Source organism: Dendrobates tinctorius, unplaced genomic scaffold (genome assembly GCF_039654945.1).
Source record: "Dendrobates tinctorius isolate UK_male_01 unplaced genomic scaffold, ASM3965494v1 ptg000065l, whole genome shotgun sequence".
Classification (NCBI taxonomy): domain Eukaryota; kingdom Metazoa; phylum Chordata; class Amphibia; order Anura; family Dendrobatidae; genus Dendrobates; species Dendrobates tinctorius.
Genome location: NW_027361733.1, coordinates 32,802,216 through 32,872,465, shown reverse-complemented (window position 1 = coordinate 32,872,465; position 70,250 = coordinate 32,802,216). Strand labels below are relative to the sequence as shown.

General features: G+C 46.2%; 1 protein-coding gene across 2 annotated transcripts; it reads left to right on the top strand.

Moving 5' to 3' along the window:
* The first annotated feature begins 12,032 nt into the window (after nucleotides 1-12,032).
* Nucleotides 12,033-47,993, top strand: SLC17A9 (solute carrier family 17 member 9). 2 transcript variants are annotated; one of them, XM_073580916.1, is made up of 13 exons: nucleotides 12,035-12,580; nucleotides 21,058-21,255; nucleotides 21,470-21,609; nucleotides 22,206-22,305; nucleotides 22,469-22,599; nucleotides 23,379-23,475; nucleotides 23,603-23,699; nucleotides 23,923-24,010; nucleotides 33,412-33,446; nucleotides 33,645-33,760; nucleotides 33,860-33,915; nucleotides 35,377-35,406; nucleotides 47,354-47,993. In XM_073580916.1, exons 1-13 carry the CDS (start codon nucleotides 12,441-12,443, stop codon nucleotides 47,509-47,511), a joined length of 1,386 nt encoding a protein of 461 aa, XP_073437017.1. In that variant the 5' UTR covers nucleotides 12,035-12,440; the 3' UTR covers nucleotides 47,512-47,993. The 2 variants fall into 2 exon arrangements, with proteins under 2 accessions (XP_073437018.1, XP_073437017.1); XM_073580917.1 differs by lacking the exon at nucleotides 33,412-33,446 and having other exon boundaries at nucleotides 12,033-12,580; nucleotides 47,354-47,472.
* The last annotated feature ends 22,257 nt before the right edge of the window (nucleotides 47,994-70,250 follow it).

Below are 70,250 nucleotides of genomic sequence, written 5' to 3'. Positions count from 1 at the left end.
CAACCCGTGGTTACTAAATCTGATAAGATCAGGGTTAAGAATAAACTTTCTCTCTCTCCCACCTCAAAAATATATAGTGACCCCACTAAGATCATCAGCGTCAGAACAGGAAGCCCTCAAAAAAGAGGTCATAAGCCTATTGAACAAAAGAGTCCTCAGGAGGTTCCCCCACGGGAGAAAGGCAGATGGTTCTACTCGCCTCTCTTTCTAGTAACCAAACTGGACGGTACCTTCCGGACAATTATAAATCTAAAGAAGCTAAACGATTGTCAAAAACGAGAAATTCAAAATGGAGTCGATCAAGTCGACCATCAAGATTCTCTTTCCACATTGCTTCATGGTAGTATTAGATCTTAGCGACGCGTACTATCACTTCCCCATCCACAAAGACTCCCGAGAATACCTCAGACTGGCGGTCTCCATAGGAGGCAAAGTAAGGGAGTTTCAGTACAGGGCCTTGCCATTTGGGATTTCGATAGCTCTGCGAATCTTCACGAAATTGGTGGCAGAGATGATGGCTCACCTAAGAGAACAAGATGTTCTAATAGTTCCATATCTGGACGACTTTTTAATAGCGAGCAACTCGGCCCAAAAATGCAGGGAACAGAGGGACAGAGTGATGGTCACTCTACAAAACCTCGGCTGGCTCCTGAACCTGAAAAAATCAAGGCTGGAGCCCAGAAAAGTCCAGGAATTCCTAGTCCTGACTCAAACACCCAGGAGTGTTACCTACTAGACCACAAAAAAGAGAGGTTCGCTCAGATGGTAGCAAGAGCGACACAGAACCCTTCCATGACGCTAAGAAAAGCAATGTCACTACTAGGGTCCCTCTCCGCCTGTCTGCCAGCGGTCCAGTGGGCGCAGCTACATACGAGAGATCTCCAATGGGATGTATTAGCCAACCAGTTAGCATTAGGAGGTCACTTGGAAGGTCACGTCGCACTAGACTCCAAAACTATTCGTTCCCTAACCTGGTGGGGGAACAGAGACAACCTGTCCAAAGGGTTTCCCTGGGTGATAAATATCACACACATAATCACCACGGACGCCAGTCCCAAGGGATGGGGAGCACACATGAGCAACAGTGTGGCTCGGGGAATGGGGAGGTCATTAACTAAAAGCCTCCTCGAACCAAAAGGAACTGTTGGCAGTATTCTACGCCCTAACACACTTTCTACCGATATTAAGGGGCCATCATGTACGCATATTTTCGGACAATCGAGTGACGGTGGCCTACATAAATCATCAGGGGGAAGCCAGATCCCGAACACTAATGAACACATCCTCCGAAATATTCACGCTAGCCGAGAAAAACCTACTATACCTATTGGCACTACACATACGGGGAGCAGAGAACCAGACAGCAGACTTTCTAAGTCGCACCCAGCTACATCAAGGGGAGTGGGTTCTAAAACAGTCCATTTTTCGGAAGATCGTAAAAATGTGGGGGACCCCGGACATAGATTTGTTTGCCGACCACAAAAACAAAAAAGTGGAAGCATTTTGTTCCCTAGACCCCAGGGGGAATCCCTGGACCCTGGATGCGTTTATGCTTCCGTGGACACAGGGCCTAATGTATGCCTTCCCGCTGCCCATTCTCATCCCGGCAGTAATAAGGAAAGTCAGAGAAGACAGGGCACGAATGATATTGATAGCCCCGTTTTGGCCAACAAGAACCTGGTTTTCCTGGCTGGAATACTGTTAATAACCGACCCCTGGGTTCTGCCAGATCTTCCCGACCTTCTGTCCCAAGGTCCCGTGTTACACGCTCGGGCAGTGAACCTCCATTTAACAGCATGGAATTTGAAAGGACACTGCTGAGGGGGAAGGGGTTCTCAGAAAACCTGGTTTCCACGCTACAAAAGAGTAGGAAACCGATCACAACCAGGGCCTATGGTAGAACTTGGAGGAAATTTCTATCCAGCTCCGGGGTAAGGGTTCAGGATGGAGTACAAATCGACAAAATTCTCGAATTCTTGCAAAAAGGGTTAGAACAGGGGCTGGCGACTAATACGCTGAAGGTACAGGTAGCGGCTCTAGGCGCCCTTTATAACCAGGATGTGGCGGGCAACCCTTGGGTAGTACGGTTTATGAGGGCCGCAGCCAGATCTAGACCAATAACCACCCAGAAGATACCATTATGGGATCTAAACCTAGTGTTGTCTGCCCTAACAGGGCCCCCATCCGAGCCCATCCAGTCAGCACCCCTGAAAACCTTATCATTAAAGACTATACTCTTAGTGGCCCTAACATCCACTCGCAGAGTGAGCGATATTCAAGCCTTGTCAGCGATACCCCCATTCACTAAAATCTTGGACGATAGTCATATTAAAACCTGACCCAGCATACCTACCTAAGGTGTCAACACACTTCCATAGGTCACAAGAAGTAGTCCTTCCTTCCTTCTGCCCAAACCCTAAGAATAGGGGAGAGGAAAAATTTCACACCCTAGATGTGAAGAGGTGCCTAGTTCAGTACTTAGAGGCCACCAAGAAATGTAGGAAGGAAGGGTCTCTCTTTGAGTGTTTCCAGGGACCTCGGAAGGGACTCAACGCATCCAAGAGTACCCTAGCAAGGTGGATAAGGGATGCGATTGCCCTGGCGTATTCATCCAGTAGGAATACCATCCCGGAGGGTCTAAAAGCTCGCTCTACAAGGGCAATGGCGACCTCATGGGCAGAAAGATCAGAGGTATCAATAGAGCAGATCTGTAAGGCGGCCACCTGGTCAACACCTTCTACCTTTTTCAGGCACTATCGTTTAGATCTAGCCTCTACGTCTGACCTGACCTTCGGGAGAAGGGTCCTTCAGGCGGTGGTCCCTCCCTAAAGCCCCCATTACACACTGCGATATCGCTAGCAATATCGCTGTAAAGTCACTGATTTTGTGACGTAGCAGCGATATTGCTAGCGATATTGCTACATGTGATACTTACCTCCGACCGGCTCCCCCGCTGGTTATCGCTGGCCGCGCGAGAAGGTCCTGGACCATTTCTCGTCGTCAGCTTCCTGCGGTGCTTCCTGCTGTGACGATGAGCGACGCGTGGACGTGGGCGGGAGGACATCAGGATCGCCACGTCTGACAGGTAAGTAGCAACCCCCGACCCCTGCGATGTTGCTGGTGATATCTGCCTGTGTGGCAGCTCACTAGCGACCACTTAGCGATGCACCAGCGATCCATATCATTGTCGGGATCGCTGGTGCATCGCTGTGTGTAACGGTACCCAAGCTACCAATCTCTGAAATTCTCTCCGTGGTGCTGTCATGGGTGAGAGAGAATAACTTAGTTACTCACCGATAACAGTGTTTCTCGGAACCCATGACAGCACCCGCTTATTCCCCTCCTTCACGTGTATGGTGAGCACAAGTTAGTATGTATAGAGTGGTTTGTTAGACACAGTGCTTCTCTATAATATGCAATATTATAATGTTATGTATATACTTTTGTTGTTAACTAACCGGGAGACCCTCTGATGCTCTGTAACCAACTGGGGGCAGAGGAGAGGTGCCGCCTTTTTATCTGTAGGTTCCTGTTCTTGATGGGCGGACCCCCTCTCTCCGTGGTACTGTCATGGGTTCCGAGAAACACCGTTATCGGTGAGTAACTAAGCTATTTCACGCTAGAGGTTTCCAAAAGTGTGAATCCTTCAGTGATGAGCTGGTCTTTGGGAGAACATTTTGCTCCTATACAGTAGGTCTTTTGATAGTTTGGAGTGTATTGATCCTACAGCTCAGGACTATGGCATTAGAAGACTTGTAGTTTCAAATGGGGGCCAGTTCAGAACATTGTAGGGCCTCCCGCGCTTAGGCCCTCCCATGCTTAGCAGCTCACCCTATGTAAACATGATGACCAACACCACAGTCATCAGTATTCCAGATACAATCCTACATAATAACAGTTTATTAAAATGAGATAATTGCTCCAGATTCAACAGTAATTGTTAATAACCTGAATATTTGGGCAGCCTGCCCGGGTAAACCTGAGCTGGAGAATTGTGTTGACATAATTATTGTGTTATGAATGTGGGTGAATGAAAGAATATATGTAAATGGGTTGTGCAGCTCCTCTCATTTCTGCATCCTAATTAATAGGAATACCTGCCGGGCGTTGGATGGTTTACCCTGCGCAATACCATTAATCTAATGATCTCCAACCCTTGATGAAAAGGTTTTCTACACCTCCCATCCCAATTTCTATATATGTTCCCATTTTTTCTTCTGCCCATCACCTGAGTGAAGCACAGTGCATAAAATGCCCCCACCAAGGAATGGAGGAAAGTGTGGTTCTTTAGTGGAAGAAGGTCCTGGCAAGGCTGTACCTTGGTATGTTCTTAAAGGGGGGCTTCAATTTCTGCAATACATGAATCATCCTGAGTTATGAATCAAAGCACCATAGAACCATGGAAGGTCCACATTGTGCCAACTCTTGGCCATCAGTAGGACAACTTGTGTGTATTGCTCTTGGCATTAACCTCTGTGAATAGGGAAGAGCCAAGCATTTCTTTTCCAACTTGGTGCAAGAGTCATGGGGTTCCCAGAGCTAGGATATGTCGTGGAGACCTCTGCTACATCTTGGGCAAATATTGACCATAGAGATCACATATTGACAAAGCTGTAGTGTGACTACCGTCACCTGAGAGTAAACACTGGAAAACCCGAACAATTAGGCTTAATTATTGTCGATTCACTTTAGGAGACATTAAATATTGAATATGTATATAATAGTATGTGAACCCCCGACCATTATAGTCATATTCCATATTGGAATCATGCCCGCCTCCATTCTTCAGGGGAGGTTTTTGGGTCCTCCTGATTTTGTCTGCATCTGTTAAGTAACTGACCTTGCTTTGGGTATCAATTCTGGAGCAGTTAAAGGGAATCTGTCACCCCATTTTCAGCCTATAAGCTGTGGCCACCGCCATCAGAGGCTTATCTACAGCATTACAGAATGCTGTAGATAAGCACCTGATGTAACCTGAAAGAGAAGAAAAACAAGTTAGATTATACTCACCGGGGGCAGGGGCGGTGGGTATCGCAGTCCGGTCCGGCGCCTCCCATCCTCATACAATGACGTCTTCCTCCTTCTGCCGCGGCTCCTGCTCAGGTGTACTATATCTGCCCTGTTGAGGGCAGAGCAAAGTACTGCAGTGCGCAGGCACCAGGAAAGGTCAGAGAGGTCCAGCCCCTGCGCACTGCAGTACTCTGCTCTGCCCTCAACAGGGCAGATATAGTACACCTGAGCAGGAGCCGCGGCAGAAGTAAGAAGGAGGACGTCATCGTATGAAGATGGGAGGCGCCGGACCGGATCCCGCCCCCCCGGTGAGTATAATCTAACTTTTTTCTTCTCTTTTAGGTTGCATTGGGGGAAGGGGGGGGCTTATCTACAGCATTGCAGAATGCTGTATGGCCCCTGATGGTGGTGCCGGCAGTTGATGGGCCAAAAATGGGGTGACAGATTACCTTTAAACTTACTTTCTGGATGCAGGTGTGAACACTGCCTTAGGCTGGTTTCAAATTAGCGTTTTTTAGCGCAGCATGCGCGTCCATCCACATGCGCCCCTATGTTTAACATGGGGGCGCATGATCTAGTGTTTGCATGGAATTTATATGCGTTTTCGTGCGCATGCTTTTTTTTGTAGTGTGCGCCATGGCGCACCGGACGCAACCTGTTGTATTTTTGGTCCGTCCAACCTGTGTGTAGAAAAAAAAAAAAAGTGCCAAAATAGCACATTACAGGCTATGGGAACGCAGGCGCCTGCATTTAAAATCGCATGCGTTTTAAGAGTTAACATGGCTAGACACGCATGCGCCTAAAAAAAGCAAACGCATGCAAAATACATGATGCGTTTTTGCAAGTGCTTTTATTGCGCACGAAGCGCAGCGCTAAAGAACCCTAATGTCAAAGTAGCCTTATAAAGCCATTCCAGTACTGTAAATGATGGACGCCATAAGGGTATGGGCACACGTTGCGAATTACCCTGCAGAATTTTCAGGGCGGATTTGGCTAAATCCGCAGGTAAAATGACCTGCGTTTTACCTGTGGATTTAGTGCAGATTTTGTGCGGATTTCCCCTGTGTTTTGACACCTGCGGATTCCTATAATGGAGCATGTGTCAAAACGCAGCGGATCTGCACAAAGAATTGACATGCTGCGGAAATGAACCCGCAGCGTTTATGCTGCTGATTTTTCCGCAGCAATGCGCACAGAGTTTTTGATTTTAGCTTGAATTTAATGGCACTGTACACCGCTGGAGAATCTGCTGCGGATCCGCAGTAGAATCCGCAATGTGTGCACATACCCTAACCCTACAGACCCCATTAGTGTATGTGTACACGACCTCTTTTCCAGATGAGGATCTCGATGAGTTTCTCAAGAGGAAGACTTCAGGAAATGAACTGCCTTTTTATTTTATTTTATTTTATACGCCTTTTTTTGTCATTTTCGAAGCACTTTTTCAGTGTTTTGTCCACCGGTGGTGTTTTGTCCATTGCATTCTTATGGACTTTATTTTTTTATAGATATATATATATTTTTCTGGACATTTTTTAACTCCATTAAACAACGAAGAATCCATAGCAGTTTTTTTTAAAATTAAAAACACTTGCAAAATGCTGAAAAAAACCCCAAACCAAACACCCGGGCGCCTTCTGACAGATCTTCAGAGTGGCAAATGCCTGATGAATGGTCGGCTTTTTTCTTTTAACCGTTTAGCGTCTTTAAAAACCTACGCACAGAAAGTTGGTTTTAAATAGAAATGTGTGTTCATCCTTGTGATCTTGTAGTTAGCGGCTTTCCCAGGCGACTTTCGTAGCGGATCAGCCTGAGAAAAAAACATTACTTGTACATAGCCCAATAGTCTTGGAGGTCCCTTTCGGTAATGTTTGAGTCCGTTATGTGACGGATCTCTCTTCTGCTTAGGCCTCTTTCACACTTCAGTTTTTTACAATCAGTCACAATCCGCCAGGTTTTGAAAAAAACGGATCCGCAATTTTCTTTTGATGATCCGTTTTTTTTCCCCATTGACTTCCATTATTGGCGGATTGTGACGAATTTGCGTCCGTTGCATCCGTTTTTTTTGCGGATCCGCCAAAAGTTCCTGTCCGTCACCATCCTCAAAGATTTCAAAACGGAGCTTGCAACGTTTTTTTCTGTGGCGGATCCTCCAGACACTCATTTAACCCGAAATTCTTTCTGGGTGCCGGGCAAAAAAAAACAAATCTCTCTCTCTCCTCTCCTCTCCTCTCTCTCGTGCCATCCGTTATCATCAGTACTAAAACGGATCCGCCATCCGTCATTTTGACTGATGCAAAAAACTGAAGTGTGAAAGAGGCCTTAGGCCTCTTTCACACATCCAGTTTTCAGCATCAGGCGCGATGCGGCGAAAAGTGTAAAAACCGGATCCGGCGCCGGTTGCCACCGGATCCGGTTTTTCCCCCATTCAGTTTCATTATTGCCGCATCGCGCCGGATACCTATGCGGCGTATCCGGTTTTTGCCTGATCCGGCAAAAACAGCCTGTCCCGGCGTCTGGAAAAAACGTTCCATGTAACGTTTTTTTGCAGCGCCGGACCGGACTCTGTGAATGTTAACCCCACAAGTGCCCGGCGAGAGAGAGAGAGATCTCTCTCTGTCACCCGGACACTTGTGAGAGATCTCTCTCGCCGGGCACTTGTGGGGTTAACACTCACAGTGTCTGGGTGAGAGAGAGAGATCTCTCTGTGGGGTTAACCCCACAAGTGCCCAGCAAGAGAGAGAGATTCTCTTGCCTGGACACTAATGTTAACCCCCCATGTCTCTCTCTCTCCACCCCCCTCCCCTCTCCTATCCTCTCCTCCCCTCTCCTATCCTCTCCTCCCCTCACCTCCCTTTCAGCAGCTGTCTCATTGGCTGCCTCTGTCCTGCGGCTCCTTTAATAATGTCCGAGCCGTATCATCTCGCTGCACACACATCCGGTGTCACGGCTGCAGGCCGGATCCGGCGGCCCGGCTTTTCGCTGCACGCCGCCGGACCCCACACACCGGATGTGTGAAAGTAGCCTTAGGCCTCTTTCACACATCAGGTTTTCGCCGTCAGGCGCGATCCGGCGCTTTTGACAGAAACCGGATCCGGCGAAATGCAATGCCGGATCCGGTTTCCCCCCCATTGACTTGCATTTGCGCCGGATCGCGCAGGATGGCCATGCGTTTCATCCGGTTTTCGCCGGATCCGGCAATGTGTCGCAATGTGTCGCGATCCGGCGTCTGGAAAAAACGTCTACTGTAACGTTTTTTGTCTCCGGCGAAAAAGCCGGACACGCCGGATCCGGCGCATCCGGCTTTTTCACACAATGAAAGCCTATGAGCGCCGCAATGCGCCTGATCCGGCGAAAGCCGGATCCGGTGGCCGGATCCGGTTTTTTTGGTCTGAGCATGCTCAGTAGCTCTGCCCACAAGACATATATAAAAGCAAGACAGTGGGACCCACAGCCACACCCAACATGCCACCCAAGAAAGCAACCAAGCGAAGCAGGAGAAGGCAGGAGACCACTGCAGCACCATCAGCACCACCACCACCCCAAATGGAGCAGCAAATAGAACATGCTGAGGAGGGGAGGCCAGCAGCAGATGAGAGACGGTAATTATCAAATCCCCCATTCCTCCAAACTAGGGCCATGGAATATCAAGATATTCATTGGCCCTTTGTTTCTCTTTATTCAACAGCCGCCAAAGAGATGCAGCAGCAGCAGAAATGGCATCACTGGCAGCAGCAATACCCACAGCCATGGAGTCTGGCCATCAACAGGACAGCACTTCTTCTGGGAGCCCTCCCTCGCATCGTCAGCGTTTGACGGTAAGTTTTTATTTCCAAAATCCATCATCTCTGTAATATATGTCTATTAATTGCCTTTTATTTCAAAACAGGAATCACAAGATGAAGAGGAGCTCCCAGAAGAAGAAGGAAGGGGTGGACAGACACCTGGAGTGGGCTCACAATTGGTAAGTTTTTTGCATCAAACGCAGAAACACAACATCACACTACACACAACACATAGAAAACAATGTTCTGCAGACCACACACAGCAAACAAATGCCTACATCCAAAGACATAACATTTTTTGTTTTCTTCTCTAGTCTTCCCAATCTGGTGCTCGGCCAAGAGGTCCTCGCAGTGCCTCCCAGGGTCGTCGGCGACAGCAACGCGGCGGTCACCAGCGTGTAAGTATAAATATTTTTGCTTTTTTTTTGCACTTTTTATTTCATTTCTTTTGTGGAGGCTAATTATGTTATTTTTGTCTTTTTCTTTAACAGCCTTCACAGCGTGCTCCCGACTCTGACGGTGAGGATGGAGGACTCGATGTGGACCACCTCATCGATCTCGTCAGAGAAAGGGAGCCGCTCTGGAATATGGCTGACCGCCGCCACGCTGACCTTATCGTTACCCGACGACTCTGGGAGGAAATCTGTTCTCTCCTTGTGGGCCGCTGGGAGGACCTCGAAGCTCGGGCCCAGATTAAAGAGCGTAAGTATATACAGTACCGGTTGCTTGATGTAAACCAGTGTTTCCCGAACTCCAGTCCTCGTGGTCCCCACGGATCATGTGTTCAGGATTTCTATTTACTATGGAAATCCTGAAAACATGACCCCTGGGGACCATGAGGACTGGAGTTTGTGAAACACTGATGTTGTATACTAACCACTCCTTTCTCGTTTCAGGGAACAGAATTGTGAATCTGTGGCGGTCTGTGAGGGATCGTTTCAAGAAGGAGTTCAATAAAGAGATGCGGGCCCCGAGTGGATCTGGAGGACGCAGGAGCAAGTACAAGTACGCAGAAGCCCTGTCGTTCCTCCGGGAAACAATGCTCACCAGAAGGTAAATATTACACACCACATGTGAAAAAAATGTTAGATGTAACTTTTTTTTTTCAGCCAGGGCCATACCATGTCAGTATTTTAATTGTTTTTTTTTCTCTTTATTCCACAGCACGGTGAGCAGCACTCGGGAGCCTGCACGATTGGACCCTTCTGAGGCGATCCCTGAGGAGACCGGCACCGAGGGACACTTCGACCGCCCCGGTACATCTGCACCTTCCCAGCCTTCCCACACATTCGACCCATCTGTCCCATCCACCAGCACAGGAGCATCGTGGCCGCCTACATTACATGAAGCTGCTAGTGAGGAGATCGATTTCCCTTTACCCCACCCTTCTGCCCCTGCCACCTCTAGTACACCTGCGGGTACTGGGCGGCAGCGGCAGAGGGGTCAGGAAAAGAGTTATGCGCAAGAGTTTTTGCATCTGAATGCATCTTTCCAGAACTGTCTCAAAGTCTTGTCAGAGCAAATCTCCGCAGGCTTTCAGCAGATCAACTCCAGCATTCTGGAGGTGAAGACACTTCTGCAAACCATGCATTCAGAAGCAAGATCTTTGCCAAACCACACCTTTTTCAGGTCTGTTGTGGAGCGCATGGCAACACTATCTCCTACCCAGCAGATGCATGTAATGCATTCGTGCCACGGTGCTCTACAGCAGGTTACCTCCCAACCTCCACCTCCCACCACTGTAGTTCCTCCACCTGCACCCCCTCCAGCCACTTTCCATCCTCCCCCTCCTATTACATCTGCACCCCCTCCAGCCACTTTCCATCCTCCCCCTCCTATTACATCTGCACCCCCTCCAGCCACTTTCCATCCTCCCCCTCCTATTACATACCAGCAACCTCCCCAGTACCAGACATCTCCCCACTTCCAGCAACCTGCCCCGTACCAAACTCCTTCCCCATACAACTTTCCATCAACATCATCTGCTCCTACAGTCCCTGCCCAACCCTCCACTCCACCGCCCACCACCTCTTCTGCCTCCCACATGTCCACCCATTCTGTAGCTTTTTCCACACCTTCACCTCTAACTGTTCCTTCCCCACCACGATCCCAGTCCTCTCTCCACACACCCAGTGTCGAAGTGTCCCGCAGCCCCTCCAGCAGTATTTCCACCCCACAGTACACAGAGTTGTAATGTTTTTTTTTTGTAATAAAAATGCCCATTGGGTTTAAAACCTTTATTAAAAAAGTTTTTTGCACTTTAAAAACATAAAAAAAAAAAAAATTTAAATAAAAGTTAAATTATCGTTTCACAATGGTTGTCTGTCATTTCTTTCTGCGGCGAACTATGTTTTAAAAAAAGGTTAAATACAGGGTATTTCAAAGGTAAAAAGGTATTCAAAACCAGGTATATAACTGTGGGTAAATTTTAGCTTTGTGCCACAGTTGTGTTCCTGGTTGTGTTTGAAGCAAAGTATTTCACCTAAAAAGTTGTGTTTATTGTTGGTGATTTCCTACCAATGTACACAACTTTTGTTAAAAGGTGAAATACTTTGCATAAAACACAACCAGGTACACACCTGTGGCCTAAAGGTAAAAATAGAGACCATGACAAGATAGCCAACTTTGGTTGGCAAAGGTATATACTGTTGGTACAGAAGGTACACAAGTTTAGGGCAAAAATCTTTCACACTCTGTCATCCCAGTGTACTCTGCCTTGAGGTGACATAAAGTATAGTGGAAAATTGTCCCTGAAACCGTCACAGAACTTCTAGTGGTAATATTTCCAATGACAACATCCATCTTCGCCAGTAACTTGCTCTTCTCTCCAACCTGCACTTTCTTCTCTACAACCTGTCAAAGAAGGGCTGTAGGAACATGCTATATCTAGTTTTCCAGTAGCCAATCCCGTTCGGAAGGCCAGAAGGGTCAATTTTAAAAGCCGGATCCGGCGTAATCCGTCGAAAAACGGATAGAAAAGCGGATAGAAAAACGGGTGAACCGGATGAGACGGATCCGGTTTTGTCTGTCAAGAACAAGACGGATCCGGCAGAAAACCGGATCCGGCACATCAGGTTTTACAAAACATTTGCCGGATCCGGCATTCCGGCACGACGCCGGATCGCGCCTGACGCCGAAAACCTGATGTGTGAAAGTAGCCTTAGTTCTTTGGTTCTAGAACAGAATAACGAAACGACGTAATCGGGCAATGACCCCAGGTGTCGCTGTCACCTTCGGGGTGTGGGTGCACCCCAATAGGCATGAGTGTCGCTGACGCCAGCACCTGGAATGTGCCTAATGTCAGTGCCTGGCTTCCTGCCTGTGTGTATAGAGAAAGCAGCACCAGGAACAGGAAACCAGCACTGACAACGTGGAGAAAAGTTACTCTGTAATGCAAAAAAAAAAAAAAAAGTCCCTCCCACTTGAAAAACTTTCAGCTCCAAAACACAGCAGGAGTCAGTACTGTGGATTTCAGGGAGTCAATGCTTAGAACTTTAGAGAGTCAGTTTAAAGGGTCAGAGGTGCAGAGATTTAGAAGGCTCTTGGATCCTAAGTAACATAGCTTTAGGGAGTCAGTGTGCAGATTTACATGCCATGCTTCTAGGTGCCAGTCTGGGTTAGTCCAACGCCCCCTTTTGTTTTTGAATGGCATCAATTGGGGGCAAACATGCCCACCGGAGCGACCTGATTCGATTGCTACAAGATGATCTGCCACAGCCCCCATCTAAGAACCCTCATCATGTGGACAGGATGAAAAGGAACAGCGGAGACCCCCACTGGTCCAGGTCAGTGAACAGATTGCTGTACTGAGCCCCCAGAGCTAGCACTCTAATAAGCGAATGCTTCTGGTTTATGCCACGTACATTGGGCACCGAGTCGGACGTCTATGTAAGTAGATACATATGTGGCTATGTTATTATTCTTTAGCTACACCCCCCTCCCCCGTATAAGAAATAGCGCAGTAAAGCCGTCCTGTAGAATATATATTGTTTTTCGCTTTTTTATTTTTTCCATTGTATAGTATCACTGTCTGGTATACGAGTATCATCTGTGTAGTGATGGCTGAGAGTTGTAGTTCTTCTACTCATTTAAACATCCAATTGTTATGTATAAACCTGTTATAAAACAACTCGCTTTATCTTCGCTCAGAGATAATAGCAAATGTATATCGAAATGTCAAAACGCTCCCTACGCCTACATGTATCAAGATGGGAGTTTGTTTTAAGAAAAAGGTGATTTCTGCCAAATGTCCAAAGACCTACTATTAGGGAATTTAGATTGTGAGCCCCGATGGAGACAGTGATGTCTCTGAGGAGCTTTAAAAGCAAGTAAAATAAAATGTATTAAGCGGTGCGGGGCTTTTACATCGAAGCTTTGAAGTCTATATCAGCTGTATAAAGTGAGGCGAAAGGAAAAAGGGTGAAAATATTTTGCGCACAAACATCTTTGACTTTCTAGAGAAAGTGTTATATATTTTTTATTTTTATATAATATATATATATATATATACACACACATGTGCATAAAATGATTAATATATGTACCCTTATATAGGAGCTAATGTCCTGCCGATAGCGATCTGTTTACACTCCCCCATTCATTCATTTTCAATGGAGAGCCCTGGCACCGGCTTATCTGGTACTTATCTTCCCGGGCATTATCTTTTGGTTAGGACTTGGGAGGCTCCCATACACAGTGAGGGCCATTGGCTCCCAAACACATTGGGTATGGGGGCGCCGGCCACCTGATGATCCAGAGAGCTGTCAATCACATAAGCCGCCTGCCGATATAACACACGAGCATTCGAGCTTCTTACAGCTGGGGTACACTGCAAGTCTCTGAAGCTGTGCAACCCAAAATCTTTGTGCACCCACTATTTTAGAGCTGCGATTTTTGGATAAATAGTCCAAATTGGAGTGAATTTCTTAACTTACCTGCATGTATTTTTGCCCTCGGCTTCATTAAACATTTTGCTGAATATAATGAGAATCCATGAGGGAACTTGTTCTGACAGAGTTGTAGCTTTTATTTCCACCCTTCACTGAGCTCCTCTCAGCTGATTTATCTCCTTTTAGGGCTTGTTCACACTACCGCATTTTTGGTCCGTTAAAAAAAAAAAGAGACCACACTCGGTCCAATGTTATTCAATGGAGAAGTGCAGATGAGCGATGTTTTTTTTTTTGTTGTTTCACTGACCAAATCTGTGGGTCCAAAAAAATTGCAGCATGTACTAGTTTCCCGTGGAGAAAAGAAAAACGGATGCCGCAGTATAGCGTGTGAGTTTTACAATTCTGTAACATAGGAAACTAAATGGTTGATAGCTGCTGAGGTAAAAACGGATTGTGGATTCTACACCAATGACAAGTTAGAAAAATCGTTTCTCTTTCCTGGATGAAACAGAAAATAATGTTATACTGTTGTGTAAACCCACCCTGAATGTGGGTTGTGGTACTAAATCAGCTGCTAGGAGCTCAGTAACAGACGGGTAAGGCCTCATTCAGACAGTCCGTGTTGCACCAACGCAATCTGTCCATGTTTTTCAGGGCTACAACACATTCCTATATGGTGCTATTCACATGTGGATTTGGGGGGGAGGGGGCAGCACGGATGAAAAGAGCCAATATAAGTATAAGGGTCCGTGAAAATCATGAACCACACACGGATGGCATCAGTGTTTAATCTGGGTGCTGTCCTTGTTTAACAGCAAAGTGTAGGAGGAGCTCTGTTATCTGTTTTATCTATCTGTGAAAAACACTGACGACGCTGGTAACATTTATTTGCCTACCTGATAAATATCGTCTGAAGGAGGCCTAAAAGTTAGAAACTCTGTCATAATGAGATCACGCACAGATTCTTAGTTGCACTCCTCCTCCCATCAAAGTTTTTATCCTCCTAATATATTGCAGCCATCAATACAGCACTGTGTACTTACAATTGCTCATTTTACCTCTCTACCCAGCTAATTCTTCTCTAATCTGTGCTCTATGTAGAGACAGGAAGTCTCTTCTCCCTGCATTTATCATCCCCCTCTTAAAGGGAACCTGTCAGCTGTTTTGGCCGCTATAAGATGCGTCCATCACCTTTCAGGCCTGATATACACTATTCTATAATGCTGTATATAAGCCCCAAGCCGACATGGAAAAATAAGTTTTATTATACTCACCTGCGGGGCGGTCCAGTCCGAGGGGTGTCACAGGTCTTGGCCCAGCACCTCATCTTCTTATGATCGCCGTCCTCCTGCTTGCTTCTAGTGAGTGACACGTCGCTGCATCATCCACACAGGCTCCCCGGCATCGCGCTCCAGCGCAGGCGTACTTTTCTGTCCTGTTGGGGGCAGAGCAAAGTACTGCAGTGCGCAGGTGCTGGGGCTCTTCAACCTTTTCTGGCACCTGCGCACTGCAGATGTGTCCTCTAGGCCTTTTAGAGATCATTTCAACTTCATCTTGCTTAACTGTTCACACTAACAGTAATTGTGACCAGGGGTGCCCAAACTTTTACATGTCACTATACGAGTGCTGTCCATGAAAACCATGGCTAGCACTCGTACGTCTGAATGAGGCATACCAATGATGCTGATTGGTTTATCTCAATACTACTGTAGCCATAAGGGCTCATACTCACTTGGCACTGCCGCCAGCACTGGGACTGGAGTGTGCGATTACATGTATTTCTATGTAGCCGCACGCTCCGGTCCGAATGCTGGCGGCAATGCCAGGTTTTCATGCGAGAGACTCACACGAGAATCGTGAGTATGAGCCCTAAAGAGTTAAATGACAAACCCAGCTCTGCGGTAGTATAGCAGTACTATATAAACATTATGAGCGGATTGTAGAATAGAAGACACCCTGATGTTTTACTATCTTTTTTTTATTGACCACAAAATGCTTGTATTGAGCAGCTGGAAAGTCTGGTCTGTGTTGATTGTTCTGCGTGGACTGTACGACCAGTGCAGTCGCCACAGGACCACAACGTGGCGTTACCAAAGCCTTTGTTGAAGTCCTTCCAGGTGTTCCTATCTTAATCATTTATCTGCAACATATGCCATAAATGTCTGGTAGGAGGAGGTCCCACCTATGGGACCCGTACCCTTCTCCAGAATTGGGGTCTCAGACCCCTGTATTTTCTGATGGTGCTACAACTGTGGCTCTCCTCATTCACTTCTATGAGAGTCTCAAAAACAGCCCAGTAGATTCCTGTTCTGAAGATAGGCGAGGGGTCCTAAAGTAGTGACCCACATCTTTTAGACATCGTCTGATTCTCCTCACAACCCATGCACGCTGTCTGTTTGCCCCAAGCATTGCAATAAAGGGCTGAGTTTAGGAAACGGTGAGTGCCGCATTTCATCTTCTTGCTTGACTTGCATGTTACTTATTTGCTGAGCACCACCGTATTCCTCGTTTTTAAAACGCAAAGGTTCACAGTAGGGTGAATTATTTAATTATAAAAAGGTGTGTTGCCGGTGCCGAAGACCTCTTTTTTTGCCTAACTTTTCCCCACTTACCAGACCTAAGTGCTACCTCCCTTGGTATGGGCACAACACTTCTCGCTCCCGGCTCCTTAACCCCATTAGACTCCCTCATAGCTAAACCCACACAGAACATTTAGTTGGCAAATTGCGCACAGCATGTCAGGGCACCCACTTTCATGCCCAGACCCTCCCAGTGGTAACTATTGGCTTGCTGTCTTCTCTCATGATGGCAGCCATGGCCTTGCTACTGGGCAACTTCTCTCTAGTGACCTGCCCAAGCATGCCAGGTGGACCTCCCCACATCTCCTATGACTTCGCGTAACACATCTTAACCTATACAGACTGCCACCTCTTCAATGGACGAGCCGCTCCAACCTCCGGTCCACCACCACCGTCTCTTTAGATGTCTAACGTGTAAGATACACAGATATGAAATATTTGCTTACAATTGTAGGTTTATTCTAAGGGCCCCGTCACACATAGCGACGCACCAGCGATCCTGACAACGATATGACCTTGTCAGGGTCGCTGGTGCTGATCACTGGTGAGCTGCCAAACAGGCAGCTGCACCAGCGACACGCGGGTAACAAGCGACGCACGTCGCTTAGTTATCCACGGTGTACCTTAGTTACCTGCACGCTGGTGCAGGAAGCTGGTAACCAAGGTACACATCAGGTTTCTAAGCGGTGTGCGACACTTAGAAACCCGATGTGTACCTTGGTTACCAGCTCCCTGCACCAGCGCGCTGGTATCTAAGGTACACATTGGGTTTCTAAGCGCTGCACGCCGCTTAGAAACCCGATGTTTACTTTAGTCACCAACGAGAGCTCGCTGATCGCTGGTTTCCCGCCTGCCACACGCAGCGATGCGTGCTGGCAAGCGGGAGACCAGCGATCAAAAAATGTCCTGGCCTTTCCAGGACGATCAGCGATACCCGGCAGGGGGCTGGTCGCTGGTAAGTGTCACACACAGCGATCTTGCTGGTGAGATCGCTGTTGTGTCACAAAACAAAGCTGTGTGTGACTGGGCTTTAGGTCCAAATACAACTTCTCATATCACTATGTTGAGGGTCAATTGTTGATGTCCAACCCTTCAGAAGTGTTAATCAGGGTACACATGTGAGACAAATGCTCCTCAGAGTACAAGGATTTTTTATCTGTAGGACAAACATTAGGGGTGATATCACTGTGTGCTTTGTTGTGTAGACTGCCAGTACCACATAATCAGGATGTCATATAAAATGCTGATACTGACTAGTAGAAGATAAGACGTTATCATCTGTATGCATATTGGAGACAACAAACACAGATTGGTCAGTAGAGATCATGGCGTCGTCTGGTTGGAGTGGAATCCCAATAGTGGTAAAAAGTCTCGACCATGGCCCAGAAGGGGGCACTTGGGGAGCAGTCCCTGGAGAAAGACAGCTGGGGAAGGAGATCCAGGGCCATACCAAGGTGAAGACATTCATGGAGATGTGAAGGCCACACGAAGGAGGCACCAAAGGAGATGTCAATGAGATAATGACTGCAGATAAAGACCTGTGTGTCTGATGGGTTTCTTTCTGGTAACTCATTATGAAAATGACTCCCTAAAATCACAATGTAATCTTCTTATAGTGTTCACATATATTTATTCATTTGTGTAACCTATTTTAAATCTGCCTCATTTTGCACATATCCACCTGAAGATGCCCCTACAAGCTCTATTTCTCCTCCAGCAACCATTGGAACCATTCTATATTTCCAGCTCATGTTCAGTCTTGCAGAGTGCAGTCTCCGCTATCTTCTAACCAGCATAGCTCTGCTCTGGGACGTGTCTAGAACTGAGCTTCTACTTTGAGGGATGATGTCATGGAAAGGGACAGAGAGCTCATATCAGGAAGCAGATGTGCGTGGCAGGGGCGTTCCGTCCATAGTGGCAGTCCACTTCGCCACTATGGGTTCCATCAGTTGGGCTGTGGGGCATCGAGCCCTTTCTCCTCCCCCTTACATCACAATTTCAGCAGCATCTACATCCTTAGGACACAGATACCACAAAATAGAATGGAGGATCAAGGAGTCAATGGCTCCGTGATCCACCATTCAGCCTGAGCATGTGAATCTGAGACTCTTTGCTCTACAGGCACCATGATGTCACCACATCACCATCTGTGCTGGCGCCCAATTAGAACTTTTGCTATTCGGCTCTGTGATGTCTGCATACGCCACTGGGGTGCGGGTAGCTAAGCGGCACGGTGTACTGATGGATAAGGCTCTGCATAGAGTGGGCTGGGAGGATTGATGTCCTGCAGGATGGGGCTGTATACATGATCCTAAGAGGAGTGATGTACTGTAAAATGGGGCTGTATACAGTGGCCTAAGAGGAGTGATGAACTGCAGGATGGGGCTGTATACAGGGACCTAAGAGGAGTGATGAACTACAGGATGGGGCTGTATACAGGGGCCTAAGAGGAGTGATGAACTACAGGATGGGGCTGTATACAGGGGCCTAAGAGGAGTGATGAACTACAGGATGGGGCTGTATACAGGGGCCTAAGAGGATGTTGAACTGCAGGATGGGTCTGTATACAGTGGCCTAAGAGGAGTGATGAACTGCAGGATGGGGCTGTATACAGGGGCCTAAGAGGAGTGATGAACTGCAGGATGGGGCTGTATACAGGGGCCTAAGAGGAGTGATGAACTACAGGATGGGGCTGTATACAGGGGCCTAAGAGGATGATGAACTGCAGGATGGGGCTGTATACAGTGGCCTAAGAGGAGTGATGTCCTGTAAAATGGGGCTCTATACAGGGGCTTAAGAGGAGTGATGTACTGCAGGATGGGGAATATACAGTGGCCTAATAGGAATGATATACTGCAGGATAGGGTTGCATACAGGGGCCCAAGAAGAGTGAGGTACTGCATGATGGGGTTGTATACAGGGGCCAGAGAGGAGAGATCTAAAAAAAATTGTATGATGGTGGGAATTAGCCTTTAAGGAAATAATATCCCTTAGATGGTTACTTGCTATGTAATATTGTAATAATAATTTTATTAGCTGTTTTTTTATATCTTTTTATTGAAGTTTTTATTACAATAAACATCAACTGATCACATAGCATTGGTATTGACACTTGAAGATAAACCAGCATTTCCCATGTACCCCCACCCCAATTATCAGCTGTTTTGTCAATTTGATACTGTTCATTTGATTCGGGACATAAAATAAATTTTATTTATACACTTTTGTTGCTGTGCTTTCTTTGTTAACCATCCCTTTAGAATTTGTATAGAGGTGTTATTGTGTGGCATTCTTATCGGTTGATATTGGTATTGTCCATAATAAGGATACCATACCGCAACAAGAATTATCATTCAGTCCACGGTAATCACATTTCTTACAAAAGCTGCAGTCACTTCATCTTCCCAAGTGGACAAGTCTCAGGCCTGTAATGTCTCACAGGCCCAACCACAGTTCCTCTAGGCTTGACCGCTGCATAGTAATCCATCACGCTGTCTTGCTCAGGTCAGGAGAGGTGGCCGGCCAGTCCGTGCAGTGCGATGGGATTCTCCCACGTGTTATACGGCCGTGTGACCCTGCCCATATGTGTATGACCAGTTTAAGGGATTATTCCCATCTTCATAGATGTCTATTTTTGAATAGTGACTTTTATAATTTACTGTTTGTTAGAATTTGCAGCCGCTCTCGAGATATTAACCCTTCTTTTGTTATTAACTTGTTGCCTAAGAAACCGACCACCGCTGCTGTCTAGTTTTTAAGTATTGCACTGAATTCGACAGATATTAAGACCTAACATCAGAAGACCAGCTTCAATGCAGTGCTTACAAGCTCAATAGAAAAGAACGAACTTGTAAGACCTCTACATGTTCGGCCACCTCTGCTAGAAAGGAATTTTGGTCGGTCTCCTAAGCAGCAAGCTGTAAACAAAAGAAAAATGGTAATCAAGAAAATCTGTAGACTTAAAAAGTAAATTCTATGAAAGTGGAAATAACCCTATAAGAGCTCATTGCTGCTAGCATTATGCTTGCTGACTGTTTCCAGCAGAGTTGAGCCTGCAGCTTGTACAGTTTGTCTCTTGCCTGTACACTGTATTACATACGGTATTTTCTCCCTCTTGCTGTTACATTGTGGATGCTAGTAGCTGTGTAGTCTGGATGCTGTCCAGGCTGTATGTGGTTCAATATTAGGTGTTGCTTAATCAGTATTAGTAGGAAGGTGGGGGTGGGGTGTGCAAAGGATTCTGGGTAAAATTGGTGCTCTCTGATTATCTGCAGGACAGTTCCCCAATATAGTAATCGCCTACAGCGCAAGGACGGGATCTGTAGGGTTGTGTCACTGTAGCGTGACGCGTCATACTGGAAACCGCCAGTATGGCTGCTGTTACAGGCTCTGTAGGAGCCTGCATATCAATGTCCTGCCAAGTAGCTATGAAATGGCCGAAGAAGACATAGTGCATTCATACACATTAGCCTGTCTGTAGAGGATGTCCTGCAAGTGACACCCTGTCCAAACACTTAGCCAATAGGACCACTGAAAGCTGCCAATTGGAGATGTGGGAGGGGCAATGCATTCAGAGAACTGGTAGATCTGCAGCAGAAAAAACAATGATTTTTACCAAAACTGCAGCAAACAGCCCAGTAAGTGACACATCACTGGAATCAGGGCCTCTGCCCCTACATCCTACTGCTCTGAAATGGGGAAACAAAAACTTGGTGGCAAACTCCCTTTAAGATGTCACAATCCACTAGCCTTCAGGACATATCTCATCCCCTTATTTTCAATTTCTTGTTACAGGCTGGAGACCCGTGTCTGGACTGCAGCTCTTCTGATGGGAACATGTCTCCTTTACTGCGCCCGGGCCAGCATGCCAATCTGCGCAGTGTCGATGAGTGGGTACTTTGGCTGGGACAAGAGGCAGTCTGGACTTGCTCTGGGCAGCTTCTTCTGGGGGTACTGCGTAACTCAAGTGGCAGGGGGGCATTTGAGTGACAAGTGAGTATACGGGGCATCCAATTGACTACCTTACTGTTAGTTCAGATAGTGAGTCTCCAATTTTAGCTTTCCTACAACTCTTGAAGGGGTCCTGGTAGCAGTTAACAATTGAACTCCAGGACTGAAGCAACTCTTAAGAGAGCACCTGCCCCTTTAACATGTTTCTGACCTGTGGTATCTGACGTGATTTTTTTTTTTTTTTTTAATCTTTTAGGATAGGTGGTGAGAAAGTTATTCTCTTATCAGCTCTTTCTTGGGGCTTCATCACAGCAGTAACGCCCCTGGCTGCTCATGTAACCAAAGACCCTCTTCTTTTGGTCAGTCTTCTACGATTCCTCATGGGACTTTTGCAAGGTAATCCTCCGGGGTGGGTCCTATAATGTAAATTCAGATTAATTGACCCTCTTCTTTTGGTCAGTCTTCTACGATTCCTCATGGGACTATTGCAAGGTAATCCTCTGGGGCATGCCCTCTGATATAAATTCAGATTCATTGACTCTCTTCTATTGGTCAATCTTCTACAAATCCTCATGGGACTATTGCAAGGTAATCCTCGGGGGCGGGTCCTATAATGTAAATTCAGATTCATTTTAACCTCCTATTAGGGCAGGTGTACAGGGTGTTTACTTATCAAAGGTCTCCTATCAGCAGGATAGTGATGGGCATCAATCCATTGTACAAAGATGGAGGAGGGAAGAAATGTGGGCATCACTGTCCTGTTAGAAACAAAGCTGGCCTGCAAGGGTCTGTCCTCTTGCTTGTACCTATTAGGTGAGAGGATGCTCAGGGGAGGGGCTAGTGTAAAAAGTTAATTTCCAACTCTGAATGGTTGAATGGAGGGTACAAGTGAGAGCAGTTATGTCTCAATTCACTACCCCTGTAACTCACTAAGTGGCATTGGCATTTCTGACATATTTATATTGTTTTTTTTTAACCCTTTTCTACATCAGGCGTTCACTTCCCGGCTCTGGCGAGTCTGTTCTCTCAGCGGGTTCGGGAAAATGAGCGAGCGTTCACCTGCAGTGTTGTGGGCTGCGGATCCCAGCTTGGGTACGTATCATCCAGCTTTCCTGAGGTCTATGTTATGGCAAAGATATGGCAAGGGGGGTGTATCACAATATAATTCGGTTGTGAAGAATTATCTGGTTACTTCCCCCCAGTGTGGAGCTGCTGGCGGTCCACTAGCCCCCCGCTCATAGTCTTTCTATTCCAGGACACTGCTGATTGGTGGAGTCGGGTCGGTGTTGCTGGAGTGGTACGGCTGGGATTCCGTCTTCTATTTTGCAGGGTTTCTCACTTTAAGCTGGGGGTATGGTCTGAGCACCTATGTACTGAAGAAAAGTGGTAAGCAGATACAATTTAGAGGGGGTCTCCCCAGAAATTTAAAAAAAACAAAACAGTATTCAGTGTTTATTGTCCTTGCTATCGCCCTCTGTCCTATTAGTTTCCGGGATGGAGGTGTCGTTTCACAGCTTTTAGTAAAGAGGTGACAACCATTGTACAGTTCAGCAATGTCTTTTGGACTGTACTTTTCAGAAGGGTCAGGTCTACTTGAGGTGAAAGGTGTTGTCCAAGATTAGAAAAATGTCTGCTTTTTTTCATAAATAGCACCACCCCTGAGCATAGGTTGTGACTGGTATTGCAACTGAGATCCACTGAAATGAATAGAGCTGAGCCACAGTACCACGCCCAACCCATAATTAAGAGTGGTACCGTTTCTGTAGAAAAAAAAACAAAAACTGCCATATTGTTTTAACCATGGACAACCCCTTTAAAGAACGCCACCCTTTAGCACCCACCGAAATGACTTCTGGAGTGCCTCTCACTGTCTTGGTTGCCCAATTACAGTAGATATGGAACTGCAATGGTGCTGTCATGCCTATGATGGCTGCAAATACGTTCCAGAACCCACCCAATTTTAGGACGATCCTTCACCACCTGATATCCAAGCCAAAAGGAATGCCAAGAGCAGCGCTCAGGTGGTCAGTCCCATAGAGGAGGCAGAGTCCTGATCTCAGGATCGCTGTGGGTACCAGTGGTCGGACCCCCAGCGATCAGCTATGGATAGAGGTTTTCTAAGACATGACGAGGGTCTCATTCTAATACTCTTTGTGTTTTCCCAGAGAAGATTCTCTCTTTTGAAGATCTGGGGAAAGGTTTCTCAATGTCCTCGCAGACCAGCGTGCCCTGGAGACGCTTATTCAGGAAGGCGCCTGTGTGGTATGTACAGTAGTGTCTTTTTAACCCTTTCTTAGATATGTAGTATTTCCCCATCAGTGGGCATTAAGGTCGACCCCACCAGCTGCACATTCCTCTTTTTCAGTTTTGTCTTTCTGTATAATTTTAGGGCAGTGATTATCGCCCAGCTCAGCGTGGCCAGTACTGCGTTCACCCTGTTTTCCTGGGTTCCAACATTTTTTAAGGAGCGTTTCCCAGACGCCAAGGTAAGTCATGTGGCCTAATGGAGTTTGTCTGGCTGGGATTGTATATGCGCAATTGTCTGCTGCCACCTGTTGGTAAAAATATGGAATTGCAAAGTGCAAACCACAGTCCAATAGAAGTGAATTGAGGTGAAAATGTGACGTAATGCCAGGCACCATCTACCAAGGCCTTATCTCCTGCATTGTGTACCTGGATCATCTTCCTGACCAGTGTCTTGCCTTTCAGGGTTGGGTATTTAATGTTGTACCCTGGCTTGTCGCCATTCCGTCTGCTGTGTTCAGTGGGCTCCTGTCTGACTACCTCATCACACAAGGTAAGATGGAGCCCCTCGTAAAGTGTCCATAGGATATCAGTATGTCACTTCTTTCTGTGCTTGCGACATGGACCCCCAACCTGGCGCATGCGCCATACTCTCCCTGCTCTGGTAACTCACTGAGGTGTAAAAAGTCAGCAAAACCATTGCCTACAGAAGGGCGAGTATGCGGCGTGTGCAGTGTCCGTAATGCATGATTTCAGCCAAATAATATCGCCAAATCAATACAGCCATCAATCAGTGCTCTGAGGTGGAAAATCCCGTAATCCCAGCGTAATATTAACCCTTTATACATTCTTTAAAAGATAGTTTTTTTTAAATTAGTTTGTACCTGGTAAGTGTTACTGTCACTTTAAACGAAATAATCCATGACTATACTACTTCATCTATTACTACACACAGCGACATTCCTTGGAAGTCTTCCATTCTTCCTGCCTTGACAACAACAAGAAGAAAAGAGAATAAGCTATGAAATGGGGGATCACCACAAAACACATGATTGACTTAAAGAGAGACAATTTTATTGACACATGTACACCACAGACACTATAAAAACATTAAAAAGTCACACATGTGACATGGCAAACAAAGGCTCATAATAGAGCACCCACTCTATAGCTGCACCCCACAATAACAGGTGATCAAATACCAGCCCATATAAACAGCATACCATCAGATATCTGAATATAATTGATGCCTCCAAAAGCAGGAGAAAATAACTCCTGTACTTACTTGGAAACTTAATAAGGCACCTGAGAGATCATGGACATGCATAAAGGCTTGTCACCCTAGCCAAAACATCCCTATAATGGCAATCATACAAGAGCATGCAGTGCTAATATGACCCAGCGCCAGCAGCATGGACTAAAATAAAAAGAGTCCATACTCTGTGCATGAAAACCTGGAACACTGGCGTCAAATGGCATAACCTGTGTGGGGTGGAAGCAGGGGGGAAGGAGATACCCGACGCGTGTCGCCACCTGCAGTGGCTTCGTCAGGGGTCCCGTAATCCCAGCGTAATATTAACCCTTTATACATTCTTTAAAAGATAGTTTTTTTAAATTAGTTTGTACCTGGTAAGTGTTACTGTCACTTTAAACGAAATAATCCATGACTATACTACTTCATCTATTACTACACACAGCGACATTCCTTGGAAGTCTTCCATTCTTCTTGCCTTATGACAAGGTATGGTGCAATCAATGGGAGACGTGCACTTGCTGTTTCCTCTTGAACATGAAATCATTTTTGGATCACCTGAATAATACAAAGCACGTCGATGAATATTTAACATATGGAAACAATGTTTATTCGGTCTCGCATGACAGCACCATGAGAGAGGGGATCCACCCTTCAGGGACAGGAAACCTACAGACATAAAAGGGCGGCACCTCTCTCCCACATCAGTTGGTTTCCTGTCCCTGACAAGTGAACCTCTTTAGACATACCTGTAGAAGATGGAAGATATTCCCAGGCCTGGCCGGTCGGCTCAGGCAGTGAGGATCCCCTGCCTCGGCCGGTCCGGTGCCCCTGGAAGCGCTACAGTGGGTCCAGGGTGACTGCATGTGTGAGCGGCAGCAGACAAGCAGTCTCCGGGAAGGATGGCTGGCTTGATCGTGGTCCGGCGCTCATGGTGCAGGTGAGTAGGCCGGGCTGCGGCGGTGTGTCCCCTCTGGCGCTGCGTTGTGGGGGCGCGTGGTGTTGATACCTCTGGCAGACCCGGGTGGCGGTGGCCGGTGCGCTCTTGGATGTGGCCGTGGCACGGTCCATTGACCCGGCTAGGATACGCCCCTTGTGACGTGGCCGGGGCACGTCCTCGGTGATGCGACCGGGGCACGCTCTGTGACGTGGCTGGGATGCGCCCCCTGCTTTGGCTCTAAGTCCGTTGGGGGGGGCACGGTTTCTGTGGCTGTGGGCAGGTGGGTCGCCCTCCCAGGGCTGTGGGGTACTCGGTACCGGGCCGGTGTCAGGGGGATGTGTCACAGCAGCGGTGACCCGGTCCGTGGCCCTGGGCGCCCAAGTAATGGGGGAATGTAAATGTAGTTAATGGAATGGAATAGTTTGTGACGCCACCTGTGGTGCTCGGCAAGGGAGGTGTTAAGCCGACGCTGCAGACAGATCCTCTGGGACAGATGGTAGGATGCAGCAGTGGTGGTATAGCCCTCCACAGGCAGGGCTGATGTCCCAGGGCAGTGTAGTTGTAATGGTTGTGGAAAGGCGCAGGCAATGTAAAGAATGGTACCCAGATGTAGCGGTGCTGAGCAGGTTGGCGCAGGAATGAATGGAGGACACCGAGGCTTGCAGTTCCAAAGCTTTACTCACAGTCTGCGGTACACAAGGGTGCTTGCCTCCGGGCCATGTCCTCCAGGTCAGAGACTCAGCCAACCTCCAGGCCAGATGGAAAGCTCCTCTCCAACACTCCGCCAACATGTACCTTTCCTGAACGACTCCTATATTGCGCCTTAAAGTGTGAAGATCTTCAGTACCGTGGTACTCTGGAATTCCTCCTGTCAGATGTTCCTAACAACTCTACACGTATGGCAGACAGCTGTAGCCTCTCTCGGGGACCCCTTTCTCCGGAGTCCTGGCTCTCTATTCAGTTGCTGTTGTGCCCCAAGTCTTAGTTGGGAGTAGTGCATTTACAGCCAACTACTCCACCGGTGTCTGCTGCAGAACCATAAGTGTCCTTACAAACTCGGGGACCAGGCCCCGGCCTTGCGCTGAGAACCTATAGGCAGGGTTCCTCTTCCAACCCACGTCTCCTCTCTGTTCTCCTACTCCTTCGTTCCGTACTGATCCTTCTCTCTCTTATGGAAGCTTAGGTTGCAGTTCTACGTCTTTCTCCTTCTGTTCCTTTCCCGTGCCAGCTGGCTCAGATCACTGAGGCAGCTGTAGCACTCCTTCCTCCATCCCTTCTTCCAGGGATCCCCACTCCTGAGTGGCTTCCTTCCTCACTGACCTTCTGTCAGACTGAACCTCCAGACTGAACCTCTAGACTGAACTTCTAATCCTACACTTTCCCACTCTTTTATGTATCTAAACTCCACCCACCTCCCAGCACATCCAGTGTTCCATGCAGGGAACCACCAGAGGTGCTCTGCTACTCTCTAAGCACTGAGCCGCAATGTGGTTGTGCAGAACTACCCTGTTGTGTGGGGTGCGAGTGTTGGAGCGTGGAAAGGAGTTCCCACCTTACCTGGATGGTGGGGCACTACACCTTAGGAGAAGGTGCAGTACCTCTGTGGCGACTGAGCCTCAGGGGCGCCACACAGGCGCATCCGGGGTAGCGGGTGGCGCTGTTGGGGTCATGAGGGCAGTGGCATTGGCCGGGTTGGGGTGTCGCTGGGTGTGCGAATGTTGGGGACGCAGTTGCGGGGGCACAGCCGGTAGTCCGGAGGAAGAGGCACCTGGCAGGCTACATGGATGACCTGCTGACCCCTGTGATCCGGAGGAAGAGGCACCTGGCAGGCTACATGGATGACCTGCTGACCCCTGTGATCCGGGGAGGTATTTGATCAGGGGAGTGGGCTGGAATATTTAAGGAAGGCCAGGTCGGAACCAGGTGCCTCCAGGACCCATAATCCGGCTTGGAAACATGGAGTCGCCAGAGAAGCAGGACCAGGTGCAATCGCCTGTACAACAACAGCTCACTGAGAAGACCCATTTAAGAGTGGCCCAGTGACGACCGTGCAATGAAAGAGGTGGTCGTGTGGGTGAGAGAAAGTCCAGTCAGAGGAGTTACAGCAGACTGGCTGAGTCTCCAGCCCCTGACGAGGATCCTTTGGCTGAGAGATGTCCTCCGTGCATACCGGTACCATTCAGTTACGCTTCACTGGTAAGTGATCTTTGTTAAAGTTCGCTCGGTGATGTTGTCTTCACTTTGTCTCTCCCAAATGTCTGCTAGGGGAAGAAATGTACCTCTATGGCCAAGCATAAGGAGTGTGCATTTTGCAGAGCCTTGCTACCAGATTCTTATGGCAAAAGACTGTTCCAGCCATGCATTCACCAGATGGTAATGGAAGAGACACCAAACTTTGCGTCCAGCCTGAGGGAAATCGTTATTGCAGAGGTTAGGGAATCAGTGAGATCCCTTTCCCACGAAGGTGTCCCTAAGGAAGGAATGAGGAGGCCCAGGTCTCCGATGTCGGACAGTGCTAGTGACTCAGGAGATTGTCTCGGCCTCGTCTGCCTCAACTTCTTTATCAGATACCCGGTCAAGAAGTTCCTTCTTCTTGGTCGACCGGGTGAATAAGCTGGTAAAGGCGCTTAATAATACCATGGGGATTGTGGAGCCCCGGTCTGAAAAATCCATGCAGGATGTGATGTTCAGGGGTTTGGATCAGAGAGCTCGCAGATCTTTTCTGCTGAACGATAAGATCCATTCTCTTATTTTACGGGAATGGAAGAGGCCAGAGAGGAAAGGCTCCCTACCTCCCGCCTTCAAAAGAAGGTACCCGTTCGAGGAGTTTGCCTTGTCCTCATGGGATAAAGCCCCTAAAGCTGGATGTGGCAGTCACTAAGCCTCACTGCCGTTTGAGGACATGGCAAATTTGAAAGACCCTCTAGATAGGAAAGCAGATACCTTTCTGAAGGGCGCTTGGGAGATGTTGGCAGGGACCCTTAGGCCGGCGGTGGCAGCCAACTGCACAGCCAGGTGTTTAATGGTCTGGTTGGACCAGGTGAAATCTCAATTGAAGAGCAAAGCATTCAGAGAAAGTACCCTGACTTCTCTTCCCATGATACCGGGAGCTACAGCTATTTTATTTGACGCTTCGACGGACTGAGTCAGGTTAGCCGCAAGAGCAGCGGCCCTTTCTAATGCAACATGAAGGGCCTTGTGGCTAAAGTGTTGGCGGGGAGACATCCAGGCCAGATCAAAGCATTGCACCATCCCTTGTGAAGGAGAGCACTTGCTCGGGCCAGTGTTGTACAAACTCTTGGAAAAGGCGGGGGACAATAAAAAGAGGTTCCCTAACCTGTCGAGTCCTGACTACGGATGTTCCTTCAACAGGAAAAGGTTCATCCGTAGATGGTTGTCCAGAGATAATAGCAGATGGGATGACAGGAAAAAGAAAAGTAGAGGGTACATGTTTGGCTCCTCCCGGGATCACACGAGACCACCCCAATGACTACCGGCCCAGGCAGGGGAAAGGTTTTTGGCCTTCTACCTAGCCTGGTCAAAGATTTCAAATAATGTACGGCTCCATAATCTCATCAGTGCAGGACTAAAATTGGAGTTCCGGGTAATGCCTCAGGGCAAATTTATGATGACACCCACTCGTTCCTCACCGGCGTAACAGCAGGCTCTGGAGTCAGAAGTCCTGGAGCTATGGCATAAGACAGTCTTAGTAGAGGTTCCTATGTCAGAAAGAGATAGGGGGTTCTACTCCCCTCTCTTCCTGATTAAAAAAACGGACAGCTCCTTTCGGACCATTATTAATCTAAGGTCTGAACAATTTCTTGGTGGTATGTCCCTTTAAGATGGAGTCTGTGAGGTCGGCAATAAAGTTGCTCTTTAAAGATTGCTTTATAGTAGTGTTGGATCTTAAGGACGCATACTAACACATAACTATGCAGATCACCAGCAGTTCCTTAGGGTGGCGGTATCGCTGGGGGGTTCAGTAAAACATTTCCAGTTTAGAGCCCTCCCGTTTGGTCTTGCCATTGCTCCATGGGACTTTACCAAGGTAATCGCAGAGGTCTTGACACATTTTCATGAGCAGGGTGTTCTGGTGGTCCTCTATCTAGATGACTTTTTAATTGTAGGCAATTCGGTCCGGCACTGCACTACTTGTTGAAAGGGGTGAGGTCCACACTAAAAGGGCTGGGGTGGCTTGTGAATATCAAAAAGTAATGTTTACAGCCCCTAAAGGTGCAGGAATTCCTGGGTCTAGTGCTGGATTCTGAGAATCAGGAGTGTCTGCTACCAAAATCTAAAGTAGATGGTATTTGGCGTCAATCCATCCATGTCCCTTAGGGGGGTGATGTCCCTTCTAGGCTCACTCCCTGTATTCCGGCTGTTCGGTGGGTCCCAATCCATACTAGGACCTTACAGTGGGATGTATTACATAACGACTGCCAGTTTAGAGGGTGTCTGGAAAGGAAAATCTCTCTGTCCCCCTCTACGATACAGTCCCTTCTTTGTTGGTTAGATTTATTGAACTTGTCCAGAGGGGTTCCCTGGGTAAACCATATCTCCCGGATTATCACTACAGATGCCAGCCCCATGGGTTGGGGGGCTCATTTGGGGGACATGTGGGTCCAAGGGAGGTGGACAAGCAGTGAGCAGACGGGTTCATTGAACCAGAAAGAGTTGTTGGCAGTAGAGCTGGCAATAAGACAGCTCCTTATGTCCTTGCAGGGTTAACATCTCAGAGTGCTTTCCGACAATCAGGTAACTGTAGCCCACATCAACCACAAGGGGGTTTGATGTCAAGGTCTTTGATGGAAGTGGCAGATCGTATATTTCGAAAATCATCTGCTGTCGTTAACCTCCCTGCACATAAGAGGAAAGGAGAACATCAAGGCCGACTTCCTAAGCCGAAACCTGCTCAGACAATTAGAATGGATGTTGAACCAAACTGTTTTCAACCATATTGTGCAGATGTTGGGATGTCCGGACATAGATCTCTTTGCCAACAGAGGGAACAGGAAGGTGCATCGGTTCTGTTTGCTAAACCCCAGAGAAGGTCCTCAAGCGGTAGATGCTCTGTTGGTTCCATGGGATTTCAAACTGGCTTATGCCTTTGCTCCGATAGCCCTGATTCTGTTAGTGTTGAGGAAGATACTGGAGGACAGGGCACATGTTATTCTAGTCGCCCCTTTTTGGCCCAAGAGGCTGTGGTTTGCCTGGCTGAGGAGGATGTCCATCACCAACCCATGGGTTCTTCTGGAACTTTCAGACCTCCTCTCCCAGGGACGAATGTTCCATCCATGGGTGTCCAACTTAAATCTGACGGTGTGGAATTTGAGAGGGCGCTGTTAAGAGGCAAAGGGTTTTCTCATAACCTTGTGAACACTTTGCTTAAGAGTAGGAAAACATACAAGACAAGAATATACGCCAGAACCTGGAACAAGTTTCTATCGGCCTCAGGCGCAAAGGTTGGAGAAAAGGTTCCTACAAAAGGGCCTAGAGATAGGACTATCCACAAGCACCCTCAAGGTCCAGGTGATGGCTCTAGGGGCCCTGTATAATTGTGACCTGGCGGGAAATTATTGGGTATCTAGGTTTATCAGGGCATAGGCTAGGTCTAGGCCCATCCTTAGACATAGGTTGATGCCTTGGGATTTGAATTTAGTGCTAACGGCATTGAAGGAATCTCCCTTTAGAATCATAGAATCATAGAATCGTAGAGTTGGAAGGGACCTCCTGGGCCATCTGGTCCAACCCCCTGCTCAAAGCAGGATTCGCTAAATCATCCCAGTCAGATGTCTGTCCAGCCTCTGTTTGAATACTTCCATTGAAGGAGAACTCACCACTTCTCGTGGCAGCCTGTTCCACTCATTGATCACTCTAATTGTCAAAAAGTTTTTTCTAATATCTAATCTGTGTCTCCTCCCATTCAGTTTCATCCCATTGCTTCTAGTCTTTCCTTGTGCAAATGAGAATAAAGTTGATCCTTCTACAATGTGACAGCCCTTTAGATATTTGTAGACAGCTATTAAGTCTCCTCTCAGTCTTCTCTTTTGCAAACTAAACATTCCCAAATCCTGCAACCTTTCCTCATAAGACAGGGTTTGCAGACCGGTCACCATTCTGGTCGCTCTTTTCTGAACTTGCTCCAGTTTGTTGATGTCTTTTTTAAAATGTGGTGCCCAAAACTGGACACAATATTCCAGATGAGGTCTGACCAAAGAGGAGTAGAGGGAAATAATGAGGTAGCCTCAATAAAATTTTTTTCTCTCAAAACGGCCCTTCTGGTTGCGTTAACATCAGCCCGTAGGGTTAGTGACATTCAGGCCCTATCCAGGATTCCACCATATACCCAGTTTTGGGAGGATAGAGTTATTCTGAAGCTGGATCCCTTGTATTTACTAAAGGTAGGCTCTAAGTTCCACAGGTTGCAGGAGATAGTTCTTCCTTCCTTCTGTGCCAACCCTGGGAATCAGGGGGAAGAGAGGCTCCTTTCACTAGATGTCAGGAGATGCCTACTTAAGTATATTTCAATAACTGACATTGGAAGCAAGAGAATTCTTTCTGTCTCCTTTCAGGGAGCTAGAAAGGGACTTAAAGTTTCTAAAAGCACTTTACCTAGGTGGATCAGGGAAGCAATTTCTTTGGCCTATTCAGCAAGTGGTGTTGCAGTTCCAGAGGGTCTGAAGGCTCACACCACACGAGCCGTGGCAACTTCCTGGGCAGAGAGATCGGAGGTGTCGATTGAGGAGATATGTAAGGCGGCTACATGGTCTTCACCCTCCACATTTTTCAAACATTATAGTCTTGATATGGGTGCCTCCTCCGATCTCACATTTGGGACAAAGGTACTTCAGGCTGTGGTCCCTCGCTAATTTCCTTATCTCTCTGTAATTCTCTCGTGGTGCTGTCATGGGAGACCGAATAAATGCTTAGTTACTTGCCAGTAACGGTGTTTTTCGGAGCCCATGACAGCACCATTATATTCCCTCCCTTCACGTGTGGGTGAGCACTTCTTGTTGCCTTAGCATAGTCACGTGTGGAAAGTTTATTTGGGTACGAACCTGGGAGGTCCTCTCATGCTCTGTAATCCAACTGATGTGGGAGAGAGGTGCCGCCCTTCTGTGTCTGTAAGTTTCCTGTCCCCTCTTTCATGGTGCTGTCATGGGCTCCGAAAAACACCATTACCGGTAAATAACTAAGCATTTTATAATTAAACCAATCAGTCAGGAAATGATCTAATGAAAATTAAAAAAAAAAATATATAAAGGGAAAATTCACAGTGTTTTTTTAATGTGGATTTCTATGGCTGCAATTTTTTTTTTTTTACAATTTTCTGATGAGCTCTTTGGCATGTTTTATTTTTCAGCATGGTTTTTGATGTTCTCTTAATTTTATTAAGGGGTGTTTAAATTGGGGTGGATTTTTTGGCTTGCTTCCACTGCGAAAAGGTAGCAAAAAATGCATCAAAAACTGACAAAGAAATGTTTTCCATAATTTATGCTTGGGAATCACACCAAAGAATTGATTAAATGTTTCTTTTTTTTATTAATATTTATTTACGCGCAACATCTGCAATATAGCTTCATAATCGCATAATTTGTGCAAAAAAACTCAGTCTGAACATGTACCCTGAGACTTTTTCATGGCCACTAGGTGGCATAGTTGCAATTTATGATGGTCTTCCTGACATTTTGCTGCCCACTCAAGAGGTAAGTTTGATTCTGGTGGTTTTCCCTTCTAATAGTTATGGAAATATTCTTTTCAGGTTATAAAACCATCTGGGTCCGGAAGCTCATGCAGGTAACTGCGGTTCTGTCTTTTCTTTTCTTCGCTCTTCTCTCTCCATGTTGCGTGCGGCTAAGCTGAATGTGTCAGATGCAGCAGAGCTGAGCCTGTTTGTAGACAGCCAAAGCTTCCACATTAATTATTGAGCTCTGCTACCTCACCAATCCCTCATCTAGTGTCGTTATTGTAAAAGCTCGTGTTCTGTGTCTACAGGTTATGGGAATGGGCGTCTCCAGCCTCTTCATCCTTTGCTTGGCTCATACAAACAGTTATGTTCAGGCAATTGTGTTTGCATCTGTGGCAGTGGGACTGCAGACATTCAACCACAGGTAGGGGCTCCGGGAACTATAGTGACAGATATTCTGGCTCCTGTCATTTACTGCTCCGTTATACCAGACGCTGGGTAATATGACTTTATTCTCTTACAGTGGTATAACCGTCAATGTTCAGGACCTCGCCCCCTCCTGTGCTGGCTTCCTTTTTGGTGCGTATATATGTTATTGTGAAAAACTGAATGTGTCTAATAGGCATAGTTGCATTATATTCCTTATCCTGAAATAATCCTGAGTTATATCCTGTATTATACTCCAGAGCTGCTCTCACTATTCTGCTGGTGCACATTATGTACACAGTGACTCCACCAGCAGAATAGTGAGTGCAGCTCTGGAGTATAATACAGGTTGTAACTCAGGATCAGTACAGGATAAGCAATGTATGTACACAGTGACTGCACCAGCAGAATAGTGAGTGCAGCTCTGGAGTATAATACAGGATGTAACTCAGGATCAGTACAGGATAAGTAATGTATGTACACAGTGACTGCACCAGCAGAATAGTGAGTGCAGCTCTGGAGTATAATACAGGATGTAACTCAGGATCAGTACAGGATAAGTAATGTAATGTATGTACACAGTGACTCCACCAGCAGAATAGTGAGTGCAGCTCTGGAGTGTAATACAGGATGTAACTCAGGATCAGTACAGGATAAGTAATGTATGTACACAGTAACTGCACCAGCAGAATAGTGAGTGCAGCTCTGAAGTATAATACATTATGTAACTCAGGATCAGTACAGGATAAGTAATGTAATGTATGTACACAGTGACTGCACCAGCAGAATAGTGAATGCAGCTCTGGAGTATAATACAGGATGTAACTCAGGATCAGTAATGTAATATATGTATACAGTGACTCCACCAGCAGAATAGTGAGTGCAGCTCCAGAGTATAATACAGGATATAACTCAGGATCAGTACAGCATAAGTAATGTAATGTATGTACACAGTGACTCCACCAGCATAATAGTGAGTGCAGCTCTGGAGTATAATACAGGATGTAATTCAGGATCAGTACAGGATAAGTAATGTAATGTATGTACACAGTGACTGCACCAGCAGAATAGTGAATGCAGCTCTGGAGCATAATACAGGATGTAACTCAGGATCACTACAAGATAAGTAATGTATGTACACAGTGACTGCACCAGCAGAATAGTGAGTGCAGCTCTGGAGTATAATACAGAATGTAACTCAGGATCAGTACAGGGTAAGTAATGTAATATATGTACACAGTGACTCCACAAGCAGAATAGTGAGTGCAGCTCTGGAGTATATACAGCATGTAACTCAGGATCAGTACAGGATAAGTAATGTAATGTATGTACACAGTGAGTCTGGCTCTGGAGTATAATACAGGAGTTAACTTAGGATCTTGGCTACAGTTTGTTCAAAGAGCTATCCGGTATTTTAGCCAATCACCACATTTCACGATGCAGAAATTAAGATATTTGCCTTTTATACTTCTACAGGCAATCAGTAATTGATGTCTTCCTCTTTTATATTAACTTTTATGGAGGATGATCCAGGGGGTTGGACCAGATGGCCCAGGAGGTCCCTTCCAACTCTACGATTCTATTATGCTTCATTCTTTTTCTCTTCCGTTTTAGGTGTGGCTAACACAGGTGGTGCGTTACTTGGTAAGCCCTAGATCAGTCCCCAGCAATCTTTTCATCTTAAATTCATCAGCAATTTTTTAATATATTATCTTTCCCTTTTTCTCCTTCGCCTCATTGGGGGACACAGATACTGTGGGTGTATGCTTGTGCCACTAGGTGGCTGACACTAAGTGAAAAAAAGAGGTTAGCTCCTCCTCCGCCGTATACACCCTCTCCCCTATTGCGGGCGGAAATCAGTTTTTTTTTGCTTAGTGTCCATGGAGGCACACGTCTGTTTTTTTCTCCAGACTTTTTTCATCTTTTTCCATGAGGATGTAACAGGGGCAACGGATCCTATTGAAAGGGTCCAATTTCCCCAAACCAACAACGGGCGAGCACGTGCGAGTGTCCCTCCACGTATCCTCTCCCTCGTCGTGGGACACAATGCCGGACTTAGCTCTGACCACCCCTAGGTCTTGAAACCATGTGCTGTACAGAGGCACAAGACTAGTCCGTGCGGCCCCCACTGCTCCATCAATGCTTAGACTGTGGTGCTGCAAGGTGGTGGACGGTCCCTCTCCTCACCCCCTGAAGGGGTTAGATGGAGCTAGGGTGCCTGCACCGTCCTATTTTATCAAGGCCCCCTCACATACCTGCGCTCAGGCTGAAGAGGATCATCGGTGAGGAGAGGGTCTGGGAGGGCTCCTGCGAAGATCTCTGGGCTGGAGCCCCCAGCCGGCGGAAGCCACCGGCCATGCAAGTCTGAGGGTGGCTGGATCCGTCAGGCGGCACCACGCAGTTAGTGGCGCCATGTTTTTTTGTGTACCGTCCCCCCCCCCCTGGTCGGGTAGGTGAAAAATTGAGGCCGCGGCTGCAGCCGGAGCTAGGCCGCGGCCGGAAGTCCCTCCCCTGGAGCCGCGTGTCACTTCCGGCGGCCCGCCCCGTAGAGGGCGGCGGCGAAGAAATTTAGGCCCCGACTTCGGAGCGCGGCTAGGCCGCAGAACAGAAGCACCGCCCCTAGAGCGGTTTTACATGCTGGCTCACTTCCACAGCTGGTGGCGCGCGATTTGAAGAAGCAGCCAGGATGGGGGGGCGCAGGACTCGGGTAAGTGCTGCCCGAGAGGCCACGCTACAGAGAAAACGAGGTGCTACCTCCTCCCCACATCCCCAGCAGCGGACAGATATAGTATGTCCGAAAAGGCAAAGACGCACACGTTCTATTACGCTGCATGTGTCTCTTGTCGGGCTGCATTTCCGCGGGCGCAGAGCAAGCGATTATGCGAAGCCTGCGAATCCAAACTCGCCCAGTAGCCCTCCCCTGCGACCGTGACCAATGTGTCACATCCCCCGGAGTGGGCCCGATCACTGTCACAGTCCATGGCGTCGCTTACGAGAGCAATAGAGTCCCTTCAAGCCCCAGATAAGGGCAGGGACGATGGCTCGCCGGCCTTAGAGGGAACCTCCACCTCACAAAAGCCTCGGGCCTGCAGGGGCCGCTCTCACTCCAGCCAGACCCGGAGGAAACTAATCCACACGGTGTCGCCCAGTCCATCCGGTGCCTTGTCATCCGTAAGCTCTGCTTCTCGCTCCCTGTCACCAGTGGTTGATACCGAGCAGACCTCAGATTGCGACTTAGACGAGCCCCTTGACCTGGACACTCCAGGGTCACGTGAAACAGTGGACAGCCTCATAGAAGCCGTCAATCAGACCCTGGGGATTGAGGATGATCCAGCAGCGGCTACGGGGCATAAAGTGGCATTTAAGCAAGTGAAGCGCCCGCACAGAATTTTTTCCTCTCACTTGGAGTTTGAGGACATAGCGCAGCGGCACAGAACGTCCAGACAGGCGTTTCTCGGGTCAAAAGGCACTCGAAACAAGGTATCCGTTTGCTCCGGACCTCCGTAAAAGATGGATGGAATCTCCGATGGTGGATCCTCCGGTTTCGCGCCTAGCCACTAAGACCCTGCTATCCGTCCCTGGTGTTTTCTCGATTAAGGATCCCACGGATCGCCTTATAGAGAGCTTAGCTCGCTCAGTATATGAGGCGTCAGGGTCAGCACTCGCTCCCTCGTTCGCAGCAACTTGGGTAGCCAAGGCTATGATATCATGGTCAGAAACATTAAACAAGGTCGCGCAGGAGCAGGATCTACCTGCAGAGATTTCGGAGGTCGCAGGTCAGATGGCAATGGCCGGAGACTATGTAATCAATGCGTCTTTGAATGCGGCCAATTGCTCGGCACTTGCTGCCGCTAATGCAATTTCGATCAGAAGAGCCCTATGGTTAAGGACATGGTGAGCCGATTCTTCTTCTAAGAAGTCCTTGACTTCCCTGCCTTATAAGTGCGGCCGTCTATTTGGGGAGAAGCTGGATCAACTTATCTCCGACTCCACAGGAGGGAAGAGCGGGTTTCTCCCTCAACTAACGGTCAAACCGCTTTTTTGTCACCCGTTTCAGGCACGTTTTCGGTCCTTTCGCAACAGCGGGTGGACTACAGCGGCCAATTCCGCCGCCTCAGGCCGCCCCAACCAGGATAGGGAGCGGCAGGTCTCATATAGAGCCAACCCATTGGGGAGATTGCGTACTCAGCAGCCCAGATCGAGGGGATCCAGATCCCAAAGATCTTCGGCCAAATGACTCAAGGCCTTTACCAGACGACACCGGCAAGGTGGGCGGCCGCCTACTCTGGTTTTTCCATGTCTGAGCCAATGTCGCTCACGACGCATGGGTAAAGGAATTGGTGGCCTCAGGTTACAAAATAGAATTTGTCAGATACCCGCCAAGATGTTTTTTTCTTTCCCAGCTTCCCAGAGTGGATGCCTAGGCAAGGGCTCTATTGGGAGCCATCAAATCGCCCCAGCACAACGCAGTCATTGTTCCAGTGCCGGAACACGAAAAAAAATCAGGGGTTCTATTCCAACCTTTTTGCGGTTCCCAAAAAGGACGGGTCTGTCAGGCCTGTTTTGGACCTGAAGCTTCTGAACAAATTCATCAGGATCAGACATTTCCGGATGGAGTCCCTCCGGTCAGTCATATCGGCCATGGAGCAGGGAGAATACTTGGCCTCAATAGATATCCAGGACGCATATCTGCATATTCCCATTTTTCCTCCTCATCAGAGGTTTCTACGCTTCGCCATCAGCGATCTACATTCTCAGTTCGTAGCACTACCCCTCGGGCTAGCCACGGCTCCCAGAGTGTTCACAAAGGTTATGGCAGTTGTCATGGCCATACTGCATTCTCGAGGCATAGTCGTCTTGCCTTATCTGGACGACCTCTTGGTCAAAGGCCATTCAATGCGGGCATGCAAGGAAAATGTCAACATCACGCTAGATACTCTTGCCTGCTTAGGGTGTTTAGTCAATGCGAAGAAGTCATCCCTTGTGCCAGCTCAAAAGATCTCCTAGGAATGTTTCTCGACACTCGCCGAGGGTTGTAATTCTCCTTCAGGAAAACGTGCTAGCGCTCCGGCAGGGAGTCCGGACACTTCGGCAACCAGTCCTTCATGCCATCCGATCCGGGATGAGGAGTCTAGGGAAAATGATGGCAGCAATGGAAGCGGTACCGTTCGCCCAGTTCCATCTTCGCCCCTGCAGTACGCCCTTTTGATAGCTTGGGACAAGAATCCCTTCACGCTCGATCGGCAGTGCCGACTGTCCTTTCAAGTCAGGCAGTCGCTCGGATGGTGGTTAACCAGTTCCTCTCTAACCCAGGGGAAACCTTTCCCCCCAGACTATTGGTTGGTGATGACAACCGACGCCAGTCTCCAGCCACCACACGACCCAGGAACGGTGGTCGCCACAGGAGGCACGCCTCCCGATCAACTTATTGGAGTTACGAGCAATTCGGCTGGCTCTGCAAAAGTTTCATCACTTTCTAGCAGGCCGCCCCATCCGGATTCAGTCGGACACCGCCACGGCGGTGGCTTACATAAATCACCAAGGGGGCACCCGCAGCAGAGCAACCATGCGCGAGGTGGAGCACGTTCTGCAGTGGGCCGAAGCAAACCACTCGGTGATTTCGGCTGTCCACATCCCGGGCGTGGAAAATTGGGCGGCAGACTTTCTCAGCTGGCAGGGTCTTGCGTCCGGAGAGTGATCTCTACATCCCGAAGTCTTCCGGCAGATTTGTCAGCTGTGGGGAACTCCGGATGTGGACCTGATGGCATCCAGAGTGATCATCAAGGTGCCCACATATGTTGCTCGGGCCAGGGACCCACAGGCAATCACTGTGGACGCGTTGGTTCTACCATGGAACCAGTTTCGCCTCCCATATCTATTTCCCCCGCTGCCACTACTTCCGAGGGTCATCAAGAAGATCAAGACGGAAGGGGTCCCGGCGATTCTGCTGGCCCCAGACTGGCCCCATCGAGCGTGGTACGCAGATCTAATGCAGCTGCTCGCCAACGTTCCTTTGCGCCTGCCAGAGCGCCCAGATCTACTTTCTCAAATGCCGATTTGCCACCCGAACTCAGGGGCCCTGTGTTTGACAGCATGGCCGTTGAATCTTGGATTCTAACCCAGGCAGGGTTCGGGAGCAAGGTGGTCGCTACAATGATTAGCGCCCGGAAGCCTGCTTCAGCACGAATTTACCACCACACCTGGAAGGTGTTCTTTGCTTGGTGTCGAGGCCGCGGTGTTTCTCCGCTGAGATTCTCGATCCCCAACATCTTGACTTTTCTCCGGTCGGGCCTAGACTCGGGCTTAGCCCCAAGTTCCCTCAGGAGACAAATATCGGCCTTATCCGTCCTGTTCCAGTGCAGAATTGCTACCAATCTGCAGGTGAAGACTTTCATCCAGGGAGTCTCCCACTTGGTACCTCCCTATAAGGCGCCTATGGACGCTTGGGACCTTAACCTGGTCCTAAGTGTTCTGCAGGAAGCTCCATTTGAACCGCTTCAGGATATCTCCTTGAGGTACCTTTCCTGGAAAGTGGTGTTTCTAGTGGCCATCACTTCTATCAGGCGGGTTTCAGAACTGGCAGCCCTATCCTGCCAAGCCCCGTTCCTCACTTTCCATAAGGATAAGGTGGTGCTCAGACCAGCACCTCCTTTTCTGCCGAAAGTCGTGTCCTCTTTTCACATTAATGAAGATGTTGTCTTGCCTTCATTTTGTCCAGCATCCGTGCACCGTGTGGAAAAGGCTCTTCACGCGTTAGACCTGGTAAGAGCCCTCCAGAGGTACGTGTCGAGGACGGCACCCTTTCGTCAGACGGACACGCTATTCATGCTCCCCGAAGGGCGCAGGAAGGGACTTGCTGCCTTGAAATCGACCATAGCCAGATGGATTCGATTGACTATTCAGGAGTCCTACCGCATTAGAGGCACGCCGATTCCAGCAGGGATCAGAGCACACTCTAGTCGGGCAGTAGGCGCCTCTTGGGCGCTTCGGCACCAGGCTTCGACGGAACAGGTTTGCAAGGCAGCAACCTGGTCCAGCCTGCACACATTTGCCAAACATTATAATATCCATGCTCAGGCCTCGGCAGATGCGAGCCTGGGTAGAAGGATTCTCCAAGCAGCGGTGGCGCACCTTTAAACAAGAGGTGCTTGTAGCTTGGATCGGTGAGTCAATCTCCCACCCAGGGACTGCTTTAGGACGTCCCACAGTATCTGTGTCCCCCAATGAGGCGAAGGAGAAACATGGATTTTTGTGATAACTCACCGTAAAATCCTTTTCTCCGAGACGCTCATTTGGGGACACAGCACCCACTCTATTAGCCAGTTGGCTCTTGTTTTGTTTAAATTTATATGCATTTACTAATTTGATATAAGGGTGGTGTTTTGGACATATTGTACCTGTATTAATGCTGATTTTGTTGTCCTCCTACTGCTTTGCCACCAAACTGATTTCCGCCCGCAATAGGGGCAAGGGTGTATACGGCAGAGGAGGAGCTAACCTCTTTTTTTCACTTAGTGTCAGCCTCCTAGCGGCAGAAGCATACACCCACAGTATCTGTGTCCCCCAATGAGCGTCTCGGAGAAAAGGATTTTACGGTGAGTTATCACAAAAATCCTTGTTTTGCCATTTTTGAGATCTCTGCTTGCTGTAAATATACAGGAATTAGAAGCCTATTACTTCTCACAGCTGAGGGTTTGTTACATTTGTATCCAGCTTGGTGCCTAGACTGATTAGCTCTCAGAAATTTGTCAGAATTGTATGAAATTGTAGCAAACCCTCAACTGTGAGATGTTTGAGCTGTTTTATTTCTGCATAATGTTTCTATACTTGTGTGATCTTGGACGTTCTGGTGTCAGGTTGACCACACACACACTAGTTGGCTGCCCACCAAACACTGGTTAGGTCGCCAACTCTCACTCCTGACTCTCCATACGTACGGACACTTACCTCAGTCGAGCATGCATGTGTTCTTAGAAGCAAGAGGGCGTAAAGCCTCTGCCAGACATCTCTGGCAGTAGCATGAACAAAAATATCAGGCAGTTGAAATCCCAGTGTCTGATCCTTATCATTGCCATCTATCTGTTGGTGGGTGAGAGTTTGGAGACCTCCATACACATAAAATGATTTAAAAGAAATTTGTGCAGTTGGCATCTTAAAGAAGCACACCCATCTAAGTTTTTATCTTCTTACTTTACTGCGGTCATCATATTATATAGCACTGTGCACTTACAATTGCTCATTTTGCGTTTCTACCCAGATAATTCTTCTCTTTTCTCTGCTCTATGTAGAAAAATGAAGTCTCTTGTCCCTGTATGAGTCATCACCCTCTTCAACTCCTGACCCAGCTGCTCTGCTCCTCCCCACTGCCAGGGACTTGGCAGTGATGTAGAATTGTAGCTCTAATGATGACTCATGTGGAGAAAAGAGACATCCTGTTTCTTCATTGATCTTAAAAAGATTCAGCTAGTCAGTTTTTGATCAGGTGATGTCATAGACCTAACAGAAAAGAGAATAATTAGCTGAGTAGAGAGGTAAAATGAGCAATTGTAAGTACACAGTGCTATAGACTATGATGATTTCAAGATATTAAGAGGATAACGTTTTTGATGCGAGTGCTTCTTTAATTTCCAGGATTCATACCTTGTTTGGCCACAAGATGTCTCCATATCATGGCATGTTGTTCTCGTCGTGGTTGACATGGTGTCTTGACATCTGGGTTAGGTTAGGGTTAAACTGCGACTTTGGTCACGTAATATCAAGTCCTGCTGGAAAATTAACAATTTATTAAATTTTATGTCTTTTCAATTTAAGGGTCATTTACACTGAAGATTATTGTGCACAAGGGGTCTTACTAACGCTCGTTCACAATAATCTATCAGTGTAAACAGGCTGCAAAATTCTTGTTCATCAGGTGAAATGATCTTCTATGCTGCACAAAAGTTCATCTTTCGCATCGGCACATCGTCCTCTGTAAATAAGACCGAGGACAGAGGCCGCCTGTGTGCACTGAGCGATTAGTTACAGAAAACGGGCTAACGACCGCCAAGCGGAACATTTCTACCAATCAGCAGCTGTTCAGTGCTGCTGGTCAGTTCATGTAAACAACTAATTTTTACATTTTTTTTTTTATCTTTTTATTTAATAAATCAATAGGACACTTGAAAATAAGCAGCTTTGTAACATATATTGTCAGAGAAATCGGCTTCTTTCTCCTGGACTGATCATTCACTCAATTCGTGTGTAAAATCTGTATTCAGTGAAGATGGATATTCACATTAAAGAGAGAGAAAATGGTAGTAGGTGCTTATAACATTCTATTTAGAGGGAGAAGCTAGAGGCAGACACAGAAATTCGCCTGAAACAACAGTCACAGTTCTCCATAGAACTTTATAAGCACCAACTGTATTCACTGAAAACTGATTTTACAATTGAATTGAGAATTTTGAGAACCAGGAGGTGAAATTAGCAGATTTCTCTGACAAAATATATTGCAAAATTTCTTATTTATATGTGTACTGTTAATTTATTAAAGAATAATTAAAATGACGGTTACTTTTTAAATTGCGGCATATATTGGCAAAGTTGCGTGCAACCTGAGACCAAAAATCCAGCAGGTGTGGTCACACTATGTCAGATGCCACATCGACAATCACTACATCTTTGTGTTGTGTGTGCCTTTTAGTGTCTGCTTATTGTAGGGTAAGCGCTCATTGCTGCTTGGACACTTCCCCAGGCTCTGTGCAGATACTGAACAAGTAGGGGATGCTGAGCGATTTCTGTTAATGTGCTCCCAATGTGGTTTACTTCTACCTGCATTATTTACTGCCAATATTTTGGCATCATATAATGGGGTGCCACCAAAAAAACAATGCCAGATTTTGGAGAATTAACTTCCTGCTGTCAAGCTAGCAGTGCTCTATAGTGCCATCCCCTATCATACAATATGGAAAAATACCACGCCATAGGGTCTAGAAGTGCTACTTCTATACAGTGCTCAAGTCACACCACCATGAGTGGCCAGACATCTCCATACCCAATGACATATACAGTTGTGTGAAAAAGTGTTTTCCCCTTCCTAATTTCCTATTCTTTTGCACTTAAATGTTTCAGATCAACAAACAAATTTAAATATTAGACAAAGATAATACTAGGAAACATAAAATGCAGTTTTTAAATGAAGGCTTTTATTATTAAGGGAAAAATAAATCCAAACCTGCAGTGCCCTGTGTGAAAAAGTGATTGCTCCCTAAACCTAATAACTGCTTGGGGCACCATTAGCAGCAACAACTGCAATCAAGCGTTTGTGATAACTGGCAATGAGTTTTTTACAATGCTCTGGAGGAATTTTGGTCCACTCATCTCTGCAGAATTGTTGTATTTCAGCCAGCATGAACCACCTTTTTAAGGTCATGCCACAGCATCTTATGAGGATAAGGTCAGGACTTTGACTAGGCCTCTCCAAAGTCTTAATTTTGTTTTTCTTAAGCCATTCAGAGGTGGACTAGCTGGTGTGTTTTGGATCATTGTCCTGCTGCATAACCCAACTGCGCTTCAGTTTGAGGTCACGAACAGATGGACGGACATTCTCCTTCAGGATTTTTTGTTAGCAGGCAGAATTCATGGTTCCGTTTACCAGACCACATCTCGCCGGTCCTGAAGCAGCAAAACAGCCCCAGACCATCACACTACCACCACCATATTTTACTGTTGGTATGATGTTCTTTTTCTGAAATGCTATGTTACTTCTATGCCAGATGTAACGGGACAATCAGGTGCTCCTCACAAAATTAGAATATCATCAAAAAGTTAATTTATTTCAGTTCTTCAGTACAAAAAGCGAAATTTGTATATTATATAGAGTCATTACAAACAGAGTGATCTATTTTAAGTGTTTATTTCTGTTAATATTGATGATTATAGCTTACAGCCAATGGAAACCCAAAAGTCATTATCTTAGTAAATTAAAATAATTCGCAAAAAACACCTGCAATGGCTTCCTAAGCGTTTAAAAAGGTCCCTTAGTCTGTTTCAGTAGGCTCCACAATCATGGGGAAGACTGCTGACTTGACAGATGTCCAGAAGGCAGTCATTGACACACTCCACAAGGTGGGTAAGCCACAAAAGGTCATTGCTAAAGAAACTGGCTGTTCAGAGTGCTGTGTCCAAGTATATTAATGGAAAGTTGAGTGGAAGGAAAAAGTGTGGTAGAAAAAGGTGCACAAGCAACCGGGATAACCGCAGCCTTGAAAGGATTGTTAAGAAAAGGCCATACAAGAATTTGGGCGAGATTCACAAGGAGTGGACTGCTGCTGGAGTCATTGCTTCAAGAGCCACCACACACAGACGTATCCAGGACATGGGCTACAAGTGTCGCATTCCTTGTGTCAAGCCACTCATGACCAATAGACACTGCCAGAAGCGTCTCGCCTGGGCCAAGGAGAAAAAGAACTGGACTGTTGCTCAGTGGTCCAAGGTGTTGTTTTCAGATGAAAGTAAATTGTGCTTTTCATTTGGAAATCAAGGTCCCAGAGTCTGGAGGAAATGTGGAGAGGCCACAATCCAAGCTGCTTGGGGTTTAATGTGAAGTTTCCACAATCCGTGATTGTTTGGGGAGCTGTGTCACCTGCTGGTGTGGGTCCACTGTGTTTTCTCAAGACCAAAGTCAGCGCAGCCATCTACCAGGAAATTTTAGAGCACCTCATGCTTCCCTCTGCCAACAAGCATTTTGGAGATTGAAATTTCAATCTCCAGCAGGACTTGGCACCTGTCCACGCTGCCAAAAGTACCAATACCTGGTTTAAAAATAACAGTATCACTGTGCTTGATTGACCAGCAAACTCTCCTGACCTTAACCTATGGGGTATTGTCAGGAGGAAGATGAGAGACACCAGACCCAACAATGCAGATGAGCTGAAGGCTGCTATCAAAGCAACCTGGGCTTCCATAACACCTCAGCAGTGCCATAGGCTGATCGCCTCCATGCCATGCGACATTGATGCAAAAGGAGCCCCGACAAAGTATTGAGTGCAATTACTGAACATACATTTCAATAGGCCAACATTTCGGATTTTAAAAAAAATGTTCAAGCTGGTGTTATAAAGTATTATAATTTACTGAGATAGTGACTTTTGAGTTTTCATTGGCTGTAAGCCATAATGATCAACATAAACAGAAATAAACACTTGAAATAACTCTATAATGACTCTGTAATGACTCTATATAATGAGTTTCACTTTTTGTATTGAAAAAGTGAAATAAATTAACTTTTTGATGATCTAATTTTGTGAGAAGCACCTGTACCCCTTCCAAAAAGTTCAACTTTTGTCTCATCAGTCCACAGAGTATTCGCCCAAAGGTCTTGGGGATCATCAAGATGTTTTCTGGCAAAACAGAAACGAGCCTTTAGGTTCTTGTTGCTCAGCAGTGGTTTTCATCTTGGAACTCTGTCATGCAGGCCATTTTTGCCCAGTCTCTTTCTTATGGTGGAGTCATGAACACTGAAGCTTAACTGAGGCAAGTGAGGCCTGCAGTTCTTTGGATGTTGTTGTGGGTTCTTTGGTGATCTCTTGGATGAATCGTCACTGTGCTCTTGGTGTAATTTTGGTCAGCCGGCCACTCCTAGGAAGGTTCACCACTGTTCCATGTTTTCGCCATTTGTGGATGATGGCTCTCACTGTGGTTTGCTGGCGTCCCAAAGCTTGAGAAATGGCTTTATAACCTTTTCCAGACTGATAGACTACTTTGTTTTTAATTTGTTGCAGAATTTCTTTGGATCACAGCATGATATCCAGCTTTTGAGGGTATTTGGTCTACTTCACTTTGTCAGGCAGGTCTTATTTAAGTGATTTCTTGATTGAGAACAAATGTGTCAGTAATCAGGCCTGTGTGTGGCTAGGGAATTGTAACTCGGCTTCCCAAATATGTGATAAAGCACAGTTAATTTGTGTTTTAAGGGGGCTGGGCAATCACTTTTTCACACAGGACCTTGTAGGTTTGGATTTCTTCTTCCCTTAATAATAAAGACCTTAATTTAAAAACTGCATTTTGTGTTTCCTAGTATTATCATTGTCTAATAATTAAATTGGTTTGGTGATCTGAAACAAGTATGACAAACATGTAAAAGAATAGGAAATCAGGAAGGGGGCAAACACTTTTTCACACAACTGTAATAACAGTGCTAAAGCATTTCTAAATAATACTGCTATACAATTGTTACGACTTTTGATGGTCCTATGCCTGTAGATTAGGACAGCGCTGTGGTACCTTTTAGACTGGGGTTACACGGCGACTATGGCAGCGACAAAGGTCCTGGAGTCATAGATCGCTATGTTATGATACTACTGTACACTTCAGCGGACCCTTAATGGACAAGCAAGTCACAAAAGTCAGTTCCAGTTGTATTTTTTGTGATTTGTTATGATAACTGTACCCAAGGGATCACAGTCTGACCACTCTTACCTGTGTTGCACTGCATTGTAGTAGCGACACAAAGTGATCATTCGTCACTCTCCCTTTTCCGCTACCAAAGTTGTGGTGTAGTCCCAGCCTGAACCTTACAAGTGATGATGTGGTGTGTTTTTTCTGGCCCTAGGTGTCGTCTGGGTCTATCTCTCCGGTTACCTCATTGAGACCACCGGCTCCTGGAATCCCATGTTTCACCTGGTGGTTGTTGTTAATGTGTTGGGTTTATTCGTGTTTTTGGAGTTTGCCAAGTCTGAGAGAATGGACGTAGAGATGATACACATCTAACTGGACAACATAGAATGGAGAAGTCAAGGTGGATCTTCAGAACATTTGTGGCACCAAGGTTGACCTCTTGGTATCTGCCAGTCTGTTGAGGAATCCAGGACAAACATGTCAATGGACTTAACCAAATAACTTGGTTTATAGCACCCCTAGTGGCCAAAAGAACATGAAGACGAAAATTGAAAAGCATTAACCACAATGGATTCATGGAAGATATGAAGGAGGATCCAGGAAAGAGTACATATTTTTTTAAAGATGTATTTAATTTATTCTATAGAACAAAGGACTGAATATCAAAACGGATGGCAGTAATCATTCATATCTGCATGGACACCATGTCAAGTCACACACTCGATGGAAGCTGACACTGAATATACACCACACAATCATACCATGACCTCCAAACAACTGGAAGGTCCCACATTCCCTTTACACAGGTGAATATGCAAGAAAATGAATGTCTTCTAATAAAATTGTATTTTTAAGGTTTGTCCTACGTTATTTGTGTACAGTGAGGAAGACATATAGCTACAGAAGGAGATATACACACTTCACAGGTCTCTTGTCCTCCTTGTACAGAGATATACACACCTCATGATTCTTCTCCTCCATTTACTGACATATTCACACCTCCTGTCTCGTCTCCATGTACAGAGGTATACACATTTCATGTCTCTTCTCCTTAATGTACAGACATATGCACACTAATGTGTCTCCTCTCCTCCATGTACAGTTATATACACGCCTCACGTGTCCCTTCTCCTCCATGTACAGTTATATAAACTAACCTGTAACACCAACTGATCTTCACGGTGTAATCGAAGGAATAAAATAATCCACACTTAAATGGAGAGATGGTGAGGGAACACTTAGCTAATTTAAATTAATTTAAATCTCCTGGTACGGATGAATTACATGCTAGGGTACTGAAAGTGTTAGCAGAGGAAATTGCAGAACCACTAGTCAGAATCTTTGAAAAATCCTGGAGAACTGGAGAAGTCCCAGAAGATTGGAGAAGGGCAAGTGTTATCCCTATCTTCAAAAAAGGAAAGATGGAGCCAGGAAATTACAAGCCGGTGAGTCTAGATGACGTGAAGTCATTCCTCTCTACACCTCCTTGGTCATGGCCTCATCTGGAATACTGTGTCCCGTTCTGGGCACCACATTTAAAAATATACATTGAAAAACTGGAGCAAGTTCAGAGAAGAGCTACCAGGATGGTGAGTGGACTGCAAAGTATGTCCTACAAAGAACGGTTAAAGTATCTGGGAATGTTTAGCTTGCAAAAAAGAAAGCTAAGAGAAGACTTAATAGAGGGATCATCCTTATTCTCATTTGCACATGGAAACATGAGTAGCAATGGAATAAAACTGAAAGGGTGAATTTACAGATTAGATATTAGAAAAAACTTTTTGACAGTGAGGGTGATCAATGGGTGGAACATGCTGCCATGAAAGGTGGTGAGTTTTCCTTCAATGGAAGTCTTCAAACAGAGGATGGACAGATATACACACCTCACATGTCTACTCTCCTCCTTGTACAGTTATATACACCTCACGTGTCTCCTCTCTTCCATGTACAGTTACCGTATATACACACCTTACGTGTCCTCTCCTTGTACAGTTGTATACACACCTCACATGTCTCCTCTCCTCCATGTACGGTTGTATACACACCTCACATGTCTCCTCTCTTCTCCTCCATGTACAGTTATATACACACCTCACGTGTCTCCTCTCCTCCATGTACAGTTGTATACACACCTCACGTGTCTCCTCCTCCATGTACAGTTGTATACACACCTCACGTTTCTCCTCTCCTCCATGTACAGACATGCACAGTGAATTTATTCTGTATATCTGTACAACACTACAGTCTAGGTTACTTTTCCTGCTGGGAACAACTAGACAGGCTGCTGCGTCAGTAACACTATTGTCTGACATGGGCAGCAGCCATTTCTGGGTGTAATGTGGAGTCACTGGACTGAGGTAATCAGCCCGTGTTCGTTCCTGCGGCGGTAAAGAGCGGGGCCTGCATGTTGCTATAGACATAAGCCTTGCACTGCTTTATGCCCCGGTGATTGGACATTATTGATAGACCTGCATGATTTTCCCCTCGGTTCTCACTAAGAGCTGAGTCCATATGGCCGTGCTCCTGTCTGCCTTATGGAAGTGTTAGTGGCACTGTGGATGAGCTAATCTAAGCCAATGGCTCTATCCCAGAGGCCTCTGCTCCGTGCCAAGTGGACAGATGGTGCAAGGCCATTCACTCGCACAACTCCGTCCTGCTATGTGGACACTGACAGAGTGAATGGTCATCTCCTGTGATATATATACTGCTCTGACCTGCCCAGCGTGATGCCCAGGCAGCTTGTGAGCAGGAGGGGGACAATGCCATTGCTGTGTATACACATTTTATATTTGCAAACCAGAGTGTGTAAGGTCTAAACATTGTGGAACTGCGCGTTGGGCTCTGCGGAACAGATGTTGCAGCGATGGAAAGTCCCTACTCCAGACTTGTAATATTCTTTGCACTCTGGTCAGCATGTCTGATTGCAGCTACGTCCCTCGCGTCCTATCAGCATCTTGTTCCTGGTACTTGTGCGCGGAGATTGCCGCTGCCGCCTGACCTTGAGATTACAGTCAGGTGTAAACATCTAGATCTGATGGAAATCGCTCATAATAGAGCTGCGGGGGATTGCTGTGGTATATCACTTGATGCGGCTTCTTCTCAGGTTTTGGAATATTTCAGAAAGGGTTAGATCATGTTAATTTTACAAAGATTAGATGATTTTCCGGTTTCACGTATATAAATCTTAGTAACTGTGTAATGAAAAGTTGTGCAATTTTCTACTATGCTATTTAGGGAGTTTATCAATTCTCGTACACCAATCTTCTACAACGGGTGGGGAATCAGTTTTTCTGCCAAGGGCCATTTGGATATTTATACCATCCTTCGGGGGCCGTACAAACTCCGCCCACAAAGTACATCCTGACTCTGACACTGGTTTCAGGACGTAATCTTTCATTGCATGCCCTTCAGTGTTCAGTAGTGGACACTGCATATATGTGCTCACAGAGCAAGAAGAAATTAATGAGCTGGTGGCAATCAAAATACAACTCCCTGCCAAAACACTGATCCCTGAGAATCTGCCTGGGGGCCGGATAAAAGGTCATTGAGGGCCGTAAATGACCCTGGGGCCTGAGGTTCCCCACTCCTGTTCTACAATAAAAATGGCAAATTACTGTGCACTGCACATTTTCCGAGCAATTTTAGAAAGTTTACCGTACATATGCCAATATATTCATTAAAACAAAGTCAGGGTTTAGCAGATGGGGTGTGGCCCCACTACATGACTCAATTTTGCCAGAAATTGGCCTAAAGTATAATGGAAATTTTTGACCTACAGTGGGGACAATAAGGTAAGTATTTGATACACTGCCGATTTTGCAAGTTTTCCCACCTACAAAGAATGGAGAGGTCTGTAATTTTTATCGTAGGTATACTTCAACTGTGAGACAGAATCTTAAAAAAAACTCCAGAAAATCACATTGTATGATTTTTACATAATTAATTTGCATTTTATTGCATGAAATAAGTATTTGATCACCTAGCACCCAGCGAGAATTCGGGCTCTCACAGACCTGTTAGTTTTTCTTTAAGAATCCAACCTGCTCTGCACTCATTACCTGTATTAATTGCACCTGTTTGAACTCGTTCTCTGTATAAAAGACATCTGGCCACACACTCAATCACACTGCAACCTCTCCACCATGGTCAACACTAAGGCTATGTGCACACAGTGTGTATTTGCCTGTGGATTTGATGCGGTTTTTCAGTGCGGTTTTGCCTGCGGATTTATATGCATTTTTGTAAGCTAAATAAAGATTTGTTATTTAACAACAAAAAAAAAGATTTGTGATGTCATTTCTGTCCATCCTCCTCTTTTACATTTGTCCAACCCACACTACATTACACACACAGACAGATGATGATAGATAGATAGATATGGGATAGATAGATAGATAGATAGATAGATAGATAGATAGATATGGGGTAGATAGATTAGATAGATATATCCATATATCTAGCCATAGATATTTCCATAGATATTTCCATTGAGATATCCATATCCATGTTTATTAATGAACAATGTGTTTCATAAATAAAATGGCGTGGGCTCCCGCCTGGGAAGGGTGTAAGACCCATGGCCATGGCCCTTTCCCAGGCTATGAATATCAGCTCGCAGCTGTCTGCATAGCCTTTACTGGCTATTAAAATAGGGGGACCCCCCAAAAAAATTGACGTGTAGTCCCCTATATTTTATAGCCAGAAAGGCTACGCAGACAGCTGCAGGCTGATATTCATAGCCTAGGAAGGGGCCATGGATACTGGCCCCCCTGGCTACAAATACCAGCCCGCATCCGCCCCAGCATGACGCATCTATAAGATGCGCCAATTCTGGAACTTAGCCACTCTCTTCCCACTCCTGTGTAGCAGTGGGATATGGGGTAATATAAGGGGTTAATGTCACCTTGCTATTGCAAGGTGACATTAAGCCCAGTTAATAATAGAGTGGCATCAATAATAATAATAATCTTTATTTTTATATAGCGCTAACATATTCCGCAGCGCTTTACAGTTTGCACACATTATCATCACTGTACCCGGTGGGGCTCACAATCTAAATTCCCTATCAGTATGTCTTTGGAATGTGGGAGGAAACCGGATGAAACCCACACAAACACGGGGAGAACATACAAACTCTATGCAGACGCCTATCCATTATTAATCTTTTGAAAGGGTTAAAAAAAACACACATGAGAAAAAAGTCTTTTAATGAAATAAAACTCAACACAGTTTTCATATTTTTATTGCTCACCCAGATCCAAACGGCGCCCTCGATCTCCTAGAATAAAAAGTAAAAGAATAAACCAACACATAACACAGAGTACATACTCACCAATCACCTAATTCCTCGAAGCCCTCGATCACCTGTAATAAAGATAAAATAAACCAACCGGTAACTCCCTGGCCGACACAGTCCAATTAATAACGAGTGTCCCACAATGATTTCCCTTACAGGACAGTGACATCAGGTGATGTCACTGCTCTATAGGGACTCCCAGTGATGAACTGACAGGAGATAATCCTCCTGCAGTGCATCATTGAAGAGGTCAAGTGAGTTAATTCTCTCTCTTTACGGCAATGCTGTGTGGGAATTTTGTCACCCAGCATTTCCAGTGAGAGAATGAACTGAAGTGACCTCTGTCCCAGCAGCGGCGCAGGGATACACCGCGGAGAGTAACCTCCGCCTGTCATTTCACCGCTGGAGCACCTGTAGAGCAGTGACATAGTGATGTCACTGTTCTATAGGGGAAATCGTCGTGGGACTCTCGTTATTAATTGGACTATGGCGGAAAGGTGAGTATAGGTTGGTTTATTATTTTATCTTTATTACAGGTGATCGAGGGCTTTGGGGAATTAGGTGATTGGTGAGTATGTACTCTATGATATGTGTTGTATGTTATATGTATGTTCTGTATGTTATATGTTGTATGTTCTGTATGTTATATGTTGTATGTTCTTTTTTTTTTACATTCAACACATTAGCCGGATGATGGGACTACTAATGTGTCACTCACTGTCAGAGTAGCAGGCATAGCCCGATGGGACTTGTAGTCCCATCAGATGATGCCTGCATATACACACACACACCACCACAGACCCCCCGCACAGCCGATGACCCCCACACAGGCCCGGCAGGTCCCCACACACAGCCGATGACCCTCACACAGGCCCGGCAGACCCCCCCGCACAGCTGTGACCCCCACACAGGCCAGGCAGACCTTCCCGCACAGCCGTTGGCCCACGCACAGGTCCGGCAGACCCCCCTTCACAGCCGATTAACCCCGCACAGGCCCGGCAACCCCCCCCCCACACACACATAGGCCCATACACGCACACAGTCACCACTCACACACCATACATGCACACAGTCACTGCCCACACTCCACCCACACTCTTCCCCCCCCTCACGATCTGCAGCGTTTCAAAGCAAGTCACTGAGTGCAGGAACGCTGCAGATCCGCACAAAGAATTGACATGCTGCAGAGATGAACCCGCAGCATTTCCGCGCTGATTTTTTTGCAGCATGTGCACAGCGTTTTTCAAATTACATAGGACAACATGGTACAGTCCGCGGTAGAATCCACAACGTGTGCACACAGCCTAAGGGTATGCGCACACTTTGCGGATTCTGCTGTGGATTTTTCCGAGCGGATTTTGCTAAATGCAGGTCATTTTACCTGTGGATTTAGTGCAGATTTACTGCGGATTTTCTGCAGTTTTTGTGCAGATTTCACCTGCGTTTTTACACCTACGGATTCCTATAATGGAGGAGGTGTAAAAACGCTGCACAAAGAATTGACATGCTGCGGATTCAAAACCGCAGAAAATCTGCGCGGAAAAATCTGCAGCACGTGCACAGCGTTTTTTATTTTACATTGAATATAATGGTACTGTACACTGCAGGAGAATCTGCTGTGAATCACCAGGGCCAAATCCGCTGCGGATCCGCAGCAGAATCCACAATGTGTGCCCATACCCTAAAGAGCTGTTTAAGGACACCAGGGACAAAATTATAGACCTGGACAAGGCTGGGATGGGCTACAGGACAATAGCCAAGCAGCTTGGTGAGAAGGCAACAACTGTTGGCGCATATATTAGAAAAAGGAAGAAACACACAACACTGTCATGGACTAAAATCCTCCAGGGCAGCAGGTCTTCCTGTAGGAGTTTGGTTCCTAGCTAGCTGGTGGGGTGTGTGAATTTCTTCTTTGAAGCTGAGAAGGCTGGGCCCGCTGCTGAGCCAGGTGTCCTGTTACAGCTGCACAAAGGATGGGGGTTTTATAATCCCATGCCGAATAGGATTCAAATAATTGACATGAAATTATATCTTCACGGTGAATTGGAGTCCGTACAAGTATGGCTGCAGATGCTGCAGGGCCCACACAATTGCTAGATATTGCTTTTCCATCGTCGAGTAGGCTACCTCCTTTGGCAGGAGTTTCCGGCTTAGGTACAAAGCGGTTTATTCTTGGCTCGTAGTCAACCTGGCTGAGCACAGCACAGAGGCCAAAGTCACCGGCGTCGGTCTGTACTACAAACGGCCATGTAAAGTTGGCTGTTTGTAGTACCGTGCAGCTAGAAAGGGCAGTCTTCAGCGCCTGGAATGCTGCTCACAGTCATTTGTCCAATCGACTGCAGAGGTCAGCTTTTTGCCCAGGAAGGACATCACTTCTTTCTTGGTCCTGGGGATGGGCCAGGATGTGATTGCATCCACCTTCCCAAGCTCTGGCTTTAGAGCCCCCCACCTACTTGGTGTCCCAAATAGTGGACCTTACTCATACCCAGCTTAATGATCAAGACTGCCCACCCGAGAACCTGCACCAGATACTCTAGGCGACCCTCCCAGATGGGTCTGAGGATGGCAATGTCGTCCAAGTATACAGCCATCAAGTCCATTGAACAGCATGTTAACCAACCACTGAAAAGTGGCTGGGGCATTCTTCATGCCGAATGGTACCACTGTGAACTTGTACGGTCCAAATGGAGTGATAAAGGCAGAGAGTTCCCACGCCTCATGGATCTTCCAATATCCAGGGCTTACATTCGTGATGATCGGATACTTGGCCCCGGCCAACTGATTGAGCAGGTCATCATTGCGCGGCATTGGGTACATGACCATGACAGCGTTGAGCCCCCTGTTGTCCACATAGAACTGTGTTGTTCGGTCCTTCTTTGGAATGAGGACTACGGGCGAGGTCCAAGCGCTACTGAATGTTTGGATGACTCCCCACTTCAGCATCTCGTCAATCTCCTGGAGCACGTGCTGCTGCACCTCCAGGGAGACCCGATATGTTGAACATAGATACAAAAAGTGGCACACCACAGTACGAGTATCATATGGGAAAGTATAAAAAGTACCCGAACATAAATAAGTATTATCCCATATAGATACGTTTACCGTGGACTGTAAAGAGACCAGTTGTCAAAATTAATATAGAAGGGGAGGGAAGGAAAATACTTCCAAGACAACAATAAAGGTCATGATATAAAATTGCTTTATTGGATAAAGGGCAAGGAACAAGAAAACATGCTAAAATTGCTGAAAACTTGTCACATAGACGTAAGGACACCATGAACCCTAGTTGCTGCTAAAATTACCTCAACAAAGACACAGTGGGTAAAGTGCCATATTGCTGACCAACTAGATAGGTCAATATACAAAGATTACACTGAAGTCATAGAAATATATAACACATATGCCCACACATAACACACCATATGTCAAAAGATTACCCCTGACGAAGGTTTCCCGAAACGCGTGTTGGGGCGGACACCGGGACCCTACACTTGCTTGCGTGCACTTGCATTTATAAGGTAATCTTTTGACATATGGTGTGTTATGTGTGGGCATATGTGTTATATATTTCTATGACTTCAGTGTAATCTTTGTATATTGACCTATCTAGTTGGTCAGCAATAAGGCACTTTACCCACTGTGTCTTTGTTGAGGTAATTTTAGCAGCAACTATGGTTCATGGTGTCCTTATGTCTATGTGACAAGTTTTCAGCAATTTTAGCATGTTTTATTGTTCCTTGCCCTTTATCCAATAAAGCAATTTTATATCATGACCTTTATTGTTGTCTTGGAAGTATTTTCCTTCCTTCCCCTTCTCCGATATGTTGAACGCCAGACTGGGGGATGATCACCGATGTCCACATGATGGACGGCTGACTTGATCCTTTCGGCATTGTTGCTGAACAAATCTCGGAAAACGTGCAGGATTATCCAAAGCTGGGACCATTGGTCCGACAATAGCTGGTTGCAAACCTCCACATCCTCGACGATCCCACCCACCCTAGCCTGGGCATATCCGAGAGGGTTCCCACCTCTCCGTCTTCTGGCAGGCCTCCCACTCATGATGTGTCTTCATCATTGGGTATAGTCCAGGGTGACCAGGTTCATTACGGTGTTGGAATGCCGATGCACGAGGTACGGGCCTTCCCAGGCTGCCTGAAGTTTGTCCCGTGGTATGGGGACCAGTACCCACACCTTTTGACTCACCTGGTAGGTCTTTTCAAAAGCATTCTGGTTGCACCATTTCTTCTGGTTGGCCTGGGCTCATGTCATGTTATACACCAACTGCCCCAAGGCCTGCATGTTGTCATGGAAACACACGACAAACTCGATGAACGACACTCCAGGGGTGGCTAAGTCTCCTTCCCAGACCTCTTTCACGAGAGCCAGGGTGTGACGCTAGTCACTTCTCAAGGCTAAGCCATGAGTCAGAGTTGTCAGGGAGGCCAAGGTCAGAAGTCAGGAGGGTACGTCATTAAATGGAAGAGACAAAGGCGTAGTCGGGTAACGTTCCAAGGTCAGAGTACCGGGAGAATAACGGATCAGAGCAGAAGGGGTTAAACAGGTGGATGGTCAGAACAAAGTCCAAGGTCAAGCAACAGATCAAGCATATAAAACTCAAGGCACAGGATAGCAGAAACTTCACAAAATGAATGTACGTCTGGCAGTGGTCTGGGAGGAGCTGCTAAGTTAAGTAGGCATGGCCATTACCAAGAACAGTAAACACAGGGGCGGACCTACCACCCGTGCAGCCAGTTCATTGAACGGGGGCCCAGGGGGAGAGGGGGGCCCCTCCAGCCTCCTGCACCGCATGGCTAATTATTCAATTTTCAAATTAGCCATGTGGAGCGTAGGAGGAGAGGAGAGGAGAGCAGCGCCGCAGCGCTGGAGGACCTGTGATGTCTTCGTCATGTGATCAGGGGGCGGAGCTGATCACAGGCCTTTACCATTGATCAGCTCTGCCCCCTGATCACATGATGATGACATCACCACAGGTCCTTTTAGCTGAGCTCACACAGGAGCTGCATCTTCCAGCAGGAGCGCGGCCAGGTAAGAAGTTTTTTTTTTTAATTTAATTATGTTTCCCCGCAGGATGGAAATACATGGACCATGTGTCTCCATCCTGCCAGGGCAGATTGGAGACAGGGGGGAGGCAAGATGGAGAGGGGCAGGATTGGAGACATTGGGATCAGGATGGAGATGGGGCAGGATGAAGATGGGGCAGGATTGGAGGCAGGGGCAGGATTGGAGACGGGGCATGATTGGAGACATTGGGGGCAGGATGGAGATGGGGGCAGGATGGAGACGGGGGCCGGATTGGAGACGGGGGCCGGATTGGAGATGGGGCATGATTGGAGACATTGGGGGCAGGATGGAGATGGGGCAAGATGGAGACATTTGGGGCAGGATGGCGACATTTGGGGCAGGATGGAGGCATTTGGGGCAGCATGGAGACATTGGGGGCAGGATGGAGACCTTGGGGGCAGGATGGAGGCATTGGGAGCAGGTTGGAGATGGGGCAGGATGCAGATGGGGCAGGATGCAGACAGGGGCAGGATTGGAGATGGGCAGTATTGATGACGGGGGCAGGTTTGGAGACATTGGGGCAGGATTGGAGACATTGGGGGCAGGATTGGAGACATTGGGGGCAAGATGGAGATGGGGCAGGATTGGAGACGGGACAGGATGAGGCAGTATTGGAGACGGGGGCAGTATTGGAGACGGGGGCAGTATTGGAGACGGGGGCAGTATTGGAGACGGGGGCAGTATTGGAGACTGGGGCAGGATTGGAGACATAGGGGGCAGGATTGGAGATGGGGCAGGATGGAGATGGGGCAGGATGGAGACGGGGCAGGATGGAGACATTGGGGGCAGGATTGGAGAAATTGGGGGCAAGATGGAGACAGGGCAGGATTGGAGACATTGGGGGCAGGATTGGAGATACAGGGGGCAGGATGGCAGACACTGGGGGCAGGATGGCAAACAAGGGGCAGGACTGGAGATACGGGGGCAGGACTGGAGACACGGGGGCAGGACTGGAGACATGGGGTGCAGGATTGCAGGTACAGGGGGCATGATTGGAGACAAACGGGGCAGGATGAAAGACATGGGGGCAGGATTGCAGGTACAGGGGGCATGATTGCAGACACAGGGGGCATGATTGGAGACAAAGGGGGCAGGATGAAAGACACAAGGGGCATGATTGGAAACAGGGCAAAATGGAGACATGGGGCAGGATTGGAGACACAGGGGGCAGGATTGGAGACAGATGGGGCAGGATGGATACAATGGAGACAGATGGGGAGATCATATGGGGCACAATGGATACTCATGAGGGTGGGATGGGAGAACATATGGCTGAAGCCAGGAATGAGACACACGGGGGCCAGGATGGGGGATATTATTACCATAGGGGTTAATTAAAGGATATTATTACTGCAGTGATGTATTTATTTTATTTTTTGAGCATACTGTTTTAAATGGGGGGGCAGTCCTGTTACTGTGTAGAGCGATACTATGTTGCCTTTGTTTCTTCATGTGATGTAGTGTAGAAGTTGGGAAAAAAATAAGTAATGTGTTCTGCAAGTGGAGCTCTAGATAACTGTATTATTTCCCGCAGAGACGAGCCCTGGCTGGAAGAAGTGATGGCGATCTGTGCTGGATGAAAGATGAAAAGCAAGGATGAAGGACTTTACCTAGAGACGTCACTGGTGAGTTAGTGTGTTACCTATACACTGACACTATATACTTTATACTATATACAGAGGTCCTGTGTATAATGTCACCAGTGATCACTGTATTACCTGTACGTTATATACAGAGCTCCTGTGTATAATGTCATTAATCACTGTATTACCAGTACACAGCCACTGGATAGTAAGTACAGATCCCCTGTGTATAATGGCACTTATGGCGATAGTATTGTTTTTTTATTACTGATCAATATTGTAGTATTCAGTCACTATGTGGTGGTAAAATGTGGTCTGGACATGGTGTTGCGGTATTTGTCCCTTGTATGTGCTATTATTTGGTTACTTTGTGGTGGTAATATGTGGTCTGGTCATGGTGCGGTGGTATTTGTTCCTTGTACGTGATATTATTCGGTCACTGTGATAGTAATATATAGTCTGGTCCTGGTGTGGCAGTATTTGTTCCTTGTATGTGGTATTAATTATAGGTCACTATGTGGTGTTAATATTGTGTCTGGTCATGGTGTGGCGGTATTTGTCCACTGTATGTGATATTAATGGCCATTTTAAAAATTGAAAAATAAATACAAATGTACCTAAATTGTATTGCATATTTTAACAAATATTTAATAGGTTACAGTAGAGTAGAGCTTGGCCAAAAATGTCTACAGTGTTGTGATGGCGGCTTAAAAAATATTTTGGCTGAAAAAAAAATCTGCCAGCTATATGTGTGATCTGGTGATGGGAACTGTTAATGTATGATTGGTGAGTGGAGTTTTCCACTATGTGGCCCCGAAATTTCTAGTGGCAGCCCTGCCCCTGTCCATATGCTGCAGCAGTTCAGGAATGTGCGGAGTGCGGACACTGGACAGTGTGGAATGGATGGATCCTCTTGGTCTGGCCTGCCCTGCCTGCTCCAGGTAAGAGTACTACCAGAGCTGAGCAGGACTGAGGGACAGGGACCGAGGTGCAGGCATGATTTGGGGGGGCTCCTGGGGTGAGGGAGAACTGAACATGGCAGGCATGATTTTGGGTGGCTCCGTCCTGGGGGAGAACTGAAGCATGATGGCCTGGCTGCTCATGAATGGGGGGGCCCCTGGCCTGGGGAGAAGGAAAGCATGGCCGTGGCTGCTCATGAATGGGGAGGGCCTGGGGAGAAGCATGACTGATCATGAATGGGGGGGGCCCTGGGGAGAAGCATGACTGCTCATGAATGGGGGACCCCTGGGGGAGATGCTTGGCTGCTCATGAATGGGACGGCTCATGGGGGGGGAGAAGAAACATGAATCGGGCGGCCCACATAGGGGGAGAAGCAGCATAAACTGGGGGGGGGCACATGGGGAGAAGCAGCATAAACTGGGGGGCCACATAGGGCGAGAAGCACTATGCCAAAAGTAGACCGCATATGGGGAGGGCATTATGAAACAAAGGGAAACGGGGGTGCCTATATATATTACCTATCCGTATGTTTACATAACTTTGTTGCCCTATGAAGGACGGGGGGGGAGGACCCCGAAAAATTTCTTGCACAGGGGCCCACTACAGTCTGTGTCCATCCCTGAGTAAACACCTGAGACAGCCGATCTCCCAGTCACAGACTGGCTAGTTGAGCTGTTAGTAAACACACTGACAGCTCAGCACACCCCTGAACCAGACTGGATGGTCATGCTGTCAATCAAAGTACTGACAGCTTCAGCATGCCCCTGTACTAAATTGGATGGCCGAGCTGTCAGTAACTGCATCTCAGACACCCTGAGGGATGGACCCGTGACACAAGGGACCCTGCACTCGCCGCCCATAACTCATAGGGGGAGAAAACCGTTGAGGCCTCTGGAACCTCCTGATAGTAAAATAACAGGTATGGGAGATACTGCTATTATGCATCTGCTTCAGGGTGCCATTAAACCGTTTGCACAGGCTGTTAGTCTGTGGGTTGTACAGGCTGGTCAACAGATGTTGCTGCCTACAGAGGGACTCCATCAGCTGCGGCATGAACTGGATTCCCCAGTTGGTGAGCATTTCCTCCCACTTGGGAGAAAATTTCCAGTAATGTGGTGGCAACCACATCAGCCCCATCTTTGGCCAGTAGAAATGTTGGGCTAGTCTTACCTTTGTCTTGGTGATCCATAGATGTCCAGCCATCGGAATCTCAGGTGCAATCCGCAACAACACCGCCTTGAACGGATAGGGTACCACTAACTGTCGGTCCCTAGGCCACGCCGCTGGACCGTTATCCGGTACAGCTGTTCTTTGTCCCAGACCACCCGTTCGAGGGCTGAGTCCGAGGGAGGCTGTGCTGCCTGTTCCTTAAGAGCTTTCAGGCTGTCATCAGTTTCCAACATCGCCTGAAACCCCTGACTGGACGTGGCCATGATAGATGAGACCGCCACATCTTCTGTCAGTTGCCCAGAACCTGCCTCCTGGCTTTCGTCTGACCCGACAGCCAGTAGGTCAGAAGGGGGGAAGCTGTCGGCCCCTGAGGCCCTGCCACTACTAACGCATGTGACCACGGCCACTGCAACCACAGGTTGTGCCTGCTTCTCCTCTGCTTCTGACCAAGTCACTGGTCTAGACTGACTAACCTGACCCTCTGACAACCCAGTTGTGGAGGAACATGCAATGAGGCCTTACCTGGGAGCCCTACCTCTTCTGGGACAGCCCTGCCCACAATTGCATGCTTCCCCTCTGCAGCTGTCTGCCCCGTCTGTTCCCTCCATGGAAACCTCACAGGACAGTTGGTTTCAGCATGTCGGCTGGCCACACTCTAAGGCATTATTACAGCTTGCTTGATTGATTCCCCCCACCCGAGGGGAGCAGGAAACAGTATATTACGCATCCCAACATCCCTATCAGTGGGCATGTTAATCACATTGAAATCAACAGGGGTATATATATATATATATATATATATATATATATATATATCTCAGCAATATTTTTCTACAATATGACCAGAAAAAGATCCCTAAGAAACTCCAAGAAGAAACATATATGATGTCCTTGTACAACAAGGAATAACCCTTCAGATCATAAATGGTAGTCAGGTGGCCAGTGCAATTAAACCACAAAACATCCACGTACTTCATAGTCACGTTCCAATGGACATGGCCCATTATATGGAGCATCTTATGCGGCCCATCATATATGGAGCATAATATGGGGTCAATTATACATGAAGCATCTTATAGGGCCAATTGTATATAGAGCATCTTATGGAGCTCATTATATATGGATGATTATATGGGACCCATTATATATGGAGAATCTTATGGGGCCCATCATATATGGAGCACCTTATGGAGCCAATTATATATGAAGCATTTTATGGGGTCCATTATGTACTGTATGGAGCATAAAATGGGGCTCATTATACTGTATGGAGCATTATATGGGGTCCATCATATACTATATGGAGCATTATATGGGGCCAATTCTGTATGGAGCATTATATGGGGCCCATTATATACTGTATGGAGCATTATATGGGCCCCAGTATGTATGGAACAATATATGGGGTTCATTATACTGTATGGAGCTATGTATGGGGCTCATTATTCTGTATGGAGCAATATATGGGGCTCATTATTCTGTATGGAGCAATATATGGGGCTCAATATTCTGTATGGAAAAACACATGGGGTCCATTATAGTGTGTGGATAAATATATGGGGCTCATTATACTGTATGGAGCATTATATAGAGTCCATTTTCCTGTATGGAGCAATATATGGGGCTCATTATTCTGTATGGAGCATTGTATGTGGTCCATTATTCTGTATGGAGCAATAAATGGGGCTCATTATTCTATATGGAGCACTATGTGGTGCCCAAAATACTATACAGTATGAAGCAATACATGGGAGTCATTATATTGTATGGGGCACTATGTAGTGCCCATAATAATGCATGGAGCAATATATGAGGCTCATTATTCTGTTTGGAGCACTATGTGGTGCCCACAATACTCTATTGAACAATATATGTGGCTCTTTATACTGTATGGAACAATATATGAGGCTCATAATACTGTATGGGGCAATATATGGGGCTCATTATTCTTTATAAAGAATGGAATCTCCAGCGCTGGACTTCAGTTAAAAATACATCATTTATTGTAAATTCTTAAAATAGAACAGAAAAAAGTATGGATAAGGACATACAGGCAGATGGGGTCTCTGGTGGTCTCCAACCAACGCGTTTCGACCTAGAGGGTCTTACTCATGGTTCACACTAGACCAATACTGACGACTACAAATAGTACAAAAACTAGTAAATCACAGGTGTTGGACAAAAGAATTAATGAAAATAGGGAGTATCCCTACCAGTTAACTCTTGCAAACACTCAGCCTAATGTGGAGCTGAAACAAAAACTTGTCGGAAAAACAAAAAAAAAAAAAAAAAAAAATCTAATAAAAAGATATCATAAGAATATAATAACAATCACAAAAATTATCAGAATAACCAGAATTGAATAGGACTAAGTAGAATGTAAATATACAGAAGAAAATATCAATCTAATTGCAATATTAAATCAAGTCGTTTGTTCAGACCTAATGGTACTCTTGTATTTAATTTAAAAATCCAAAAGGATTCACGATTTAATAATTTTCTCCTGAAATCACCTCCCCTAGTAGATCTATAGACTTTCTCTATTGCTATAATTTTGAGACTATCAGTTTTACCTCCATGAACAGTTTTACAATGATAAGAAACTGCTGAAATATTATAATTACTACTAGTAGCTTCTGACAAGTGTTTCCTAATTCTCTTTTTAAGAGGTCCTATTGTACAGCCTACATATTGTAGGTTACAAAAAACGCATTCAATAACATATATTACTCCTTCTGAATTACAATTTATGTGAGACTGAATAGGGTATGATATGCCAGTAACACTAGAAGTGAATCTGCTGGTTTTAACCACATAGTTGCAGACTTTACAGGGATGATGTCCACATTTGGAAAAGCCTTTATATGACAACCAAGTATTATTTTTAGTTCTCCTATTACTGATAAAAAGACTGGGGGATAAGATATCGCTCAAAGCAGGAGCTTTCCTGGCTATGTATCGTATCTGGGTATTGTCCAGAATTTGACCAAGTTTATTATCATTGTGTAAAATAGGTAAATATTTTTTGACAATGTCCTTTATCTTATTGAATTGTGGACTGTACATGGTAGAAAAACTAACTATAGGACGGTCATGATTATTGCAGGAGGCCCGTGTGCGATTCTTTTTCTTGTTAGCAGTAACTCCAGTGTGTACAAGGCTCAAAGGAGATTCATTCAGCAGGGTGTGTCTATCGATCCTGCTGACAATATTATCAGCTTTCCTTAGCATCCAATTAGCATATCCTCTGTCCTTAAGTCTAGATAGGGTTTTGTTTGATTATTCTTTATGGAGCATTATATCGGGCCCATTATACTGTATAGAGCAATATGTGGGACTCATACTGTATGGAGCAATAAATGGGTCTCATTATTCTGTATGGAGCAATATATGGGGTCCATTATTCTGTATGGAGCAATATATGTGGCTCATTATACTGTATGGAGCATTATATAGGTTCCATTATTCTATATGGAGCAATACAGATCTGGCAAAAATTAAGAGACCACCACACGAAAACCCTGTCAAGGACAGCCCATTCTCCAGACCTGAACCTCATTGAAAACCTCTGGAATGTAATCAAGAGGATGGCGGATAGTCACAAGCCATCAAACAAAGAAGAAACTGCTTACATTTTTGCACCAGAAGCAGTGTGAAAGACTGGTGGCAAGAATGTTAAAACGCGTGAAAGCTGTTTTTAAAAATTATGGTTAATCCACAAAATACTGATAATACTGCATGGAGCAATATATGGGGCTCATTATTCTGTATGTATCACTATGTGGTGCCCATAATGCTGTATGGAGCAATATATGGGGCTCATTATTCTGTATGGAGCGCTATGTGGTGCCCACAATACTGTATAGAACAATACCTGGGGCTCATTATACTGTATGGAGCAATATATAAGGACTATCATACTGTATGGAGCATTATATGCAGCTCATTATACTATTTCGATCATTATATGGGGCTCGCTATTCTTTATGGAGCATTACATATCGGCCCATTATACTACATGGAGCAATATATGGGGCTTATTATACTGTATGGAGCAAAATATGGGGCTCATTATTCTGTATGGAATATGGGGTTCAATATACTGTGTGGAGCATTATGTAGGATCCATTTTTCTGTATGGAGCAATATATGGGGCTCATTATACTGTATGGAGCAATATACAGTATGTGGCTCATTATACTGTATGGAGCATTACATAGAGTCCATTATTCTGTATGGAACTGTATTCTGTATGGGACTCATTATTCTGTATGGAGCATTATATATGGTCCATTATTCTGTATGGTACAATAATTTGAGCACATTATTCTGTATGGAGCACTATGTGGTGCCCATAATACTGTATGGAGCAATATATGAAGCTTATTACTCTGGATGGAGCACTATGTGGTGCCCATAATACTGTATGGAACAATATATGGCTCATTATACTGTATGGAGCAATATATGAGGCTCATTATACTGTGTGGAGCATTATATGGTGTTCATTATATTGTATGGAACAATATATGGGGCTCATTATTCTCGATGGAGCACTATGTGGTGCCCATAATACTGTATGGAACAATATATGGGGCTCATTATACTGTATGGAGCAATATATGAGGCTCATTATACTGTGTGGAGCATTATATGGTGTTCATTATATTGTATGGAACAATATATGGGGCTCATTATTCTCGATGGAGCACTATGTGGTGCCCATAATAATGTATAGAGGACTATACTGTTCGGTTTCTGAACTATTGTAGAATTTACAATAGATATCACTCACGTAATATAAGAGGTAAGTAAAATCTCTGGCACGATACTATACCTATATTTCTCTACCATATCTGTGTATCATGAATCAATGTGTTAAAGGGGCCCACTGAGAATCTTTTGCCCAGGGCCCACGAAAACCTGGAGCACACACATAGCCTCCTGTATCCAGTGTGAGCCCCCATATAGCCTCCAGTATACAGTATGAGCCATTACATAGCCTCTTATATACAGTACGAGTCCGCACATACTGTCCAATATACAGTATAAGCCCCCAAATAGCCTCCTACATACATTATGAGTCTGCACATGACCTCCAATATACAGTGTAAGCCCCATATAGCCTCCTATGTAAAGTATAAACCTGAACATAGCCTCCTGCATACAGTGTGAGCCCCCATATAGCCTCCTGTATACAGTGTGAACCCCTGTATAGTTTCTAATTACAGTATGTGCCCTTATATAGCCTCCTGTATACAGTGTGATCCCCCTTATAGCCTCCTATATACAGTGTGAGTCCTCACATCCCATACAAATATTAATAAAAAAAATGACATCATTGCGCTGGCACATCATGGCAGAGGCAACAGAAGCTCCCAGGAAAGCTCCCTGCTGGGATATGTGCGCCGCAGATGGTGGTGCGCAAAGCAGGTGGTAGCCCAGGGTGCCCTCAGTATAATTCACCTATGGTTTACCCTCAATTTTGGAAAGTTCCAACAATTTTGTCTAGATAATTTTGGGTGTTTTATGTGGAATTACGTCCATTTTGCCTTTTTTTCCTGTTTTTTTCTTATAGATAGATAGATTGAGAAATAGATACGGTATATAGATATTCCCACCAAATTAAAATGGCGAAACTCACTCTTGGTCCCGAGGTAAAGCAGGGGGAAATTAATTTTTTTACTCATTCATGGTAGTGCTGCCCCCTGCAACCTTTCACCCTAGATACCTGCCCTCTGGTGCCTAGTGGCAAATATGGCCCTGAGTGTCCCATAGTCCCATAGCCATGGCCTGGCCTATGGTGATGGTCTGAAAACTGTCAAGGGACCTAACACACAAAACAGTGGACAGATTCTGGGACAAGGATGGGCCCTTCTGACACATCGCTCAGATTAGGTGGCAAAAACCTGGTGACATATTCACTTTAAGGCATTGATTTCAAGGATATAGCCAACGAGGGTGCAGAGGTAGCAGTTTCCTGCGGGCACAGGTACCTGACGGGGTCCCTCCACCAAATAAGACCTCCATATGGCAGGTGGGGGCCTATTACAGACTTTTGCATTGTTGCTCAGGCGCACCCTTGTTTTATCAGGATATTGTAATATGGTTGGTGTGAGCCTGCCCTTAAAGAGTTAACTTGACTCAAGAGCTTGCAATCAGCATCACCACCACCAACCCTCCCCGCTCTTCTCCTGTCTCGGAGTTTGATAAGACAGCCTCCGGCTCTATTTTTCTTGTTGTTACAAAGGCCCCTGTCCTGACATTCGTTTGATTTGCGCGTTTGACGAAGGGGTTGTCTCTATTATGTTTAATTGAAAAGAACTGCGGACTCGAAGCATGAATATTCAATGCGGGCCCGTTTGGTGGCATTCCAGCTACCCTGATGTTCTGTGATTCCTTTCTGACTCACAGCTAGGAGGCCTGTCAGACTCCGAAATGACAGCAGGAAAGCTATTAATTGAAATAGCTTCATTAATTAGTAATTAACAGCGGGGTAATGACTATGTCACACATCATATTTCAATGAGTGCCCTTCACATGTTATAGGGGCTTTAATTAAAGAATATGCATTTTAATTAAAAGACCAAGGCTGGCCTGTGGCCTCCACAAAGTCTGCAGTCTGGGGAAAGTTTGCAGACCGGTCCATAGATTGGGTTAAGGAGATTGTCCGGAATTTGGAAAACAAGACTGCTTTATTTATTTTTGCCAGATAAGGCGCCCCATCTGTCCACAGGTTGTGCCTGGTATTACTGTCCGTAAAAAATAAATAAATTGATACATCTTTTATTTTTTGGAAGCTAGAGAAGCTTGTTCAGATTTTTTATGACTGTAATTATCATCATTTTACAGTTCACAGTGAACCTCTAATGTCCTCATACGAGATTTATGAGCTGCAGACATGCATCACTTATAATAATGATTTATTATGGTTTTCCAATGTGTCTGTAAAAAATGTTGTTGGTTTGTGACTTTTTGATTAGCTGTCCAAAAAAAATAAAATCAAGTTGGCAACCTTGTTCCAGTGGATTCTGCCTAGCAGGGACCTGACAAAGCCAGTGACGAAATAGTAGGAAGGGACAATATGGCAAGCCGGGACAAAGAGTCAAACCTACTGACTGAGCGGGACCTGACTATCCAGCTAAGTACTCTACATGGGAGCAGATCTGGAGATCTGTGGGGAATTGTCTGCACTGGGTGCTGGCTAATTGGTTTTTTGTACACTATTATTGCATTTTTTTTCCTTTGCCCACTTTTAAGGTCCATTTTATTTATTTGCCTGTGGTTTTTTTTTCATGTTAATCATTGTAAGGGGGGAGGTTTCTAGATGTTTTCCATTAATTCATCAGTTGCACAAAATGTACTCCAGTGATTTTATGTACAATAGATATTTTTGTGCAATTATGACATATGGCGGAACATGCAACTTTTTGAGCAAATAAGCTGCAAGACAGGTTCTTAACAAAAAGAGCGATTTTTACTTTTGTGCAAAATTCATGAACCCTGTGCACCACTTTGAAAAACTTAGCAGGAAAAACACACCAACGAACACTATAACACAGAAAAAAGACGCTTAAAAAAAACCAAATGAAGAATCGGGCCCTATGTACTCACACTAAATCCATTGTAGAGTTGTGTGAAAAAGTGTTTGCCCCCTTCCTGATTTCCTATTCTTTTGCATGTTTGTCACACTTAAATGTTTCAGATCTTCAAACAAACGTAAACATTAGACAAAGTTGACACATGTAAACACAAAATGCAGTTTTTAACCCCTTAGGCTGGTTTCACATTTGCGTTTTTTAGCGCTGGAAAAAAACGCACATGTGCGCATGCGTTTTTTCCCCTATATTTAACATGGGTGCGCATACCTGCGCGCTTGTAAGCGCATGTATGCGATTTTCATGCGCTGCGTTTTTTTGGGGTGTGCGATTGGATTTTCCAGACGCAGCATGTTGCATTTTTTGGCCCTGCATAAAAGCGCATGCGCACATATGCGCACGTTTTGCGCTAAAAATGGCCATTATAGCCTATGGATGCGCATATGTGCGCACTGGCATGCTCATGTATGCGTTTTTTTGCATAAGCGTTTTTTTTTTTTAACCATGGAATTTAGGGGTTTGGGTTAGAGTTAGGGTTAGTTAAGGGGGTTTAGGGTTAGGATTAGGGTCAGGGTCAGGGTTAGGGTTGGGTTTTGGGTCAGGGTTAGGGTTAAGTATGGTTTGGTTAAGGGTTAGGGTCAGGGTTAGGGTCAGGATTAGGGTTAAGTATGGTTTTGTTAAGGGTTAGGGTCAGGGTTAGGGTTAGGGTTAGGGTCAGGGTTAGGGTTAGGGTCAGGGTTAGGGTTAGGGTCAGGGTTAGGGTTAAGTATGGTTTTGTTAAGGATTAGGGTCAGGGTTAGGGTCAGGATTAGGGTTAAGTATGGTTTGGTTAAGGGTTAGGGTCAGGGTTAGGGTTAGGGTTAGGGTCAGGGTTAGGGTTAGGGTCAGGGTTAGGGTTAGGGTCAGGGTTAGGGTTAAGTATGGTTTTGTTAAGGGTTAGGGTCAGGGTTAGGGTCAGGATTAGGGTTAAGTATGGTTTGGTTAAGGGTTAGGGTCAGGGTTAGGGTTAGGGTTAGGGTTAGGGTCAGGGTTAGGGTTAGGGTTAGGGTCAGGGTTAGGGTTAGGGTCAGGGTTAGGGTTAAGTATGGTTTTGTTAAGGGTTAGGGTTAGGGTTAGGGTCAGGATTAGGGTTAAGTATGGTTTTGTTAAGGGTTAGGGTCAGGGTTAGGGTCAGGGTTAGGGTTAGGGTTAGGGTTAGGGTCAGGGTTAGGGTTAGGGTTAGGGTCAGGGTTAGGGTTAGGGTTAGGGTTAGTTAGGGTTTAGGGTTTGGGTTAGGGTTAAGTATGATTTGGTTAAGGGTTAGGGTCAGGGTTAGGGTTAGGGTCAGGGTTAGGGTTAGGTTTAGGGTCAGGGTTAGGGTTAGTAAAGTCATGGTTTGGGTAGTGTGAGGGGCCACCTAAAAATGTTGGAAAAAAACGC

Excerpts from the sequence above, each read along its gene's own strand:
- SLC17A9 (XM_073580916.1), top strand. The coding sequence starts at position 12,441 with ATGGCATCAATTGGGGGCAAACATGCCCACCGGAGCGACCTGATTCGA. Across the intron at positions 12,581-21,057 it reads GGAGACCCCCACTGGTCCAG|GCTGGAGACCCGTGTCTGGA; the intron begins GTCAGTGAACAG and ends TTCTTGTTACAG. Across the intron at positions 33,916-35,376 it reads CTGTGCTGGCTTCCTTTTTG|GTGTGGCTAACACAGGTGGT; the intron begins GTGCGTATATAT and ends CTTCCGTTTTAG.